Source organism: Apteryx rowi, unplaced genomic scaffold (genome assembly GCF_003343035.1).
Source record: "Apteryx rowi isolate R43461 unplaced genomic scaffold, aptRow1 scaffold_413, whole genome shotgun sequence".
NCBI classification, from domain to species: domain Eukaryota; kingdom Metazoa; phylum Chordata; class Aves; order Apterygiformes; family Apterygidae; genus Apteryx; species Apteryx rowi.
In genome coordinates this window covers 342,057-414,145 of record NW_020450645.1, presented here as the reverse complement: position 1 = coordinate 414,145, position 72,089 = coordinate 342,057, and the positions used below count along the sequence as shown (strand labels likewise).

The 72,089-nt window shown below is 43.6% G+C and overlaps 1 protein-coding gene across 1 annotated transcript; it reads left to right on the top strand.

Annotated features, from left to right (window-relative positions):
* Positions 1-40,095: 40,095 nt before the first annotated feature.
* Positions 40,096-68,388, top strand: DPT (dermatopontin). The gene is made up of 4 exons (XM_026075919.1): positions 40,096-40,394; positions 50,706-50,831; positions 62,485-62,592; positions 68,322-68,388. Exons 1-4 carry the CDS (start codon positions 40,096-40,098, stop codon positions 68,386-68,388), a joined length of 600 nt encoding a protein of 199 aa, XP_025931704.1.
* The last annotated feature ends 3,701 nt before the right edge of the window (positions 68,389-72,089 follow it).

Sequence of the window (72,089 nt, the reverse complement as noted above, 5' to 3'; positions counted from 1 at the left end):
CACAGTCAACAACTAACCATGCTAGGTGACACACAAAGATAGAGTGGAGGACAGTCTGTGACACAAAAAGCTGAGGACAGCTCAGAAACCCAATCTGAGGGGGACTGGACTGAAAATTCTCCTTGTCTCCACCAGAGACAAGGGAAAAGCAGGAAGAAGAAAGTATTACCTTCCTGAGTTCAGAGATGGGAACTGAAACAGGGTCATTATGACTCGTCAAGGTCACTCAAGAATTGGGCAACAGAGATGAGAATAGAAATCTTTATAATCTCTTATTTTTCTGAGTCACAGTTCAGTGCCTCAGTCACAAGACCATCCTTCATCTCTCACTCTTAACCCCAGGGAAAAACATGTCATTCCTATTTGCTTACCAAGCAACAGTCCTATCTACAGGCTGTCCATCTTCATATGCAGGCAGGGTACCAGCAAGAGCACAGTCTGAAGAAACAGGAGCACATGAGAACTTGCCTCCCTGCCGGCGGCACATGACATAGCTGATGTGCATTAAAAAGGCCGCCTGATTCCTATGGCACCCTCAGATTTCATGCCCCACATTGCTGGTGGAGACAAGGAGAATTCTCAGCCTGATTGCCCACAGATTAGGTTTCTGGACATTTCCTTGATGGCATGTGGAGAGAATCTGAAGGAGAGCTCAACAGCACAGATATTTTCCTGGCAAGGGGACGGACCTTTGAAGCTCTGAAGTGGTCCCAGAATAAACTTCATGACTTGAGAATGAACACTATGTGCTGACAACATCATCAGTTCACGGCTTTAAAGGCAACCTTCAGGACAGCTTTTCTTGTGCCCGCTGCTGCGCTGTGACCCCAACAGATTTTCCAGGAAGCATGCAAAGGGATTGGGTGGGATGCGGTGGCAGGGACACCAGCGGGGGCATCAACAAGGGGCACTCATCCTTCAAGGGCAGCTATGGGTCAGAGCCTTATGGTGGGGTATTACTGCTGTTTTTAGTTTCCCAAGATGGGTTCCTCTTAGGAACCTGGAGTCTCACTGCAGGGGAATGGAGGGATAAGGAAGTCATGGGGGCAGCAATATGGGAGAGGAATTAAAAAAAACCACAGCGATGCAATTCAGGCTAGTGAAGTGTAGTCAGACAGATTATCGAAGGCCTTACAGATATCTAGAATATCTGCATAATGAAAAAGCAGTAACTGTTATTAACTGATTCTTTATGGAAGATGGTCCAGGGATTTAAATGGGAAGAAGGCACTGGTTGGACAGATGGTTTGGGATGCATGCTGGGCCAGGAGCAGTGTGAAGGATGACAAAGAAGTTGTTCTGATGAAAGTGAAACTGGGGCAAAATCCAGACTCTATCAAAATCCAAGACAGAGCATGACTTCAGCTGACTTCAGTGAGGTCTGGCTTTCTCTGTGAATATCTGCTGTCCTTGTCAGCATACAGGAACCTGCTGTGTTCATTCTGAGCTACGCAGAAACTGTGTGAAAATGGTTATTGTGGTGCTTTGTCTAAACTAATGCATAAGGGCAAGGTGCATTACCTCACTCTGAGTGATGATCTGAAGGCTGGCATTACACTAACCATTTATCTTTTGATTTGGGCAGTTGCCAATTAAAATTCAAGAAGGTATCCAGGAGGAGGTGTTTTTTAGGTTAAGCATAAAATGACACTCAGCCCCTTAAAGCCCCTGGCAATGGGAAGATCTTAGGAGAGTTTCATCCACTCTTTTCAGTTTTCCACCTTAAACCTAAACATTGCAGCACATCTATGAGTCTGTCATGTACTCCAATGCCATCTATTACTGTTTATCAGGAAAACTTTTCCTAGCTAGAAAGTGCAAATTCTTAGTTACATCATGCACCCCAACTCCAAAATCTATGAAACCTTGGGAGAGTTTTTGGCTTCACGCATAAAAGCTAAACAAGCAAAGTTTCCCCTGCACCTCCCCATGGTCCTATGAACTGTTCCTTAAATATACTGAAGTAAAGCTTTTTGCCACCTGAGGACAGGCATCAACCTTCAAGACCACATTTTAGGATCCACATTTCTGCTGTAATGAAAGTTGGGCTTCACGTTCCTGCCAGATGCCAGCAGGGGAATGTTCAGCAGAAGCAACAGGAGGAACCGGATCCATCTGGGCAATATTTCTAGGTCCAGGACATTTTCTGACAGTGGGGAGAGTAAAAACAGCCATGGGGGCAAGACAGCCTTTCTTCAGCTGGGAGCGCCACTCAGCTCCTGGTCTTACCCAGTTGGTCCACAAGTCCCTGACCATTTTTCTCTCCTACAGCAGGAAGAGGAGTAAAGGAAATGTTCCTGTCTTACTCATATTTGCCCCCAGTGTCAGGAACAGATTAGTAATTGCCATGGCTGAATCAAAGCTGCAAGCAAAGATCTGGTGACAGATGAACTGGGGAGGTTTTGCAACTCAGAGAGAGAAGTCCCGGGTTCTCCTCACTGGGATTAGCTTTTATGTCCTTGCCGATTCTCCCAGCTGGTGGAAAGCAGTGTAGGAGAGCATGACAGAGGAGCCATACATAACTATGGACACATATGGATGTCGTGGCTGCCTGCCACCATGGTCATGAGAAGGAATAACCTCTGCTGCAGTTCAGTTCATTGCTTGTTTTCTTCCTCCTTCTTCTATTGTGTTCCCATACTGTAAATTGATGCATTGCCACATCACCACATACTCATAAAGGCCTGTGATGACAGTTCACAGAGCCAGCGAACTCCCACAGCTACCTTAATCACAATTTGGAGAAGAGGTATCAGGAAACCAGCAGCTGGAAATCACCTACAGAGAAGGCAATGTGGCAGCCTGGCAGCCTGAGGAAAGAGGCCAGGCAGGAGCAACTACACAGGGCAGAGGGGAACAAGTCATAGCATCACTGCTTTTAGACCACCAGGCCACAGGGCTGGCAGGTCATGCTGTGATCAGGATGAGATGCCTTGGAGAAAAGAGGATGAGTCCACATCGTTCATTCAGGTAATCATGAACTGGAGCTAAGTGGGGGGAAGAAGAAAAATCCTCCTGAACAAAGCAGAAAACCAGCTGATAGGTGAAATGGGCTTCCCTTCAACTATTTTGCCAACAAAGAATGTGAAAACTCTCTAGGGGGTAAAACTGAGGCCTGGTAGTGGGGACAGTGAGATTGAAGAACTCAAATCTTCAACATAATGTGTGAGCTGCTTAGCTGGGAGAGGGGAGAGAGAGGAAGGGGTGTCAGCAGGACAGATCTGTCACCCTAGCTTTGCCGGAGACACTACGGTACAAAACAGGCAGAAAGCTGATCAGAAGGATTGCTCTGAGACAGAGTAAGCAGTGTTTCTTGGCTATCCAGTCTTTATGAAAAAAAAAAAAAAGCCATAGCCCACTGTTTTTCTTTTATTATCAGCTAAAAATTCCACTAAAATTTTATATATTCCTTTATTTTTCCTGCCTCCCTTTATATAAATACAATATCACTTACTTTCTCCCTCTTCTTTTTGTTGTTGGTTGCAAGCAGGAATGTGCATCTGTGTTTTACTTCTGTGTGTAATTTTGCAGCATTTTGTAGAAAACCTTTTAATATCTTACCAACCACCTCTGGTCTTTGGGTGACAAACTCATAAGCACTGGCAGGAAACACCCATCTTTATGCCTCTTGCTTCTCTTGCTATTTAGGAACAGACAGTGGAGAGCACATATAATCTCTGGCCAGTATAGCAGTCTCTAAGGGACATCTACCTCTGGCACAGTTAGCGCAAACCCTAAACTGCTTTTAACTACATTCTCTCAGGATCCATTTTAATCTTTCTGCAGGATGAGGGTTAGCTGGGTAAAATGTTAGCTCAAGTCACCTTCTTCTGCACAATTTTGTCTGAGACAACTATTTACTCAATGCATCTGAAAATCTGGTCTGTTATGATTAATAATTTCTCAGACACTTATGGCACTGACCACATTTATACATAACTAAGTCATTTTCCTTGTAAGCAACTGCTGCAATTGCACTGGAGAAGTTACATCTATATAAATGGGACAGAGACAGGAAGATTTTGAAAGGCAAGAATTTCTGTAACTAGCTATATATTCAGATATTATCCTACTCACTATATCACAGTTGCTTTTGAGCCTCCCTGCTTTGGAAGACAGATATGATAAGAATGGTCTCCATTCCCATCACAACTTAAGTGCAGAAAAAGTCATGATACGTCAGAGAAAATGTCCCACCTCAAACCACCAGCCTTTCACAAGCCCACTCACCTGAAGAGTCGCAGTGGTATGGACAGACCCTCTCAAGACTTTGCACATAACTCTTGTTTCTGCAGACAGAATAATTATATTACAGCGTAAAAGATATATAACTAGCTGATTTGCCAAACAGACACACATGTAGAGATGAGCTGCAGCTTGCTCTGCCTGGTGAAGGATATGCACATGTGAGTATCCCTGCATTATAGGTGTCCCCAAGAGAGTCGTTTCAGATCACTTCAACAATCTTGCATAGCAATTGCAGCATCTGCTGCCTTTGCTTTCTCCTCTCCCAGCTTTTTTTCTCTTCCATGCATTATACTGATGGAGTGTATGTCTGGCACCTTAGCTCACATGGCAGCACAACAGGTTGTGTCCCACACAGGGTCCTATCCTGTGGCACCCCCACTCACCCCAGCTGCTGCTTGCGTTGACCCACTATGCCTGACACCGGGGTCACAGAGGGGAGAGAGGCTGCAATGCTGCAGAGAAAACTCAGGTAAAGAGCTGCCTGCTGTGGGGACACAGGGTGGGAGCTAATTGCATGGGTTTTACCCTTGATGAGCAAGATCTGGCCAGTCTGCCATATGAGCATCTATCCACTGTACAAGCCAAGAAATCTGCTGCGGGCTCTCCCAAAGCCCTGTCTCCCGTTGTACTTCCATTTTGCCTCAGACAGAGTCACAATAACTCATTTCTTTGAAGTCCCTCCTAATCAGCCCTGCGCTGTTGCTGTGGCAGACTACAACCATGAGAGCTGTGAGAATGACAGATGGAGCAAAGGGACAGCCAGGAAGAGAAAACAGAGGGCAGAGGCCTTGCAGCAGGGCACCTGGGCCATGCAAGCTCAGCTGGCAAGGAGAAGAGATGAGCCAAGGGGAGATGAGTGAGTTTGAGAGAAGCAAACTAAAATGGAAGGGGAAAGCAAAACAAGGAGGAAAGGGAATCAGAAACAGTGGCTTGGTGGCTATGCAGGATTGGGGACTTGGGAGATGGATATTCTGTTCTAACACAGACTGTTCTAGTGGCTTTGGGCAAGTCACCTCATCAGCTCCGACACCCATTCCTCTCCGGTGAAAAGGGCATAAGTTTCTATGAGGGGGACTGTCACAAAATTTCAAAAGGACCTTAAATACAGAATGGCAAATACCTTGTAAGTGATAAAAAGCAGGTTGAAAAACAACCAGAATGAAGAAGGCTTTCATCTGAACAACCTCAACAGTTTTACAGGTCATAGGGCAAAGGAGACAGAGACTCATACTGGGAGAGAGTTGCACTGGCTCCTGTCTGTCTCCAATGGCTGGTCTATATACAGTGTGTGCAGTTACTATTTCTTTAAGAAGCTCTTTTGGCTGATCAGGTGGCATCAGCATCACAAGCCTGGGGCTCTAGCCCCAATCTGCAAACATGCTGTCATTCTGTGCTGAAACGGGATTTTTGTTTTCCTGTTGCCTTTCCTCTTCCCACCAAGTGTTTTCCAGTGAATCATTTTCCCAAAGCTTGTCTTGCACCCTGAATTCTGCTGCTGTGGCTGAAAATGTAGATTTAAGTCTAGGCAAAGTGTTGACCTCTTGGATGTGGATGCCATTAGGGAAATGTAGTCCTACGAGCTCTGGGTGACTGAGGGCTGTCACAAGCAGCCACAGCACCGAATGCCTTTCATTTGAGTGAATTCCTCCTATGGAATGGGCTCCTTTCCTCACTTCTCTCATCAGAGACTGCTCCCAAACCTGACTGCTCTGATGGCTAGAAGCTTTCTTCTCATTTCCAGGCTGAATTTTTTTATGGTCAGCTTATACTCACTTGTTCTTGGGACAGCCTTGTTCTTTCGCTTCAGTAATTTTCTCTTCCTCTGATCTTTACATCCTGCTATATTTATAGAGAGGAATACACCCTCTCTCATCCTTCATTTTGCTGGCTGAAAAAGCCATGATCTCTTAGTCTCTCCACATAGGCTAGGAGGCTCCCCATTCCTGCTATCATTTGCTAGCTCTTTTCTTTGCCTGTTCCCATCTGAGTACATACTTCTAGTAAGTAAGTGACAGAAATTGCACACCATTTTTCAGATGAGATCTCCCCTGAGCCCTGCATAATGCTGTTCATTCTTCCGTCTCTCTCTGGATACATTGTAGGGTATTATTTGTCTTTTCACAATTGTAACACTTTGGGGCTCACAGTCATCCTGTGATGACAATATAACATATTACTAAGTACAAGCTTTTGTCCTCCTCTGGCATTTCCAGCTGCTGAGCCATCATAATGTTGTTGTTATGGATGCTAATATATTTTTGCATATTAAAGGTAATGGCCTAGTAAAGCCAGTTACTGAATTCCATTCTTCTAACCTGATAATTTCCCTTTCCGTACAACCTACTTTTGTCTTTCCATCAGCAAGTTCTTTACCCACCTTCTAACTTTCTCATAACTTCTATTTTAACTATTAATTTTCCATGTGGCACTGTGTCAAATATTTTAGTGTAGTCTGGACAGATAAGATCTATATCATTTCCCTTGTCCAAAACAGCTGTCTTATCAAAGAAAGATATCAGGTTATTCTGGCATACCCTGCCTTTGGCAAACTAATATTGCATTGTACCTCATTGTTCATTTACCTCCATATTTTTTTATTATTCTTTCCTACAAACTCTCTCTAAAGCTGTGTGCACTATGGAGGTCAGAATAATGGGTCTGCTGTTCCCTAGATTACACTTTTCCTTTTCTTAGAGATAACAGAAGTACTAATCTGTCATTCTGCAGTCAGACAGTGCCACCATCAACTTGATGGATTAATTAAAAATCCGCCCTACAAGACTTGCCATTTCATGTGCCAGTTATCTCAATATTCTGAGATATTCTGGTCCCTGTGACTTGAGTTGATCAAGATGCTTACACTCTAGTTTTATCTCAACGCAGTCATTTCCTTTTCTACACGCACAGTATGCGTGTACATGTTCTCTACATTCCCTATGTTCTCCATCATCATAATTACGGAAAACCAAAGGATTACTCATTTTATTCATGTTGTCTTTGGGTCACACCTATCACAGAATCACTGAGGTTGGAAGGGACCTCTGGAGATCATCTAGTCCAACCCCCCTGCTCAAGCAGCGTCACCTAGAGCACATTGCACAGGATTGCATCCAGGCGCGTTTTGAATATCTCCAGAGAAGGAGACTCCACAACCTCTCTGGGCAACCTGTTCCAGTACGCTGTCACCCTCACAGTGAAGAAGTTTTTCCTCATGTTCAGATGGAACTGTCTGTGCTTCAGTTTGTGCCCGTTGCCTTGCGTCCTGTCACTGGGCACCACTGAAAAGAGTCTGGCCCCATCCTCTCGACACCCTCCCTTCAGATACTTGTACACATTGATAAGATCTCCTCTCAGCTCCTCTCAGCCTATGATCCCCTCATTACTTTCCTCAGCCATGCATAGGTCCTTTCTGTGTCATGTGGGTTTCTTTTGCTTTCCTTTGCAAGGCCTATCTCAACTTGGCTTTTGGTAATTTTAAATTAATCCTTACAGTTTTAGCCCCCTTGTCCCCCAGCACGCAGCAACCTTTGCTGAATGACCTGCTACTTACTTCCAGTGGCATCTGTGCTTTCCAGGCTTACATCACTCTACATGCACAATCAACAAAATCAGTCTGGAGCTAGTTAAAAAGAGGCCTTACAGGGGCTGGCATGGGCTTAACATTAGTCAGGTTTTAAACTATTTTAAGTTAAACATGTGCAATGAGTGTGTGAAGATACACCCTAAATCCTTTGCTGAGATTATAGATGAAGGCACTTCATGGCCACAACCCAGCTTCTCTGGGTCAGGGAGAAAGAAGCATTTTCTCTCCTTGCCTGTTCTGCATGTTCACTTATTTTGTAGATTGTCTCTTTTGTATTTTTAGAAATGGGTGTTGCTAAGGCAACCAAACTAGCTGAACATTTTGTTTCCCTAAGAACAATACGTGTTTAAATATTCAGGCAATTTTCCATTGTTCAGCAGGAATGGTGAGATCAGGCAGATTATCCAGACCAGATGAAGGAAGTTTAGGTTGGCTTTCTATTATATTTTAAAAGCCTTCAGTGTGCTGACAGCCGTTCAATGGCTCTGTCCAACGGGGAACAATATATAGAAGACACGTAGCAAACCTTCCATAAATGGGAGAAATGTTTAGTTTTATTCCCTTCTGTTACATTCCCCTACAATAAATCAAAGCTCATGTGTATTTCCAGGTAGCTGAGCTATGCTCACCCCGTGCTCACACAAGGCCTGCTCATGTTCTCAAAGTGTAGCATCAGATAATGATAGTATCATACAAATGGAAAATGCAAATAAAAGATTTATCTGATTTGTCACATCCTTCCCTCTGCCCAGGCCATGCCTTTCAGGCACATGTTTCAAGCATCTGGAACAGATTTAGATGTTCCTGCTAACCCAGCTGTCTGTTGCTGCCCCCCAAATTGGGCTGGTGATGGGATGATGTGAATGACTCCCACCTACTCCCGTCCAAGTCCACCAGCTTTCCTTCCTGCTGCCTTTGCACTGGAGCAGATGAGGGAGGGCCAGCACAGCCCAACCTGCAGGCTAACCTGCAGTGGCAGTAACCACCACCTAGGACATGGCTCAGAGCAGTGCACTCAGGCTCGAAAAGGCTGGTGTCCGTGCCCTGAGAGTGCCAGAGCCGTGCAACGGAGCTGAGAGTATCTAGAAGTCTAATCCTGGCTCTGACACTAACATTTTCTGGGCAGATCACTAAGTGTGTCTAGCTTCATTTCCCCCACTGGCACTGTGAGATGGCTAAACCCGCGCAAACCGCATAAGAAAATATGATTGTGGCTAGGAAGTGTTTATCAAAGAAGTGCCAAATACTATTAAAATTCTGGAAAGAGCAGGTGGGGTAGAGGGGAAGGAAGAAGTAAAGGAGATAAAACATGTAAAAGTGGTTGGTGTATGAACATGCAAAAGCCTTGGAGGCACAGAAACAGGGGCACAATCAAGAACGGGATGCACTCCCACAGAGTCTGTAACCTGGAAGGGGGAGCAATGTGAGACTAAGAGATGGACGGTCTGGGGGAGTCACGGAGGGAAGACGGGGGACAAATATCGTACTGAAGCTGCCACCAGTGATGGGGGAGATGCTACACAGTGGAGCAAGCACTCCTCCACCAAGTGTCACTCAGTGCACACCTGATTGAGTTGTGTTACTACAGGATGGAGCTATTTATCCTTTCCAGTAAGTCTAGTCCCCAAAATGTGCAACTCCCTTTTCCTTCTAATTACTTTTTCTGGAGACACAAGCAAGGCACCATTAACACTGAATGTCGAGTTACCAATTTGAAAACAGAACGTTAAAAGCCTCTCTGTTTTTCAGTACTTGCCAGTTTTCACCGTGTATATTTGAGCTCTTCTCTTTATCTTTTTAAGAAGTGAAACATACCACCTAGAGCATTCATATACTTTAGTCTAATAGCTAATCACTGCAAAGATGGTTGTTCAAAAAAAAAAAAGGCTGCTCAAAGGGCAGTAATAAGGTCTCCTATTTTATCTAGGCCAGAGCCAAGCATAGTAGACAGATAGATATGAGAAGTGTCATAGGATTGCCCAAGATACTAGGCTGAAATGTGGTGTCTGCAGGAAGAATTAGTTTTCAGGACACTACTTGGTTTCTATGATGATGATGGACAACTAGGCAAAGCCTGAATTACCAGAAAAAACAATGAACTGTGAGTTAGTCTGCCTAAGAGCCATAGAAGTCCTAGCCTCAACACAGACCAATCTATTTGATTCTCTTCCATCCCATCTCTTTTCCTGAAAGAGGAGCAAACTGCTGGATTAAATGTGGCTCAGGGTGGGTACGGATCACATCATGTGTCATAAATCTGCTTTTCTGGAAGAACAGCTGCCCTCACTCCTCACACAGACTGGACTGCCCACCTGATCAGTCTGCTCCAGCCTGGGCCTGGCCTAGCTGGAGGACTAGGAGGAAGGTCCAAGTCCCTGTTAGGGCTTGTGGGCAAGAAGGCTCCGTAGTCAGAGACCAGGGTCTAGCAGATGTTTAGACCTGGGTAAATGGAAAGAAGAAATTGGGTAGAAAAGGGTTACTCAGAGATCTGGGAATGAAGCAAGCCTGTCCACCCCAGGCTCCCAGTTTGGAGAGGTTAGGGAAAGTCCTGGCTACAAAGAAGGTTCCAGTTTCAACTTTTGCCCTTGGTCTCCTGCAATCACTGTGCACCTTTGGGCACAGAGCAGCTGAGCATCGCACTCCCACGGGGAACCCAGGCAGCCAGTTCCAGGGAGTGAAGGAAGGAAGGAGGAGAAAGCGCAGACCGGAGTGGTTTGGAGGGGCAAGGATGGCAAGGGGAAGAGGGGAAACAAATGTGCTGCTCTCACTGCAGCCTATTCTCCAAGCATCAGCAAGCAACAAAGCCTTTGTTTCACCATCACGGACTCTTCAAATGTCAGTGCCTCTCCTCCTGCCAGGTGGTACCTATAAATTATTCAGTCAGCCAACCACATCATGGGCCCAGATAGCGAAGACTGAGCTCAACAGCATCAAAACCAGAGGGGATTATTTTCATTTGAGAAAGAGCACCTATCGCGTAAAGAATCAGCTAACTTCTCCCCGCAGACACCCACTGGAGAAGAAAAGGGAAGGTGCCCCCAGGAGTGTTGTCAGATCAAAGGCCAATACACTGGTGCCACCGTGGTGTCGGCCGTGCCAGCCGCCTGTAGTGAATCATGCTGTGGCAAGAGCGTGGGGAGGTGGCAGCCCGGTCATAGCACATTACGCGGAGTCTGGCCTAAGCCACACTTAGCGTCAAGACTGGGCATTGTCGGGGTTTAGTCATATCACTTTGAGCAATTCACTTACCTCTGTCTGTCTCGGTTTCTTCAGCTGTGAAGCAGAGACAGCAATAGTGGCTTTCATGTGCAACTGCCTTTCCGGCCCTGGTTTCTCAGCCTGTTCAGCAGCTACAGTCTGCACGTGGGTCTGCTTTTAAGTTTGTAGCCTTACGGGAGGCAGCTTGGGTTGTGGGAGACCTCGGTTGTATGAATATATGAATAGCACAGTCAGTGCTGCTATGGCTATTACAGACAGCAGTAGGGGCTGATACCACCTCTCCAAAAAAGGAAATTACAGCCCAGGGAGGGCAGGTGGGGCAGCCATGCAAGAGTTTTGCCCACCATGCAAATCCCATTTGCATTCATACATGTGAGCTTAGCGCAAAGTGGTTTACCCCTATTTTTCAGTTATTCGGGTAAAATCCCCTCTCTGAATATGACAAAAAAATATCTGAATGGTCCTCTTGTGACAGTTCTCCAGTGCACCTGCCCCATTACAAGGCTCTGGGGCCTCTGAATACGACTGTGAATGCTCTGCCTGGCCTGGGAGAACAATCTGGGTCCTGCACAGCAAAAAAAGCCACTTTCCAAAAGGCAGCAACCAGAAATCGCATGTAGAACAGACATCACTCTGCATTGAGCAGTGACCCTCCCAAATGATTTTTATTGTCAGTTTTCCAAAGACAGCAGCCTTCTATTCAGTTGGTAGGAGAAACATGACCATAGATTTGGGGGTTGTATGGGTGGGATTACTTCTTTCTCTTTCTTTACACCCCTGTGCTTCTGATTGCTGTTCTTAATGAGCGTTTAGGGAACAGGGGGAAGGGGAGAGGGAGAAGAGGGTATGAAAGAGCCAGGCTGAAAGCAGATACTTGTGTTAGTCTTGTCAAGCAGTTAATTGGACTTTTTTTCTATACACTGTTATTTGACTTCTGCAATGAAAAAGCGTGAAGTTAAAAATAAAGCTGTAACCTTAATTATTCCTGCCAATAAAACAAACTATCTGCAAATTTAAGTCACACAAAAAAAAAAAGTTGCAAAAGCAAATGTGAAAGAAAAGATTTTCAAGTTTAAACAAAAGGGAGGTTCTGATTTTATTCTTCTTCACTAGTTCCACGGACATACTCCTGATCTGAGTGCTCTTTACATAACTATGGAAAATGCCATAGATGTGAGTGGAAGAGTCCTGTCAGGGTTCAGGTATTAGACTGGGACTTTGAAAAAGTTACCATGAGTTTCTCTCACAAATCCACCAAGTTACTGAAATGTTACAGATTATTCACACTGTGGAAGGAGACAAGGAAACCCAGATATGGAAGGAGAGGCCCTTTGTAAGAGCCAGCTTTTGCTTACTGCAAACAAGAAGCACTTTCTGGTCTATGTGCAACGAGCCTAGAGGTTCTTTTGAATATTGCGTACCAAGAACACATTTCCACACACCGCCCCCCCTCCATCCTAGGTACATGTGTACAGGATTCCTTTGGTATCACCCCAAAATATTTAACCAGTTGGGGTCTCCTAGAGCTTTTTATACTACACTGATGCAAAGAAATGGCAGAAATTTTATCTTTATATTGTCCAACCAGACTAGAGCTTCTTGACAGCAGGCACCAAACTGAGGGGACAAACAAAAGGAGAGAGGAAGATCTCCTTACATGAGGGGATCTCCACACCAGCTTGTGCAAGCAGCCCTTTTCTTCAATTTCAGAATGGTAATAATTTTCTCTTCAGAATGACAGCTTGGGGCTCAGCTGCCGCAACACTGTTTTTGGAATCAAATTACTAGAAAGGTCAGAATCATTAACACGCACTTTAGGAAGAAGGAAAATACCAGGCAAAACCTGTAAGCTTCCAGTGCTGAAAGATGCTTACTGGACTAGCAGATGCTATTATTTGCTTCATTTCATTGTAAGCAGAAGGGTGTCCTCTTGTCAAGGGAGCGGAGGAGGAGGTCATTCTGCTTGGAGGGTTCACATAAATGTGCATGACAGGTGGAGCCTCTCCAGATTTCATGGAAATTAGGAGGCACAGAAAAGTGTTAGAGGGAGCAAATGAATAGTTTATGTACCTGACATGGTCCTAACCTGCACACTATCTGTAGGGCCCCTCTGCTACTCTGCACTACTGGGGATGGTTGTCCCACTGTTGAAATGTGCTGACTATTCTCGCTCCCAAATCCAGCAGGAGAGACTGAATATGGAGTTGGTGTTACACCCACAGGACAAGAATTAAGAAGAGAGTTTTGCTCATCCCCCATTATATGGAATTACCATTCTTCTTCAACATAAGGCATTAATAAATAAGAGAATAAAAAGCAGGCAAAGGCTTCCACACTGTTTGAGCTACAGCTTTGTCTTCCCTGTTTACCTATCACCTCTGTGAAGCCACCTGGAGACAACTTGTGCCTAAGCAGTGTACGACCCACCAAGGTATCTGGCAGGTCAGGGCAACATTCTTCCCTACAGAGAGCATTCAAATAAAAAACCAAAACATCTATCTAGAAATAGACTAGAGTGCCTCCAAAGAGCAGTATTTTGGGAGCTTTGTGCATGAATTTGTCTCCTTTGAGCTGGGCCTCACTAAGTGAAAAACAATCCTAAATACTCCACAGTACGTCCAAGACAACGCTGAACATCAGATGGAGACAATCTCTGTCCAAAACTTCTGAATTTTAACAAGATAAACAGTGTATTTACAGGCTCCTCTCCCAGGTGCATTTATCCATCTCCACTCAGGTAACTAAGCTGCCCCTACATTTCATACCCCATGTTTTTGTATCCTTGTTCCTCTCATATTTGTCATGTGTACTCTTGGATGGATAATAGGATTCACCTTGACGTGATAGAGCCAGCCACCCTGTTGCAATCTGTCCCATGAAAAAACATCTTTCTAATCCCTGAGAATGTCATGTGTATTAGCTGCAGCCTTTCTGGTATGAATCCTCTTGAGTGGATTCAGTTTCACGCAAGTCCTAGCAAGAGAGACCCTCCTAAGCTGGGAGTTCACATCCCCTACAGTGTTCTTCAGAGACACAAGTCACCATTGCTTTCCCCACAGGATCCACCTTTAAATCTTTACAAGCTGTAATTTTTCCTTCACAGAGCAGGAAGGTTCTGTTCTTTTCTTACCACCTGATAGCTTGCTTTGGATTTCACTGTTCAAATGTCTTGCCCTATATCTCCGTGCCTTACTTGTACGCCTTTTGGCGCAGCATTGTATATTCACACTCAGTGTTCACCTTCACTTGCAGCATTAACTTGGACTTTTCCACAAGCATTTTTCCTTATCCAGTTCCCCTTCACCCACAAAAACCTATTGCCTGAGTTTAATGAGCCATTCAACTTGGCTCAGGCTCAGGTTTTTAGCCACTGTATTCAAAAGTGCTAGTCTTCCAGTGCTTTTCCATACTTTCCCTTGGGCCATATGTTCTTGGTCAGCTGTCTACTCACTACTTTGACATCTGAAATAACTCCTCCTCTAACACACTATATACTAGGTTTAAGTCTACCTGGAATGCAGCCTGAGAAGTAGGCAGTATATTGACTATTTCTGTGGAGATGCCCAGACCAGTCTTTTGACTACACAAAAGGAAAGAGGTCCCTGGGTGCTGCAGGGCAGAGAACCTGGGAGGTGATCCCAGAAGCCCTATGGCCTCACTTGAGTGAGCACACCTTTTCAGAGGACATGCTCCAGTGTGGCTTAACATACTTGTATTTGCTAGTCCCAAGGTTGTACAACAGCAAAAATGCACCCTTCATGCAGTATACTCCCGTGAGAGTCCAGCTGCGCTGTATGCTTTGCCTGCTCCTTGTTGCGCAGTTTACACACGATTATTCTCGCACTCATCACAGATTACTGTGGCATAGACTGACTATTTTTGTGTGTGGATTCATTTGGCTTTGCTGCTGCTTTGCATTGCATTGTGTTGGTTACAATACTGTCACTGCAATCAAGTATTTAGGTTCACAGCAGAATAAGCCTTTGAAGATACAATTATTACCCTATTTTATCCTATTAACCCTGTATGCCAAGCTTTAAAGCTCTTGCCAGCACCTCCATTGGAGAAAGTGTATATCAGACACAGAAGATATTAGGCAAGATTTTGCTCTGCACTCAGGAAAGCCAATTAAGGAAGGCTGAAGAGAGGCTGCGTTTCATTTGCTTTTACTGTTTTGAGGGGGACAGTGTTTTAAACTTGCAGAAGTGGGTTGCTGCCTCAGGATGGGGACTCCTTGACTCCACTGTGACCACGAATATTGCTGCAGAAATTCCTTACTTTTTAGATCTAGTCAGTTCTGTGAACCAAAGTGAAACAGTGGCGGTCATGACCTTGCTTTCACCTTTCCCTTGTTACTACAGTTTTGGGGGGGAGGGGGTTGTTGGGTTTTTTTTGTCAGCTAGTATCTTTATGGGCAGTAGGGCAGTGGAAGGATTGTGTTCACCTGATGATGAGGTTAGGGCTTGTCTTTGTGCAGGAATATAACATATGTCGTGAAAATAAAAGTTCTGCGCTCCTCTTCCCTCTGCGGGCACCTCCATGCAGGATATCCTCAGGGCATGGGCAGGGCTCGCAAATCAAAGACCTGGCTTCGGGCCAGCACTTGGTCCTTTGCCTGTTGTTCGGGCAAACTCCTAAGATGCCCTAAATGTGAAATGAATTGCGGACAAGCTTGGTTCTACCCCCAAGGGGATTAGAGTTAATAGCTTAATGTTCTCATGGCAAAAGGAAAAAAAAAAAAAGAAAGAAAAAAAGCCATGCAGGCATTTTGAGCAGCCTCACTGCTGGGCTGTGTGTTTCCTTAACGCGGTTTCAGGAGAGATGGTTGTTAGGGAGAGACAGTAGGATCCCATTTTGCATGCAGATTTCAGTGCTAAATCGCAGGTCTTACAGTCTCCTGATGACAGGGCAACAAAAGTGATATCTGGCTATTCCTTCTGTAGTGATCATCGGATGACCTTGAGATTTACCCGACTGGGGCAGTATGGTTTATATAAATATCCCTCTTCCCAGGATGGTGTTTTCAGCTATATCAGAGACTATCCCAGTGAAGAATCAACTCAATTTGGCTCATCTTCCACTTCCTCTCACCCTCCCCCATCTCCCCTGGCCCTCCCTTACTCTGGGTTGCAAAAAAACCCTCCGAGATTTCTCTTTTAGCACTGACCTTCTGAGCTATCTAATGATGAAGATAGGAAGAGGCTGCAACCAGACAGAGAAAAAAGAGACGCCCTGTGCTAGCAGGCAAATGTGTGAGTAATACACACACTGTTGGAGGGTTGCCAAATCACTCTAGTAACGGCTGCTCATCCCTCTTACGAAGAAAATGATCAAACGCGCAAGAGAAGCTGCAGCCGGGTGTCAGAAATGCTGAGTCGCAACGGGAGAGTGCTGCAGCCGATGGAAATTTCCCTGGGATCCAGTGCCCTTCACACACGGGGATGAAGGCTGCAGGGATGCTAGTCTCGCTCACAGGCGGCTGTACTGCCTCCATGTCACTGCACGGACAGGGCACATGCTGGGAAAGGAGGCCAGGAGGTGAGCTCAGGAGCCAGGCAAGCTCCTGGCCAGCGCGGGCTGCCAGCGCGGCCTGGGCAGCAGGGAGCCAGGCTGCTCTCTGCCACACGCAGGGATGGCTCCCCACGGCCCAGCATCGGCTCTGTCTCCACAGGTGATCCCCGGCTGCTTCCCCAGCGCCTCCCCTGCTGCTTCAGACACGTGGTCTTGAAATGAGACAGTTGGGTCCAGCTGACCCATGCCTGGAGCTAGCCCAGCTAGAGGGGTGGCAGCCAAGGTGACTTCACGCGTCCTGGTTTCTAGAGCCAAAGGATTGTGCCTTGTGGCCATCTACAGCTGCCCCAGGGCTGCTTCAGCGCATGCTCTGTAACCATTTTCACAGTACACTTCACGCGCTTAGTATAATCAGACTACAGGAATACTTCACCCTTTTCAGGGGGTGTCTGAGGTTTGGGATGTCACCAAAACATCTCCCATCCTCCTCACCCCCAAATACCAGGATGAGCTTGCTGGCCTGGCCTGCAGCATTGCAGCCTGTCCTTTAGCGAGGGAGGGGAGGATGTATAACATTGCCAGGGGACAAAGGAGAATTGTAGCTTAAAATACAGGACGACTACTTGCATTGAGCTGGAGGAGGGAAAGAAAGGGGAAAAAAGGTAGCTGGTGATGCAATGATGGGGATGTTGGCTAGATGGTGCTAGCACATACTCCTGTGCATTTGTCAGAGACTAGTACAACATTATCACAGATTTTCCTATAGACAGAGGTTTCATTTCCGTGAAGCTTGAGAAACTACAGTCTGCCGATGGTACTGCTGACAGATAACTGGTAGCCCCCAGTGAAGTTCTTGCCCCTTTCAAAGATGATGGGCTTCTGGAATATAAGAAAGATAATGCTCTCTTTGCACAGTGGGTGAATGATAAGCAGCTGACATATTCAACCCAGTACTCCTGTGCTGACTAAACATGACACAAAATAAGATATCTGCCTCATGTCATCCATGAAATCATCCCTTCTTGCACTGTGCTGCAGGGACTTGTTCTTAATCCTCTGGACTATAGAGCATTAGACTCTCCCGTTTAAGCTCGTAGAGCCAGCTCCAGTAAACAAGGCAACAGTAGGCTCCTCGGCCTCTAATATGAGCATATCTACACAGTGAGGTGAAGATCTTGGCTCAAGCACTCCCAGTCCAATGACCTTCAGACTTCCCATCTGTACACTGTGGCTTCAGCTTGGCTGTATCCTGCTTGTGGCACAAGTTATGCAGCATCCACATTGCCCTTCAGAAGATCCAAGTCCAGGTAGGAGAGATCCTGTGCCTTGCAGTGGTGAGAAATCACTGGCCTTCTGGGACACCTGCTGGTAGGCTGGTGCTTGACCTAACCAGGCTGTGTGAAATTTGGGCCAGTGCTAGGAGTGCCCAGGCTTTACCAAACTCCAGAGTTTGGGTTAAATGTCCTCTAGCACTCTTAGTGTACACCTGCATGTGAACAATGAAGGTCGAGGGTAAATTCAGTCTTGAAAGTAGGCTCAGACCTATGGTGAACAACCTGTGCAGCTGTGCCTTACAGATAGCCCAGTCACCACTAGAGGGAACAGAAGGCCACACTGATAGGCAAAATTATAAGATTACCCTCTAAAATAAATGCAATCATTGGGAAATACTAATGGACATTCTCCATTAAAACTGGAAAAATATATTTGAAATACAGACATCTCCTAATCTGATGAGAGGAGAAAGTGGAAATCAGAAATGGAGAGAGAGTAGGAACTTCTAACCTCTACCTTTCTTCCAAGTCTCATCACCAATTCTTCCCGTAGGCAGTGGGCTAAAGTGGGCTTATACCTAAATCTCCCTGAAGCTGTTGATAGGAGGCCGAAGTCAGTGGAGAACTAAGCCAATGAAGGCTAATTGGTGGGGTTGGATGGGGAGGCACAATACTACAGTGCCAGTGAGTTCCCACCAGGGTCTAGGCTCCCAAGGAATTAGGCAAGAAGGAGAGGAGATCATCTTTGCCATCTGTACCAAAAGATCCTACAAGCATCCAAAACCAGGTTCCTGGAGTGGGCATAACACTTTCCACTTGGAAGCAGAACCGGCTGTGTGTATGTTCCCAGACACCTGTTCGGTGGACTTGCAGCTCTGCAAGGGGCTGCATTGTCCAGTCCAGGTCTGCCAAGCACAACAGTGGAAAAAGAAAGCAGAAAACTGACCAGCTAGAAAGTGGAAATTTTGCCCAAGAGGTCAGAAATAACTTCAACTTCAGTAGTCAGTTACCCAGTACTAAGGCTGACCCCTAAGACAAACAAGAGAAAACATCAATGAGATTAAACAGTACAAATCCCTGCATGTCCTTGCCTATCCTTAGGGTTAGCAAGGACAGGTCTTCCCCAGGCACTGCCCTGATTGCTCATTCAGGGTTATTCACAGCTCTGCATGTGCCCTTTGGCCCATGTTTGCACAACAGCAGGGTGCCTTGCTGGGTGCCGCCACGTCACTTTACACCAGCACTCCCACACAGAATGGCCAAGGATCAAAATGGACTAAGGGAGTAAGACAGTCCTTTTCACTTAATTCTCCCTAAAGGTCAAGGTTGACTGGGGAGTGCTGTGGGAAGAAACTGCACTCCTACTGCCTCTGCTGCCAGTCATTTCAGCATACTTTTAAGTCTTTATTTCATTTGCTGTCCCTTTCCTGTGGGATGTATTTAAGTGCCTTTATTCTCCATTTCATTTTGTCAGAACAATTGCAATGACTTCAGTGGGTTCACTCCTGATCTACGCTGCTATAAATGAGAGGAGAGTCAGGCCTCCATGTCCCTGTTCCCAGGAACGAATGCTGAAGGTCTCTCTTGATCAGCGCCACAGCTGCAGAGAAGTTTGTAGAAGAAACTATCCCATTACTGCCCTTTTGTGTGTCTGACTCATCGTGATCTTGTTGTTACTAGCCGCTGATTTAATTCCTAAGAAGTCAACTTTGTGGCTTTACCCTGATGCCTTTAGCTCCACCCCCTTCTTATTCATAAGCTTTCTCTCATTTCTGCAGGCGCTACCCTGCCTGGCACGGAGGAAACGTTTTCCCCTTCGCTCACACCGGCGAAAGTCGTGCAGCACTGTGCCATTTGCCTTGAACACCTGCCAGTCACACCCCACTCAGAAACTATGTTCAGAGCCCCCCGACTGAATAAGAGCTACAACACAGCGCCAAAGCTAGCTCACGTATTTGCTTCTTTTATGACCCATCTCTCCCCACTGAAAGAAGAGGAAAAGCTTGGGTTATGCGTGGATGTGGTCACTGTGGCTGTATGTCATAGCAGTCAGGGGAACGGCATCATGTCAACCCCATCCACCCCCAGGATGGTGCATTTCAGGCCTTTAGTGTCCTCTGCCCTCTCCTCCCACCCTTGGGGCCAGGCCAGCTGCTTGTGTTGCCTGCTACACACCTCCATAGTTCTGCTTTCAGTTTCTGACCCACAGAGGCACTCACCCACGTGCACATCCAGAGCTGTCAATACTCGCACTGATGGCCTGTCTTCCCTTCTCTATCTTCACGATAGGCCCAAGTGTGAGCCTCACCCACTGCCCCACTGCAGGCACGACCATACGGAGGCTGCTTCTCCCCAAGGTTACAGGCTTTGGGCCCACAGTGACCCAGGCATCTGAGCAATTCTCCCAGGTCATACTTATCTTGGGGCGGGCTAAGGGTAGGAAGACGCAAAACTGGTTTGTTCCTGACAGGAGGTCTCTGATTCTCATCTGGCCTAATGCTGCTGGTGAGACAGGCTGATGCCACAAAACACAGGGCTGGGAACAACTCAAAGACCAGGAAAGCCCCAACCTGCAATTTCAAGTTTTCTGTCAAGAGAGAATGACTATTTGCTGCAATTTGGATCCCAGTTCAGGCTTGGCATTTGAACCCTGAAAAAAGAGCAGGGTAGCTGAATCTAAGATGTGGAGTTGGGTTTCTCCAAAATCTTTTCAGAGGAGTTCTTCAGGATTTTTCCATTCTGAGACCCCATGCTGCCCAGAGAAGAGTATTATGGCCTCCTCCCATATAGCAGTAGAGTCTCTCAACTGTGTGGTTATGATTCTTTCTTGATCTAGTCACCACAAGAAGACTATTTCTGTAATGAAATGTATCTTCATACTATGAAATCTATTTTCATACTATTTCAGCTATGGTAAGAGAAAAGATCTTTCTGTATAGAAGCCTATTAGCACCTTACAAAAACCTGGCCCATCCAGACTTCAGCCATTTGCTGTTTCTAGAAAGTCAGGCTTTGTAATCCTTTGGCCCCAAAGGTGTCACTGGGAGCTTTGGTCTTGATTTCTGTGGGGTGAGGGTTTTGCATATATGTATGTATACACACATATACACACAAACACACATACATATATTTTTATATATATATATATACATATCAGATTTTAAAGGCATTTCATCTTATCAGAAACCAAAAGCACTTCATGTATTTTTTGCACATAGGCCTTACCTTTCCATCCATAGAAATGCTGTCTCCAAGGGATGGCCAGGGGTTGACATGACATCCACATGCATATAGAATCACCATGTCAAGGCCCTAATTTTTTTGAAAATCTTTGCCTCCAAGAGCTATGCAAATTAAGTTGTTCACCCTCCTTTCCCTCTGGTGGAAAATAGGCTGAATCAAGTGAAGGATTAGACATGGGACTTTATGAAGAGTATAACTCTTAAAAACAACTAGAGCCACAGCATGGGACAGTAGCTGAGCACTTCACCATTCTGCCATGTATTCCTACCTTAATGTCTGCATGGAAAGTTAGCCATTGTCCTACAGACAAGAAACAAGACAGAGGTATGCAATGACCAGAAAAAAAAAAAAAGAATTGGCTCACAAGCCAGCTCTGTCGCTGTTAAGCCAAGCCTCTTTCCCTGGAGCAAGTCTGATGTCAAGAAGATATCTCCATACCTTTGACAGGAAATCACACCCAAAGAAAGACCGGGAAAAGCAAAACATTGAAGCCACACATTACCTTAGTATAACCTTCCTTATGCAGGCAAGCCTTCAGGGATGAGAAGCCCATGCCCTGGGTTATGGAGAGAAACTTGCCATGTGCCCAAGGGCCTCACACCAAAATGGTCCATTTTAGTATCTGTATCACATTCATGATGACTGACAGTACCTAATTTTGACGGTAAATGTATATGGTGGTTTACTAGATAAAAAACTGCTTGCACTCCTGTTCTCTCATGAGCATATCCGTATCTGCAAAGGGATAGGAGCTGTGGGGGCTGTCTGCTGGAAAGCTCCCGTAAGAACTGCTCGAGTCAGACAATTCTCTTCTCGCTTTGATGTCACAAGAAGAAGGCTGCTGTGGATTGCATGGTCACAGGCTGTGGACCTCAGCAAGCCACGAGACTGCTCAGGCATTGCTGAGTAGTGATTAAGTATTAACAGGCATCAGTCAAAAGTACAGCAAGAGAGGACATCAGAGAGCAATGAAAAGAAGGCCTGCCACAAATCTCCAGTGAGGCAGAGAAAATCTACATCAACCTGGTAAGCCCGTTTCCCTTCCTGCTCTCAGCAGATCCTGTCACCTCTGCAAAAGAGCTCTCTTTGCAAACAAGCAACAGGGGTGAGGTTTAGCCAAGAGGAAAAACAAACTGCCTTCTTGAGCAAGAAATGCAGAATGCAAAAGACAACATCAGCCTGGAGAGTCTGGCAATCCATTAGGATGAGCTTACATGAGCCACATTTTCCATGTTCCTAAAACACAACTGAAGTAGCTAGCTAATATCGCTCATGTGGCGGGAATCCAGAGAAAAAGGCAAGCCAAAGCAAGATCGGGCAGTCCTCCAGCAGAGTGGTTTAGCTTCAGAAGTTGAAACTACCACTTAAAACTTTAAGGGGGAACAAGAGGCCAATTTTAGACACTTTCACCAGCCGTAGTTGGGTTTCCAACCTTACGAGAAGCTCCTCTCTCCAGATTGATACTCCACCATTAGACTAAAGTTTAGTACATATGAATGACCCCATTTAAGTAACTGGGACTAACTGTAGTTCAACCATTCTCTCAGTTAGCACAGCTGACATTGGCCATTCCCAATATACTCTGTGCTCTGTACAGAGGGCAAATTTTCCCCAAAATCTACTTACTTAGCAGCTGTCCAGGGCAGGAACTAGGGAAGTCTGAATTTACAAATGAAAAGTGCAAGAGGAATTCTGAGTAAGGCAGAATGTAACTAGCATCTAGTAACAAGCGCCACAGAAATGCGTGGATGAGTAATTGCATGTTTAGAGTAAGGCAATCTCTACTCTTGGGGAAAATACTATAGGTGGGAACTCATTTTTTGTCCCATCTGAATACTAGCATTTCCACCAGCACCAGGGCATCCATGATGAGGCAGCTGGTCTACTTGTACAGAAGAGCATCACCAAAGTGGGTGGTGCAACCAGCATTCAGTACTGTCTGAATCCCTTTCACATTTCCCATCCCTGTCCTTTCTCCAGTCACTGATGCTTTGCTTGGGCAGAGCTAATTGGAACATGCCTCAAGGTCAGATCAGCTGGTAGCCAGCTTATCAGCATGGGGCGATTCTTCTGTATGGCTGTTTTGCCCTGCCTTTTTTGCTCAGATAACTAGTGAGGCATTACAATTAAAAAAAAAATTTTTTTAATCAAGAGTTTTTCTTCTGAGAACATCCAGGAGAAAGATGAAAGAAGATCAGAGATCTTCTTCTGATGCTTTTAGGAGAGAAACAAGGGCCAAAGTCTTTTTAGAGAAGACCATACAGCCAAAAAATCTCAGCTTCAGTGGTGTGCAGCATGCATGCTGCACTGAGCAAGCTACAGGGGAAAAGGGCTATAAGCCTGCCTCTATCAGCCCAGTGAGCAGAGGAGACCTACCCACACCACAAAACACTGTCATTACACTCAACTTTTTGCTCTGCTGACAGCCTTCGTGAAGGCAGCAAGAACTGATTCAGTTTGGAGATTGAATTCCCACCTCTATCCAGGAGTGAATGTGAAGGAGTGGAAGAAGTGGAAAAGAGTAGAGGAATGGAAGGAAAAAAAACGTTATCCTCCTATTAAAATGGGCAGACAGCTTCTCTGGTGTCCTCCTAATGGCAAACAGTTTCCCTTCCTCCTTAGCAGCTGCCCCTTGTTTTGATGTATAAAGAAAAGGGTAACAAATCTATCCACAAAAGGCATTTACACAGTGCCTAAAATACAGGGTGCCCACAACAATAGAAATACAGAACTTAGGATAGTTTTGAATGGCTATTCTTACTTCACAGAGTACCTTGCCCAGGGTTTTTTGAAATAACCAGGTGAAGAGGTTACATTATTTTTAGGAAAGGGTATGAAAAACAAAAACCAAACTCTAAACACTTCCCTTTATCCAGCTGCATTATATACATAGATGGTTGTCTTTGTTGGGGTGCACTGCAGAATGAACACTGAAGATCTCATCCATGAAGTAACTGCCTTTCTTAGGTGTGGCTCAAGGAGTAACAGAAAGCAATTTTGTAATAGGGATCTTTGTTGAAATACAGGCTGGGAAAGGATCGTCCTCATCCTCCCAGACTATTGCAGATAGCCATACAATAACCACTGCATCCGGAAGGGCCCACAGGACACTATTCTCCAAGTCTACACACACTGCAGGCCACAGAACATTTGGTAATGACCTATCTGTAAAGTAAAACACTTAGGCCCAGAACAAAAAGTTAAATGTCACCACTGTAGTGCACCATGGGAAGAGAGCTGGAGAGATCAGAGTGCTGCCAGTGTCCACAGTCCTCACAATACCTGGGAGTTTGCTATGTGAAATTCCTAGATGTTAGCATGCAAAAGAGGAGATGAGGACAAGTCCAGAAAATAGAAAACATTGATAGGGATGAGACCTGCTGAAAGGGAGGATCTGACAGTGAGTAAAATGGTAGAAGGAAAAGAAGGCAGGAGGGAGATTAGGCAAAAAGGAAGAGAATGGCCAAAACTAGGGGAAGAGATAGCCAGTGATGTGGAGTTTATTGCCATTTTTGCTCTAAACTCAGTGCCTGACCTTGATGACAAGTTACTTTACTATACTTCTCCTCAGTTTCCCACATCCGTAAAATATATATAATATATATAACCACATTTCTGTACCTCACAGGTTTAAATGCTTCAATATTCTTAAATGGAAGGTGCTAGAAAGATATAAAATATTACAGTGTAAAAAGCATCAAGTAGGCATGAGTGAGAAAAGCCAACTTAGAAAATAACCACTGGTATCTGTGGAAAATGTCATTCAGGGTGCAAAAAGCAAAGCCATTTATGTTCTTAAAAGCAGGCATGGCTGAGAAAAGCAGTGCTCAATCCTTATTATCATTATGGTTCCCAGCAGAGCTTCCTATTGAAAGACCAGACATTCAGTGCAAACAAATAAACGCTGATGTGCTGGTGATAAAGACTGATGAAGGCAGATCAGGCTCCTATTGTGTTAAGCTCTCTGAATGCCTAATGATCCTTACGCCTGGTGAGTCGTATATTTAGACTGTAAGCAAGAGACAACAAGGGATAGAGTAAACCGATAAGAGATGTAAATACTGAAATGCAACTGCTTTTTCTAACTGGGTTTCATTTTGGTGAATATTATGTGATGCCATCACCTCAGCCTGATGTTTATGGGAAGTGGGGCTTGCCTCTCCAGTATGAAGATAGCTAGCAATTCCCTGACATTGAGGGCAGAGATCATATCAGAGGACTCAGTTACTGTGCGCAAGTTATTTACTCTGCAGTGGATGACAGGGAAAAAGGGATTTTGGCGACGCCCTCTGAAGGTTTTTATCTGTTCCCCAGTGACTGTCTGCCTAAATGAAGGGCACTTACTGGATACCCTATTTCCTTAGTCCCGCAGCTTGGTCATGGTTTTGTCTGCAGCACTGCAGGGATCTTAGCATGCAGCTTTGGACTTTGCCAGGCAGCTTACCGGACTATTTGAGCACAGCAGTGAAGTCAATGCAGCAAAAATGCTGATTGTACTACAGTCTGGGAGAAGTGCTATTCATATTCAACTCACGGCAAAGCCTGTTACAACAACATAAATCCTCCAGAGCAGCGAGATCAGGGCAAGGGAGAGAAGCCTGCTGTGTCTGCCTTTTTTATGCAGCTTATTCTCTCCACTGACTGTCATGCGCTCCTTCACTGCCCTCCATCATTTCTAAGCAGTTCAGGCAGATCCTGAGATCCAGGTTTGCAGGGTTATGAGTTAGCAAAGGCCTTTTGTCACTATGACCCAATGACCATGAAAGCCAAAGTTTCCCGTTGTTGGTCCACATCTTTGTGCTCTGAGTAAATTTGACATAAGGAATACGGAGCTCCCCAGGGTGCCAATATTAACAACAATTTTTAGAACACAACTGCACTTTAAGTGAAAAAAAAGAGATAAGGTTACTGAAAGAAATAAAAGCTGCTGTAAATGTCAAATTCATTTAATGTCAGGAAATCATATGCCTAGAGAGACAGGCTGATAGTAGTTACTATAACTGCTGGATGAGAAACAATTTTCCTTTTCTGCTGAATAGTTGTAAGCTTTTTTTCCCTATCTTATTCCACAAGCTTTTGCTTGGGGTTGCAAGAGATCAATTATCAAGTCCATGACAAGAGACAGTAACTTAACTACTGAATTTACAGCATCAGACTAGACAGGCCAAAAATGAGTGGAAGGCAAAAGAGGACATGAAGAGGCAAAGTAACTTGCTAAAGGTTACAAAACAGCTTAGCAGCAGATCCAGTTTGACCTGTGACTAAGCCCAGTGTGCCAGGATTTGCTAATGCAGCACCTCTCCCTGAACTGCTGATATGCTGAAGCTTAGATTTAAAAATTTGAAAATATCATTGGATGGAAGACATGGAAAGGGTTTCAAACAATTCGCACAGTTCCTTTGTTGGGTGCAAGTTCGCCAGGACGTTTGGAGACTGGCAATGCTATCAGGCTTGGGGACAATGATAGTTCTCTAGGAAATTGGTCTAACATACTGCTTGCATGAAATATTCATGCACTCTTCTTAACTACAGGGTTTTGCATGCTTCCTAGAAATAACCAGCTGAAAGCTGGCAAATGTGCCTAATATAGTCCTAGAGAAAGTCTTTGACTTTCACTGCATGTGTATCATGCATCTGCATCTGTTCTGTTAAGTACTCTAAGAGCACAGAGGTAGGATGCTCCTCCTAAACTGTAAAATATACAGCTTTCAGTGTATCACTTTGAATGGGTAAGTGATAAAGATAGCTACATAGCAGGGGAGTGCAGAAGTAGCAGAATAACAGGAGCTTCAATTCCGTTATCAAGTTCCTCAGGTCACAAAGATATTACATTGCCATGCACCGTAACTTATACTTTCTGTTTGTGGGTGGAAAAATGAGAGGTTGTGCATTCTCAATCCTTGGAGGTTTTTCAAGACTGGATAAAGGCTTGAGCAACCTGGTCTGACCCCAGCTGATCCTGCTTTGAGCAGGACATTGGACCAAAGACCTCCTGAGGTCCCTTCCCACCTGAATTATCCTGTGATCCTATGAACGTGTCTGCTCCATAAATAGTGTTGCCCATCTCCGCATGAGGAAGGCAAGCTGTTGCTGTCCATGGTTAGCAGGAATGGCTACATCTTGTCCTTATTCCCTTCAGCTGGTGCTGAAAACAATTTGGTGGCTACTGAAAACAAATTCCTCCCCTTCCTATGCTCCACCAGAAATTGGGTATGGCTACAGGCAGCTTAACACAGTAGTGTCAGACATATCCACACACATCTCTAGTTTGCTTAAATCATGAGCTCCAGAACCAATCAGTGCTGACACTCTGCATTGCGCTATGTGGACATAAAATTTATCCAGCTATTCAAATCATGAGCAGAAATGTCCCTTAGTCATATCATATTCACATGAAGGCAACCACAGAATACAAGCACAAGCTATTGCACTACTGCCTCTCATGTCTGCTCTTCTAATGTCTAATCTTGGGAACAACTCAAACACATACCTTTGTTTCCAGAGGATTTTTAGAGTTCTGTTGATTCTTTTTTATTCCTTCCCTTTCTATCTTTACATTTACTTGGCAACTATTTTCTCTCATTTATCCATTTAAAGCAAATTACAATACACAGGTTAGTCACTCTCAAAGCTATCCTTCCACAGACAGACCCACAGTGTTCTGTGATGATGAGCATCCTCTATAAATACACTAAAGGTGACAAGAGAAATGAGGAGTTTGCTGCTCTGTTAGACTTGAGCTCTCAGATATCTCTGTGTGCCAGTGATCTCCAAAATGCAGCAAAAATAATCTAGAGCATAGCACAAAGAAAAGGAAGGAAGGATTCATTATTCTGTGAAAGTAGTTGAAAAAACAGCACAATTTGATATGATTAGAAAAGCTAAAGACAGAAATAGCCATCTTCCTGCTTTTTGGTGAACACAGTTATTGCTTGGATCTAGCACAGTGTCAGGTATGCTAACAAAATACAAGACTGCTCTTACAAAAATGGCCTGTCATATGGATGGGCATAAGGCATGATAAGCTGTCTGGTGTGAAGGCAAATTTCGCATGCTTGAAAGCTGAGAGCAAGCTCAGGAACTGCATGGTACAACCATGTAAACACAGAAACTGAAATCATGTTTCAGGGGCTCTCAGTTATACTTGTTGTAGGAAGAGCTGCTCTGCCTCAGCCCCACAAACAGAGAAGCTGAACTAAAAAAAACATGCTATTTCTAGCAATAGTGATCATTGCGATTACCTGCAACAACATGGGAGGAGGAAAGGGCATCGTGGATCAAAACTAATTACGGCAGTGTGCAACTACTGCAAAAAAGGATGTGTCCCTATCCTAAAGGACTTGGGATACCAGCTTGCAAGAACTCAGGAGTCAACAAATTGTGCATATATACAAGGGGGCAGAATAGGTCAAGCGAATGTACTTTTGCTTTTATGCTAACTCCATCAGCATCAGCATCAGAGCCAGGTCAGTGTTAAACCTGTGTCACATGCATTGAACTAGTTCACCATCCAGTTAAACTGCAGGAATATTGGGGTATCTTTGTTATCTGACTGTGCTCTATTTGCTTGGAGAGATAAAATGAGCACAGAGACTGGGTGTCAGAGACTGTTGCATTCCCCATATTCCAAGTTTTCGATTGAAACTCCAGAAATTTCCCTGGGGGAGGCAACCTTTCTCTGCACTATCATTGCACTGTCACCTCTGCACAGCAGGCAAGCAGGAGCTGCTCATCATTAGGCAGAGTGGCAGCATCAGTGACCTCCAGCCACCCCCTGCTCACAAGATAATGAAGCAAGATTTGTAAATGCCTTGTAATGAGGACCTTGACAACAACGGTTGCCAGTCACGCTTGGAGCATGTCTATAATCCCTTGGCAAAGGTGAGGAACTTGTAGCATGAGGAGGCAGACCTGACCTAGCTTTAATCAACCCGCCTGAGGTGTCCACAGCAGTGAAGATGCTGAGTCTTAGACAGCGGCATGAACCAGCTGGCGTGTAAGCAGGCAGGCACCCGGGTGGTTTTGTATAGCCTAGACTGAAGTCCATGCTATTGCATATCCACTGCTATTAGCTTTAGGTAGCTCAGGTAATTCTTCATGTACTGTCATTGTTTCCCAAACCCAACTGATATTGCCTCAGTTCTGCTTGGAGAGGAAGCTTCCAACTGAAGAACTACAGAACTGGGAGGTGAATCTCTACTAGTCTAATCTTTATGATTTTTTGATGCACTCAGGAAAATATTCCAGGAAAATTCCAGGAAAATCTTCAGGACACCTTTCTCCATTCACACACAAAGAGTGATCTCAGCTTGGAGACTGAGGCTGCATCTTACTTTTGGGTCACAGGCTGAAAATTCACATGCCAGTAAAATTTCTGGACCTGCCTTATAGTCCTTTGACAAGGTTAAAGGTTAGCCAGACTGGAAGGTGAATCATGAGCCCTGGTTCAAACATGCTCTGCTTAACCTCTACAGAGGCTGTAGCTTTCCAGTGCTCCTGGCTTTCTTATGTCATTCTCCCATGGGGCACTGGGGAGTGACTTGCTGTCTCAGCCCAGTGTGACCAATTCATTTCTGCCTTATTCATTCATGAAATGTCTGCCCAGCTTTCCAATTAAGGGGCCAGTCCAACTCAGTGGAAGACCATCTGCCAGCTTCAGTAGGCTTTCAGTAGGATCTGCGGCAACCAGGACTAGGCCTGCATACAAAGATGAATAGCATCCAGTACAAATCACAGCCAGACTTTCAAGGATGGCTGAACACTGAAACTCTGAATACAGACCAGAATTTGGGTCATTTTTCAGACTAAGCATGGACTGACATGGACATTTCTGATCCCGACTTCTTATTGGCATTGCAGGAGTGCCTGAAGTGTCATCAGGCTCAAGGTCAATGTACTAATATTTTATACTTGCCCAGGGTATACAGCATGTCAAGAGCAGAAGTGGCAGAGCCAGCCCAGCAGCCCAGACACCCCTTTACCTTGCCCAAAGCAGTTGACCACACAGTTCTTCCCTGCTGCAGTACAAAGGCAAGGCAATCTGTTAGCACATGTTGCTCATGTAAGCCCTTTCCCCACCGCTGTTGCCAGGCCAGCTGGGTGATGGGGGAGTTCTGGAGAAAGCCTGTGCCACGTAACCGCACTTGGTGCATCTGATTTCTCTTTAGGAATGATTTGGGCCCAAATCCACGACTGAAGTAAATCAGCATACAGCTATGGAATATGGGTGAGGGAAAGCTCTGGTAGGGAACACTATTCTTCCTTCTCTCCCCTCCTTTGACACAGCACCAGAGAGATCTACATTCCCAAGCAGCATAAAAATCCTCCTCACTGTGTGGCCTAAAACGCTCTGTGGGCTTTTTGCAGGGCAATAAGCAGATGCTGGCTTTCACTCCTGAGGGAGCTGTCAATGTAGGGGTACAGAAGTTTCAAGCTTGACTAGTAAATACAAAGTGGAAGCCAAATCTGGCGTGACAATGGAAGCTAAGAAAAAACAAACAAATCAACCCCCGGTAAAAAAATGGGCATAAAGCTGGTGGTGCAAATATCTTCTTACATTTACATTTTGACTGAAAAGGTTCCTACTCGCACAGTATAAAGCTTGTAAGGCCCTCTGAGAGTCATTTAATGTTTGCTCAGTGCTGACCATTCACTCAGCACAGCACAAGATGCAGATATCAAGGCAGTCCCTTGTCCACAAAGAGGTTTAGCTACTAAACCATCATTGAAATCTACAGAAAGTACCTTAATGGATCTGGGGTCTTATGGTATGAAAAGGAGATGTACAATTTTATGATATAAAACCTATAACTAGAATGAGGCTAGAAGACAGCTCCTTGGGCTAATGCAACCTGCAGGGATCATCTTTCATTGCTGTGAGCAGCATCACCATGATGGATACTAGCTTTCAGGATCAGAAAGATTTATGGATGCTCTGAAAGGAAGAAATGCGTGGGAGAGGGAGTGCCGTGAGAGACCTGGGCAGGACAAGGCGGCAGGGAGGGCAGGGAGGGAGCCCTGGGCAGCACCAAACGAGCAGCAGGGCCTTTGCCGACACGAGCGGCTGGAGCTCCTCCGGCGCAGCCAGCAAGAGCTGCGCTTCTCAGCCGCCCATGCCAACACTGGGGCTGCCAGCTTGGCTGCTCTCGTTAGCAATTTCCTTTCTCACAGCCAGCAAGAAGAGACAGTGTGTGGGGAGGAAGGAGGATGAAGCAGTCCCAGGAGCCAGCAGGACACGAGGAGAACAGAGCAGGGTAAGACAGAGGAGCTGGACAGTAACAAAAGCAGTACAGGGTTGCCTCGCTGCAGTTGCTGGGGAGCTGCTTCAGGAGCAGGACATGCCAGGCAGCTGTTTGGCAGCGAACTGCTGGCTAGGCCAAGAGCTGGGGAAGAGTCTGTCTGAAGCAACAGGGTTGATTTTAAGCTGCCAGAATGATGCTGGGAGGTTTTCACTTCCACTCTCCATCTCAGCGGCTGGCAGTTGCTCATTACTATAACGCAGGGTTAGAGTCACATGAGGAGCGGTGGATGGCTGAGCTGGGCTGAAGATTCACAAGGTCAGATTGCAATGAATTATAGTGCCAGAATGCAGAAGCCCCTTCTTCAAAATTCCCTCTCCCTCTTTCCCCCCCACCTGCAGTATCAGAAAGGCAGAAAATTTAAGGAAAAAAGAAATCATTCTAGTGGCTAGAATGCAAATGGGAGCTGGGCCTGGAGCCGGATTTGAATGGATTTGCTGTCACTTCAGCTATCAAAATTCACCAAGCATATGGCCAAATGGGACCAGCTAAGCATCTCTTTTCATTTCCCACATAACATAGGCTGGAGGGTAGCACCCAGCTTTAGTGACTGTTAAAACAGGCTCATTCTGAACTATTAGATTTTAATTCCACACACAGAAGGCTGCGCAAAAAGAGTGCAAAAATGGTATTAAACACTATGAGTTACAACTGTTCCCACCCAGCATTGATTTTGCTCTGGCATGAAAGACTGCACAGAGATACGGCCCTTTGCATCATTTTACAACTGAGATACTCGTGAATGAAGTCACATTTTCAGCCCTCTCTCCCATATCTAGCACAGAGAAATCTGGTTTGGACTCAGTCTCAGTCCCATAATCAGTAAGGGAATTATAGCTACCGCCACTCTAACATCAAAGATCAATCCAGCCCTGACCTCAGCCTTACCCTGTGGGTCTGCATAGAGTTATTAAGAGTGATTAGTCCAGATTCCCCCCCGGCAATTCACAGAGATGTTAGGATCTGTAGGTCATGGTATATGCTAGAGAAAGCCATATGGAAATTTTTAAAGGATACCCGAATTCTGGAAGGAGAAACTTGTTCACCATCCATGAAGGTTTGTTTCCATGATAAGAATCACAGCTAACTGATCTTTTAATTCTGTTCAGTTGGACAGCTTCAGTTGGATGTCTGGAAAATTGTGACCCATATTAAGCCCTAGGGTTAATGTGACCCATATTAAGCCCTCACAGACCCATATTAAGCCTCTATGGATTTTGAAAATGCTACAGCTGGCTGCCATGGCCTTCTTTAAAAAGTTTCTCATGGATTAAGCTGCAAGAAAAGGTAACTGAGCCATAAACGGAAACAGGCTTTGTGCGAGACTTACAAAAATGAAGAAAATGGCCTTGTGCTTCTTTTGCATTTTATCTCAAAATATGAAGAATGGCTCAAAATATACTTTGACTGCTTTTTCTATAGACTTTCTCAATGCTTCAAAAATCAGCTGATGCCACATATGTTTTGAGACCAAACTTGAACAAGTTGGAAGGGAGAGAAGCTAATTTTCATAGATATATTCAAAACTCCTTATGCTTAGGTTTGGTACTAATTGTATTCAAATATCCAACAAGCCTACTGGAAAAGAGATCTCTTTCTGAAGGAGCCATATAAGTTTTAGAGCAGTTCTGTCTCCGATGATCTGGAGATTGCTGCTTTTCTGAGAAAGCTCTCCAGCTACATAAAGTTGGAATCACCAACTTTTAGACAGCAGAGAGAGCCAAGCTTGAATTCAGTCCAAAGAATAGATATAAAGCTACCATTCACATTAAAAAAGATGTGGAGATCTTCGATGAAAAGGGGGATTTAGCTACTCAGTTCATTTATTAAAGGTCCTAGTAAAACACTGCCTTCTAATTCTGTGAAGAGGCTCAGCACTGACTCAGATTGAAGCATCTGTCTCTCCCCTGAATCAATGCTACCATTTCCTGAAGGCTCAAGGCTTTTTTTTCTTTTCTTTTGGCATCTTCACCTTCAGACACAGCACCCTCTCTGACACAGCTTAATATAGGACTTTAGCTAGAGACTTGTAATAGATTTTAGGCATACATGCTAAAATAAATAGTAACAACAACAACAGCAACAACAGTAAGAAAAGACCTCTCTAACAAAGAATACTGGGGAAAAAACACATAGCTTTTAGCAGTGACATGTACTTGGAAAAATACTGTGCCCTGTCCTGACATCTGAAACTGTAGCTGTAAACGCTTGTCAGATTGGATTTCTTCATTGTAATGATCCAGGAAGAGTCAGTGTAATTGCAACAGCTCTGTAATTTGCAACAACTCTAGGAAAGAAATTATTAGCACAAATGGTAAGAGTTACTAGAACAGGGCAACTTTTACAGCCTGATGGCTGGGGGGTGGGAGAAGTAATTATATCACTGGTCTGACATGATTAAAGCATGCAGGAGGTGAAAGAGCTGGAATCATCTAACTTCTTTGCTATCACTGGATTTGAACAAATAATGCATCATTTTCTGTTCATAAGCTGCTCAGGACTTCTTACTATATGTATACAATAGTCAAGTTACACAGTTCCTCATGCCCAGATCCGAGGAACAGCTCTATCAGAACTGGGGTCAGATATCCCCCATAAAATCTATTTGAACATATTTCCAGGGAGAGGTCTACGGAAGCCAGTACTAAATGATAATAGTATTCTGTGTTACTTAGCTGAACGGCAGAATATTCTGTGCAGCCATTCTAGGATGCCTACCCAAATCCTGCAGGGGATAAGGAAGTCTCTCCTGACACAATCTAGCTCTTTTCCTCTATCCGCCTTTCCCATGCGCCCTCCCTTCAAAGCTCTGTGTGAGCAAAGGTTTGCGAACATCACCCTTATACCCAATTTTCTGGGGCAGTCTGATCTAGGAACGATGATCAATCAATGAAATAGTTGTTTACTGCTTACTTGAAAAGTATGTTTTTAAAATATTTTGTTATATTTTGAAGTTGCAGATGGAAAAATTTATCCTGGCCTCTAGTTCATTTCCTAGATGAGGAAAATTCAATTCTCTTGTTTTTCACTAATGCTTGCTAGTCCATCTGCCTTCTCATTTCCTCAGACACACTGATCTATGTCTTAAGTTTTGCATTTCCTGCTTGTTTCTGTTACTACACCTTTGACTGAATATTATGCATTTAGGCAGAAACCTATCACAAAAGTAGTACAAAGGGCTTATGATTACCTTGGAAAAAGAGCATTGTGGATAGCACTTTCTTTCTCCACAGCAATATTCTAGGTGGTATCATATCAGAATTTTCTACAGCTGTTTCCAAAGGGGAAACGGCTCTGCAATATCCTCAAATATCACAAGATCTAAAGTAATAGCATCCCTTTTACAAAGAAAGAGCTATGCAAAGTGGAAGCTGAAACAGTGTCTCTGCCGGGAAGTAACAGGAAGGACAGTGGAAGGATGCATTTGGAAAAGGTGTGTTTTCCCATGGCTAGAATACGATGCTGAAAGTCTAGATTCTGGAGTTTTAAATTGTTTCTAGCCCCAACGTACTGTCTAACACTAGGTGGATCACTGGATCTATCACGTAACATAAGAATAAAAAAGCTTTCCTACTTTTCAGGAAGGCAACTGGACTTAATCAAAGTAGTTTGAAAACATCAAATGAAAGGCACTAGGAAAGAGTATCATTAAGAGTAGGAAGCTTTGACAAATGGACTCCAGCCTTCACCATATGTATTATTCTGATAGAAGGTGATAGCTCTGAGCTAAAACATTGACAAGGATATATCTCTGTCCCTTGTGAAGCACAACTTTCTAGCAGTTTCATCTTTCCCCACATTAGCAAGGTATCTATAACCTTCTTGCAAAAACATAACAAGGCACCCCAAATCCTCATACCTTTATGAAAACTGACAACGCAGGAAGCTTATAAGAAAAAAATGTCATGCTGCAAAGATTGCATGGAAAAGGAATTAGCGACTGAGTTCAATTTGGAGCTCCCAGATCATATAGCCTCCCTGACTCATCCAAGCTCTTCTGCTTTATCAGAGCTTCCAGCATCACTCTGAGACAATGTGTAATAAAATATGGAAAATATGTTCAAAATGTGTGACCTCACTGAGGCACTGAATTGACATGAAAAACATTTTCTTCTCACTGTGAGATGCCATGATGGGGTTGCATTAGCTTGGAAGCAGACAGAATATTGCTGCTGCTGCTTCTGCCATACCTATTTTGTGTCCAAAGGCCTTCAGGATTCAGGCACTACACATTCAGCTCCCTTCACCAGCACTAAATGCAGTGCTTCACTTCTGGCTACAGTCCTGAGTCATATGGAATAGAATTATTCTCGTGCACCAGAAGGATGAAATGCTGTGAGATAACACCCTTATATGCCCTTTCTGCCCTCAGAATAGGGAAAAAAACAGGTCATCCATGAGTCAGACCTTTGTAGCTGGAGGACCTTTAGCAAGACAGAAATGCTGCTCCACTAAAACCAGATGGCACTACTTTCATGCAACACAGCTTTGTAGAAACATGGCCTGATTGTACCTGCTGCTGATCAAATCTGAACCCTTGCTATTCTTGTTGCAGCTCTAGCGTCCCTGTGTTTGCCAAATGATAAAAAAAAACCTTTCCCCTCCTTTCCCCTACTTTAGCATAGAGGTTGGGTGCTAAAATAAAACCCATCAAGCTGGTTAATGTTATTCTTTTGAATAACAGTACTGCATCCATAATTTTAGTTCAAAGCACTGCAGTCTTCTGCATTTCATGGTTGCAATGTGGCATGGTAAAAGAATACTACTGCATTTTTCCTAAATGGCTCCAAGGCACTAATAATGCCCACAGTGCCATGAAGGAGCATCTTAAAGTAATGCAGCATACAGTACCTGCAGCAGGAGGGAATCACAAAGTAATTCAGGTTGGAAGGGATTTCTCCTCGAAGGTCTCTAGTCCAACTCCTTGCTCAACGCAGGGCTAACTTCAAAGTTAGACCAGGTTGCTCAGGGCCCTGTCCTGTTGCGTTCTGAATAACTCCAAGGATGGAGAAACCACACCACCTCTGGGCTCCTGTTCTGACCTCCCTCACGAGGAAGATTTTTCCTCAGGTCCAATAGGAATTTCCCCTGCTGTACCTTGTGCCTGTTGCCTCTCAACTTTTTGTGAGGCCCCCCAAGGCGAATCTGGTTTCACTTTCTCTATAACCTCCCATTACAGCCCTGCTTCCTGCTGAAGACAGCAGCTGGCTCCCTCTTAGCCTTCTCATCTACAAGCTGAGCAAACCCAGTCTCTCCTTGTACGCTGGGCACTTCAGCCCCGGCCATCTCGGCAGCCCTCTGCTATACTCGCTTCAAGGTATCAATGTCAATAGCTCTCTTGCACCAGGGGGGTCAAAACTGGACACGGTGCTCCACTTGTGGCCTTGCAAGTGCCAAATAGACCGGAATAATCACTTTCCTCCACCGCCACTGGGCAAGACAGAAAGTAAATCCTTGTTTATGTGGATTAAATGCAGCATTTCTACGAACTGAGAGATAATGAAATAACCAGTCAGTATGGATTTCATGGCAAGGAACTGGTAACGAAAGGCTGGCCCTAGCACTTCCTCTCTGCTACTTTATTGACACTCTGCTACTTTATTGCTCTCTTCTAAAGATTGAATGTGCAAGACCTGCTGCTGACTTTTTCAAGTTAAACAAAGGGACAAGTCATTTCGGAGAGAGGGACAGATTTTTCAAAATCTCTGAGTTATTCTCCCAGTGCAAATTCTAGCTGAAGCCAGCCGAAGTCACAAAGCTGCCCAAATCACACTCTGCTGTCAGCCAGGCAGACTAGTTTGCAGCTCTCCCAAAGCTGTTTCAAACCGCTGCCACCACACTTTGAACTACTATGTTTACTTGACTGGTCTGAGCAGAATTCAGTATATTGGTTAACATGCCAGTGAGTCACTGGAAACATAAGTTTGCAACTCCCAGCACTGGCAACATCAATGGAACTATTTGGGTTGGAGCAGTGGTGTAAAGTGTTAAGGAAACAAGCCCCGTGTAGCCTCAGCTTTGCTCCATGAACAAAGTTGCTGTGAACTTCAGAGCTGAGAGAGCATTACTCTGAAAGTAAATTCACGAGGTACACAGTTCTTCCTTTTTTAACCCCTAACAGGACTTTTCATATCACAGTTCCCCCCACTCCCAAATACCACTCCACTCCAAGGTGACAGAAAAACATCATGTCTCTTCTGTAAGAAATTCTGATCTCTCTTGTTTTTATTCAGAATCAGAATGATGTATGAAATTATTAAAAGTTCCCTGAAAACACTGGAGCTGAAAATGCAGAACTGTAGCTTTTCAGGTTGTCCCTGATCAGAATATGTCTACAGTGCCGTGATTGCTATGGGAGAGTTGTGGTTCCAGATCTCGTGTTCACTATCTTCCCTATGCAAGTTTTTCACCCAAGCTATTTCTTGATCACAGCATAGCATGGAAGTGCCACCCTATCCACTAATTGGGATCAGGCATATGTAGGAATAATGTCAACAGACGCCTCAAAGCTTCACACACATCAAAGGTAGGCAGGGGAAGATTGTCCCCTACCCACTGTAGTACCCTCCTCCTACTTCACATCCCCTCTTGCCCCTGATTTTGTGTGGGTTACTTGAGTACTTTCCAAGGAATGGTGTTTATGACAGGGTAAGGGTTATGTGAGGAGAAGACTGTATATATGGTAATGTGGTACTTCCTGCTAAAATGACTTCCAGAATGCCTCTCAGGCATAGAGAGCAGTGTATGGTGCTCCCAGATGTTGACTACGTGTCTGAGGATACAAGGCGGGAAAAAATGTACGCTATTAAGTTAGCTGAAAAATTTATGTGAGATCATGCAGTTCAAGTCTGCACTCTGATGCCCTTGGGAACACCATGTTTTTTTTAATCTCCCATTTCCTCTCTCTTTAGACTTTGGCTACCTGTGTCCCCCACTGTCACCAAAGATCTAGAGGAGAGCGGCAGCAGGGAAAGGTCTGTTTTGTGCTGTCTCTGTATCCTCCTCCCCTGGGCACCTGCTCCTGCTGCAGCTGGAGGTGAGGTGCTGAGCTACATCAGCAGCTCTCAGCTGCCCAGATTCATATGGATCTGCACTTACTGTGAGCGTGGACGACTTAGGTCATCACTGCACTCTGCTCTTGGCAAAGAGCTCAACCCTGTTTCTGGTCCTGTGAAACAAGGCTCTGCTACAAAAAAAGCAAAAAGGCACATTACATTCATAAAGCCTAGCTGACAAGGCTGAAGGACATGCTTCCCACAGGCAGCTTCCAAGTTTTGGGGCTGGTTAGGAAAGGTGCCTGCCTCCTGGGACACTTATGCTCCTGCAAAGCAATGAAGCAATGACCCAGACATGATGGGTTTGGAGCTCCCTAGAGAAGTGCTGCTATTTGGAGCAAGTCCACTCTGTTATCCATTACAGATCATCTTTCTGATAATATCAGAAGCAGAATAAAGATTCAAATGTAAATTTTTGCACATGGCCAAAATGGAGGAGAGGGATAGCAAAAAGGGTAGAAGAGAAATCTGCAGCAAGAAAAAGACCTCTGGATCCTTCAAGTTTATTTCACTGGAAGAGATTGGATCTGAATCTGGAGCCATTCCAAGGGTTACATATTTCACTAGTAACACAGCATAGGCAACATACGTGTATACGGAATATGTTACACTGACTTTGGACTCTGAATAAGGAAAGTTTAAGCACATTACTTAATAAAACATCCTCAAGTCCCATACTTTCCTACAGGATTGACATATACAGTTAAATAAAATGCACCCTTCAACACTCTCCTGAATAGGATGGTTGCCTGATAAAGAAATGGTCTGAGGATATGCTATACAAATACATTTCCAAGTGGTAAGCCAGGCTGTGAACCTGTAGCATAGCTGTTTCCCAGTTGCAGCTCCATGATAAATGTAAAGTAGTTTAAAGGGCCTTGCTCAAAAATGTTCAACGGGCGATAGTAACACACAAAGTTTTTCTCACTGTAACTTGCTTATGTGCAAGCTCTCACATAAAAATATCTGCTGAGTCCACAGTTTTACACCCAGTCATAGCAAAATCAGTTTTGTATGGAGCAAGCTGGTGCCCTGCTTCTCAGTGTGGGCTGTTTCCATGCCAAGCCAAAACATTGGATTCCGGGTCATTTGGAGCTCCACTCCCCCTGCAACCAAATCAAGCCAAAATGTCTAAAGGATTTTTTACAATGAGAGTAGTGAATTCCCCCACTTTGTCCGATTTCCATCTTTCTAGGAACTGACAGAATCATTTCATTCATATTTAAGGAAAAAGTGGCGGGGTGGGGGCATGATCACATTTTGTCGGATGTTACTAATGATGGGAAATGGCAACTTCAGAGAACTTTAATTTCAAATAAAGTAGTTTGCAAACTGAACTGCTCTCTTGAGGGCACAAGTGGGATGTCTGTGACATGCATTACAATGTATATCTTGTTCTATACAGTAGCTCTACAGCAAGGGATCATAGATGACTTGTGGTTGTGGGAAACCCTCATTCTTATGGCCTGCAGAGTTACTGTACTTGCAGAATTCCACCTTAAAAGTAATTGGATGTGTCTGTAACTCAGAGAAGGTTTGCTAAGCAATGACACATTGCACTTGGATCTGGAAGCATAACATCTGGAAGCCAAATGTTAGAGGCGATATAAAAGGGCCAGCCCAACAAACTGGTGGAGCATTTCAAAGCCAGAAGCATCGTCAATATGGACCTTGCCCTTCTCTGTGTGTTCCTGCCTTTGGTGACAGTGGTGTGGGGCCAGTATGGTGACTACTACTATGGCCCCTATAACTACGGAGATAACGATGAATGGGTCAACGTGTACCGGCAGGGCTTCAACTTCCAGTGCCCGCACGGGCAGGTGATTGTGGCTGTCAGGAGCGTTTTCAGCAAGAAGGAGGGCTCCGACAGGCTGTGGAACTACGCGTGCATGCCAGTGGCCCAGAGCCTCGGCGAGCCGACTGAGTGCTGGTGGGAAGAGATCAACAGGGCAGGAACCGAATGGTAGGATACCCCAAACCATCTGCCGGTGGTGCAGCCGCGATACCCGAGGTGTAATGCGTATGCTAATACTGTGGTGACAGCAATGCAAATGCATATTAATGCTACCATAACCATCTGCTTAGCTACCCTGAATGACTGCCTTAGGCTCATTAAAGATGCTGCATGCATGGGAGGTGATCAGAACGCTATTTGCCTTCTCTGTAGCACTTTCTTACTGGAGGGTCTCAACATGCTTTACAGATGCTGTGCTGTTTGATCACTCACAGCCTCAGCTGCAAAGTGGCTCAGTTTTGCCCTTGCCATTTTGCAAATGAGGACAATGAGGCATGAACCTTTAAGAAGGAAAGGATAAAGTCACTCCTGAAAGGCCACACATTGAATCAGTGACTAAACTGGGGAACAAACCCTCAAAGTCCTGACTCTGAACTCCTGCTTTTATCACTAGGAAAAATTTCTTCTCAGTATTGCACTGGCTTTTCTCTTTGTGTTTTGGTTGCTAAGCTTTTTGGCTCAGGTCCAGTCAAAGGCTGCTTTCTAGTCATGCTGGTATTAAGGAGCCAAAAATTCACACTCATGAGTGATGATGGTAGTGTATATATGCATGACAATGATAGAAAAAGATCATGTAAATTCCCTAATATGGTCAGTTTTGGTTGACTATAACATTCCATTTTCTATCAAGCTTAGAGGCAAAAGGTGATCACATTTTATGGCCATAATATTTTATGAAAAAACGTATGGTGTTTCACATTTAGGCAGTATATAATCCCAATATTTAGTTTTCTTCTGATTCTTTCATGAAATTTAAAACACACGTTTGGAAAACTGTATGAAATACTCCTTGGACACAGTGAAATGAATGAAGAATATTTTCAAATATTTTAAATGGTTTTGCTCCAAAATTTTGAATGTAATTTTTGTAGATTTCACATTATATGGGAACAGGTTAAAAATGAAATGTGAAGCCTCTGCTTTTTAAATGGTTCAAAATTTTGTTCTGAATTATTCATACTCTTTCATTTACCATGTCTGATGCAACTGCTAAGGAAAAAAAGATTGACCCAATACTTCATTTTGGAATAAGACTAAAAGAAAGGAGGAGGGCAGACAGGCAGAAAGAAAAGAAGACATTGTGGTAATACTGCATTACCTCTTCATTTTTCATATTACTAATGCAATTTATATTTATTGCATAATAATTTCAAATGAGACCTTTCTGTTGTTCAAAGTAAAAATATCATTCTCCTTCTGAAAACCCCTGGCAGTAATTGCTCAAGTTCACTTCTTACAAACAGGATACTGTGTAAGTCTATACAAAATGTTTTCTTCTGCTATCTGAACCATGGAGCCATATTCATCATCAGGCTCCATATGTTTAGCATGATTAGATACTCAGCATATTATCTGAATCTCATTTCTTTCATTTCTTAAAAATCTTTTCACTTTGTCCTCCTTCTTGCCTGTATTTTTACCTATTGCCTTTCTCTCAGCCCTATCTTTTCTACCACATATATTTCTTTCCAATCCCTCTTTAACGTATTATTCTGTTTAACTCTCTTTCCTAGCTTTTGGAGTTATTTTAGTTATTTTTTCCCTGTATGACCTTTGCAGTCCAACACTTTTACATCTATCTGTCTTCTCTTCGCAGAACTCTTTCCTTCTTCTTCTATTTCAATTGGAGGTGTCAAATACACCAAAGTGATTTGGGAATGGGAGCCACTTAGGAAAAAAGGTGAATGTGTGCTCTTAGTTAGCTAGGTTTTTTTGCACTTCCTAGCTAGATGTGGCTTGTTGTACTCTGCAGTTTTCTGTACCACAGGGCTGAGCAGGTTGCATCTGTGGTGCTTCACACGGGAGGCTTACTGCAAGCCAGTGCACTCCTCACTGTGCCCAAATGCTGCCGTTGGAGAACCCAGCGGGCTCATCTGGACCGCAGTGAAAGTGTGGGCCCACAGGTAGCCCACTCAGGTGGCTGAGGGCAAGATCAAGCTTCAAATTAATGCAACGGCACAGATGTAGCCTGTGGTACCTTTGACAATCCCACACCTTCTCTCTTGGCAGTATTTAAATTACTTCTCTTTGCCTGCACCTCTTTCCCTTGTCTTGTCCCTACTCCTCTCAGTGCTGTTTGGAGGCTGTCCACAGTTCTCAAGAGACATCCACAAGGATCTCAGGAGAGATCCTCAAGAGAGATCTCAAGAGAGTAGGCAGGACCACAAATACAAGTCATGATCTGTATTGCTGGTTCCTGTTTGGTCACCTCTCTTTTCCTTCTGATCTCCTGACTAACCAATCTCTTTGCGAGCAACACATTACACTCACGTCAGCTGAGACTGCACTCTGCTGGACTATCCAGCCCAGTCTCCATCCGGATATGATGGACTGTATTATTTCTTCTTCAACTCTGCCTTGCAGGGAATTTTGTCTCACCCTGCACATCACATCCGGGGAGATTCCACGGCTTGTTCTGCAAATAATCACAAAGCCACAAAGTTTTCCTTAAAATGTAACCTACAATTCCCCTGCTGTAATTGAGGCTTTTTATTCCTTGCCTTAGCTTCACTGAGTAATGGGAACAAGTACCCTACATTCTTTGCAAAGTCCCTTTAACTTATTAATAGGCAGCAGCTATGCCTTTCCCTCACCCCTGCACCCTCATGGTGCTTTCTGTTCAAGTTGAACATGTCTCCGTTCTTCTCGCCCTCCTTTGGCGGTTTTACATGGCAAAGCTTCTAAGCAAGTGCTGTTTGTATGTGCAGCTCTCCTCTGAACTCCCTCCAGTTTCTTAGGCATGTCCCAGAAACTCTAGTCTGGCAGAAATACCAAAAAATGATCTCTGACAAATGGCGTTTGTGCCATTTCACAAATCACCATTCCTAAGCGTTGTGCAGCTGCATAACAGAGACAAATCCAAGAGACGTTTCCTTAGAAAAGACAACAAACCAAGAAAAGCTTTAGAGAGAAACTGAGAAGGAATATAAGCAGAGAGAGGAAAGACTCTCCAACCCATTCTTTTCTTTGGCCATTAGCGCTAAGGGGAAAACGGCAGAACTGGCTGTGGGGAGCACAGGGAGAGTGCAGGGCAGGAGGGGGCCACTACAGAGCTGGTTTAGGTAAGTTTGCTTCCCACACTAACACTGGCTATTATATGGTCTTCTAGGATTAAGCACTTAAGATTTTGCATCTTAGGGATATGAAAAAATGATTCAACAGAAAGAGGGCAATGACACAGATCAACATTAGGCACCTAATCAAAGTGTTCCCCTTTGGAGTCAGTGGAGAGAAACAGGTACTCTAAAAAATGCCTTTGTGGACACCCCACCTCTCTCCACAAGTAGATTTGGGAAGACCAATCAGCTATGACAGTTGTTGATTAAACTGCCTAAAATTACCTACTGGCATTTCAGAATACATCTCACTGTAAGTGCTATGCTAAATAAGCACATCCCTGAAGTTAAGCATATGTGCACATGCACTACTGAAGACAGCATGTTCTTATGGTTTTGCTGAATGGACATGGGAAACCTGTGAACATGATATAACACTCACAGGGGAAATTTTGGCAAGAGATTGGATTAGGTGATCACTGGTGCCTTCTTGGCTCAATAAACCAGTGAATATGTTTAAAGTTAAGTATATGTATGAAGGTTTTGTTGAATCTGTCCCAGCCATTTTTACTCTGGTCCTAGTGACTCTCCTGAGTATTGCCCTCTTATGAGGAAGGAGAACCTGTTCCTGAACAGTTTGGAAATCCTCATGTCTGGAGCAGGGAGAAGTCTTCAGGACATCCCCAGGTTCTGAACATCCCTTCTAGCTATCTGATGTGGCAGCGTAAGGAATCATGCCTTTTCAGACAGAATAAAGCCTATGTTTTCAGCTCTAGTTGTACTGGCGGAAGTTTGACCTTTGGTAAAAATTCCACCCCCTAAGAAAAGGTAAGGTTTGAGCAATTTCTGGTGAGGCTGTGCTTCCTATCTTCGCTGGATACTATAAAGTTGTCTCTACAGACCAATCTTTGAAAGAGGTATTTAAGAAAAACTATTTTTCTTGCCTGAAAGTGATTATATCAGAGGACAGGGATTAAACAGACAAATAAACAAAAGCTTGCAAGTCAAAGACAAACAAGTTTTCTTTCCAGGAGGAATTGCTTGTTTTATACCCCTCATCACATAATATAGATGGAACCTTGCCATATCCCCACTATACTCCCAGTTATTCATAAGGTATAAAATAGAAACGTTTCTAGCAAAGTGCTAGATGCATGTTAATGCATGTTTGCTGCCTCTTTTCCTTGTTTAAACTTTTGAGAAAGTGTTTGGATGGGACTTAGAAAAAAACAGATGACTAGATTCTCCCACCCCACTCCCATTCCCACTCTCTTTTGTCTTCTCTTTATACAAACACACAGACTCAGATCCTTCAAGTAGACGCACAATCCCATTTCCCATAAGCAAGTGCAAAGACAGACTCATGAGCAAAGGAAGGAAATGTCTGTAGGAGCCTCCTGTTCAGATGTTGGCAGCACATCCCAGTACATCTGCAAAGGACTGTTTTTGTTCTGAATCTCTGACCAATCCCAAGTCTCAAATCTGAGGCTGTGCTATCCAAACCTGATAATCAAGCTGCCCTTTAAAAATGTTCCCATTTGTGCTATCTACATAAGCAAGTTAATTTTCTTCACAGTCCTACAATTATATTAAAGGGATAGTGCCACAAGGTTTTAACACAGCTGCAGTGGACTGAGCCCAGTGGGAGTATTTTCTCAGAAGAAGGATTTTTATGTGGATAGGGAGGGCTCATCAGCAACTTTCAGAGAGAAATGAATTGGAGGATTAGGATCTTGCGTTCCCTTTGGGCAGAGAGGAGAAACAAAAGTCATTGATAGTCCCTTCATGATTATCTGGGTCTTACGAGAGAAAGAAAAAGACAATGGAAGATGACAGCAAGATTGCCTTTGGCCATGTGGAAGCGCACGAACATGTGCCTCACCACCCCAGAATGGACAGTAAAGTCTCTTTGTAGAAGTGGCCGTTAGAGATCAGCATGGCCTAACCAAAAATGGCGAAGAAGTTTCCTTAGTCTGACTGTCAGTGTTTCAAGTGGCCTGAGCCAAGTGGCCTGAGCCTCTCCTCCTCACTCACCCATCACAAACTGACCTTTACATTAGCTGCCATCATGCAATGAACAATTCCACGGAGGAAGGACACCCTACAAAAATAACACAGGGCAGCAGGACGAGGCCTCCCCTCCATTACCAAAAGGAAATTAAGTCTTGGATATTGAAAATAATAGGCTTTGGTGAAGCAACACTTTTGGAAATCAATGTGCCTAACATCTCATTAAGAAATGCCTCTCCCCTTCTGGCCGTGCTCCTACACGCTGAGTGAGGTTAGGCCACCTCTCTCCACGGGCACTCCAGGAAGGACTGCAGATGATTAAGAATGCAACATAATTTCTCCTGGGCTAGTTTGTCATGTCTGACATAGCTCCATAAAATGCAGATCTGTTCTGCTCTGACAGGCCCTAGAGAGGCAGCTTTAAAGCAATTAATGATACAGTTTTTATAGAAGCCATCAACTCTATTACTAAACAGTGGGATTTTTGGAAGTGTGGAGAATGACACTGTCAGGTGACCCTGTTATAAGGAACAAATTGCCCTTAATGCAGCATGGCCTTGTGTCAGCTGAGCTGTGCATCAGACTCTGCACGTGGCATCCCCGGAGCTACCGTAAGGGCTACCTGCTTAGTCCACGTGGTATGGTTCAATGCAGGCTCAGAAAGCATTGGCCACTGCAGCTCAACTTAGGCCTGCCTGAGATGATCTGTAGCGAACAGGCTTCCTCTCTGGGTTGGGCTCAAGAGGATACACTGCTCAGGCTAATCCCTAGCAGACGTGAGGGACAGAAGGCCTGAAGGACGGGTTACAGCGCAGCACCAGCATTAGGTGGGGCACAACACCCCAGGGCACTGTCTTAACACAGAACAAAGAGGATATACAGGCATAATTGTGAAGTGACACCAAAACTGTTGCTACTGTTCAAAACACCAGCACTGCTGTAAGCAATATTATGTTGAGTCTGGCAGGCAGTTGTTGAGTCAAGGAGATATACACTTAGTCTCTGAGGCTACATCAACATTTGCAAAAAATGTGGCAAAACTGAAGTGGGTGTGTAGGGTGAAACAGTTTGTTCAGATGACCATAAAACAAATAAGCATTTTGAGTCGTTTACTTCAAACCAGCTCTAGTCTGGTCGCATGGACTAAATGCCCATCAGCGACTGGGATGCACAAGGCAAGCTGTGGAGTGCATCTTCCAGTTAAGTTTCATCCAAAAGAAATCCAGCTTGCCTGCTCCAAGATCATTCTACCTTGTGACCCAAAAATTGGTAAACAAGGATGATTTACTTTGAAAGTGCATTTCTGATCTGAAGTAAAATGCTAGCATAGATGCACCCTTTGGTGGCTCGCCATGACAGAATTCAGCTGTACAAAGGACATAACTATTAACCAGCTCAGAAGAAGATCTGGTGAAGTCCTGTGCTTTTCATAGCAATTGCAGCAGGCTGTGGAAAGTCTCAGCTACCATACCCTTTTCACTTGCTGTATACAACTCCTCCCAGACAGAATCAGGCTGTGTAGGTTACTTTATGAAACCCTGCAGTCATTTACAACAAAGCAAAAAAAAAAAAAAAGACATGACTTTTTAATCAAATAGCCAGAATTACTTTGAGTTCCAAAAAAAATAAAGCAGATGATAGCATGTACTGCAAAACACATACCTTCCTAAAAATACACAAAACCTTCAGCTTTAAGACTGTGACTGATGTACATGCAGATGTCTGCATACAGCATTATTTTCTATATGGTACCAGAGTGGTGTAAAGGACTTCTGGGGTCCCAGAGAATCATGCTCCAAAGATGGAAATGAAAGAAGGGAAGGACAACTTTCCATTCACCAGCACCTGACCCTCATCACCATGAATCTTTCAGCTCCTCCATCTACCAGACAGCTCACGTCCCCATCTCCCAGTACCAGATTCAAAGCACAGCTCTTGAGGCATCAAAGTCTGAGTCAAATAGAAGAAAACAACCTGTCCATAGCCAACTTTAAATGCACACAGTCCCAGCTGGTTTCTCATGCTCATCTACACTCACCTTCTAAAAGGTATCTTCCTCTCCTCTTAGCAATGCCAGGCTTTCAGTAGCGAGGGGAAACAGTGCCATACTTCTGAATTCTGAATTACCTTTTACAACAATACTGCTACAAACAGGGTCTGGCAAAAAAAGGCAATTTTTTGACTTGGCTATAATCAAAGGTCCTGAATTGCTGGATTTTACTCACCATACAGGTTTGCAGGATTTGCTGTGACAGGAATAGTGAATTCAAAAGAGAAGGAAAAAATTCTCACAAATTTAGGCTCGTTTTCAGATTAGTGTTCAAAGCATCTGTCTAAAAAAGTTTGGGGGGGGATGTTTGTTACCCTTGAAGAATTACTTTCTGCTTGCAGAAAAGAGGCCAGCTGGAGGAAGGAAAGAGAAGAGACTTCACATGAACTCACAAATAAGTACTCCAATTTCTGAGAGTGTCTCTCTCTTCATTTTTGGAGGGATATTTGGATTTGACTTGAAAATTAGAAAGATAAAAAGAAAAGTTAACTTGTATTCTCTCAAAGCTAAAGTATAGTACTTCAATTTCTCAAGCTAATGTAAAGTACTTCAATTTCAACATTACCTTCCTTTCACGGAACCCAACATATAGCTTGCAAACCAGATGGCAGGGCTTAATGCATATGAGACAGAGGTAGGCAGGGAGAAGCGGACATTATCTTAAAAGAATATTTCAGATTTTTCTTTGATGTTTTTAAAATAAAATGGCAATATCGCTATAAGACATGACTTATTTCTAGCTATACTCTCCATATAAGAAACTCATTTTTTAAGGAGGCTCCAAAAGTATATACTATTTTTTAAAACAAAGTTTCTATGATAGGCTCCAAACTGACTTGGGATAAAAAATAAACTTTCCAAAGTTTGGTGCACAAATATGTGTGCATGTAAACAAAGGAGTATTATATTTGCTGGATTTTATTCAATTCACTATAAAGAGAAGCGTCCACCTCTGATTTTTTTCTTAAAATGAGTCTTTCCCTCTAAGTCGGAGTGTATTAGTAGAGGTGTCAAGATAACAAAAAAACAGTTACGGGGGAAAGAGAGGAAGAAAGAAGGCAGGACTTTCCAGTTTGAATGTGAGCAGGTGAGGAGAGAAAAGGAGGAAGAAGAACCTTGCCCAAAGATACGTACGGGCAGATGCTAGTGAGCGGGGATAGGAAACTGCAGTGCAAAAGCCTCTGAGAGGAAGTGCAAGAGAAAAGTGGGAAGGAAATGCTCCTGTTATTGTAGCTATGCAAAAGAGCTAGAAAAACTCCCAGGGGCACAAGGACTTGAGCAGTGGGAATGCACATAACTGGGAAGGGGGAGAGGCAGAAGGTAGAGACACAGGTTTGTTTCTACCTTACACAGAATACAGAATACAGAAAAGTGCCCATTTTGCAACAGGTACAACCATTCCCTATATTTCTGTGTATCTACCTTCCTTCCATCAGGATAACACCAATCATCTGAAGCTATCCAATATGTTTACAGAGAGTCTTAGCCATATGTTCCTGTGGCCTACGTGCCAAAAAAACAGAGCAACTTCCTATCAAAGTCCTGCTGAAATCCTCTGAGTGCAAGCCAAACTGCCTTACTCTGTGTGATACCATAGCAACTCAGAGTCCCCACCACTGCTTAACTCTGAAGGGCCTTGAAAGCCTCTTGCAAAGCACAGCAAGGACGTGTGGCCCCAGCAATGTGGGAGATGTGGGGATGCAAATAAATGTAAATAAACTTGTCTGAACAACAGAACATTGTGGAAGAGACATACAGAAGAGAAGAGACCCGTGGTTCAAAGCTGGAAGCCTAAAGTTAGGCAGAGGAATTCATCCCTGCATGGGTCACAACTGGTCAGGTTTTCAGCTTTTGCATCAAGTGCTTGTGCCTCACACCTTGCCAGCACCACCACCTGTATGCACGAGTGAATGACTTTCCTAAAGCCAAACTCTGTTAGATGATGTGTTTCCCCTTCGGGGAATGTCAGAACCATTAAAATAAACTATGAAGTCATTTAATGAAACTAAAGCAACATTTTTGATATTTTTTAATCATAAAGTTACTTCTTTCTGAAGTGTCTCTTGGATATATCAATGTATTTAATATCACAAGGAAGGTTTGCTAGAGCTCTAGGCTGCCAGTTCTCCTTGACAAAGGAAGGGAGAAAGGACATGGAAGAAACTGATTTCCTGTAATTTTCTCCAGTGAGGAGACAATGAGGCTGGGAGGATGCTTAAATGAATGGGTGCTCCACAGCTGAGAGAATGTGCTGTCTGTTTTCATGCTCTCCTGGTCTTTTGTCTCAAAGAAGCAAGCTATCCAAACTCTGATTACTGCTTGAATTAATTTGGGTATCAGTGACCAGCTGCTTGTAGGGTGTGCAGAGAGAGAAGCATATATCGCATGCTTAGAGAATATACATATATTCTACTTGAAGGAGCTGATATATTTGTATGACATAACTCTCCAGTACACAGAAAACATGAAGAAGCAGATCTGCCTTTTGAAAATCCAGTCACAAAATTTATGAGTCATATAATTTCATAAAATCTGGGTCTCAATTTTCCTCATGTGAAAGAGTATTAGCAAATCATGATTTCTTCACAAGTTTATAATGTTTTCTGTTAAGAGTGCCTTCTCCTGCGTGGTGATTAAGAAAGAAAGAAAGAAAGAAAGAAGAGAAAAAAAAATGCTGAACTTCTCACATAAAAAGTTTTTTGTTTGTAGAGAAACTGTTAAAAAAGTGACTCCAGTGAATGCCAACTGTCCAAATACCAACAGTCAATGATAAAGGCATTAATGGACTATTTGGAAGTCAGTCTCACAACTTGTAAAAACTTGAGAACAGCAAATCAGAGCAATTTCTTTACTTTATTGGCATACTGGAATGGTTAAATGATTAAAAACAGTTTGTACAGTGTTTTGAAAATGTAAAGTGCTACATAAATGCTAAGGCATTAGTAGTTAACTACTGCTGCTTTCTTACACAAAATGATTACTCAATATATAGTAACAGAACAGTGGTTCTCTATACACAGCTAAACCCTTAACATCCTCCCTGAACCAAAATTTCTAATGTTGTTTTAGAAAGCACTTGAAACTGTCAGGGAATCTAACATCATGTTTTCCTTATCGTGTTCTGTTCTTTCTCCTTTTTCTTAGGTATCAGACCTGCTCAAACAATGGGCTGGTGGCCGGTTTCCAGAGTCAGTATTTTCCATCTGTGCTTGACCGTGAATGGCAATTTTACTGCTGCAGCTATAGCCGGAGATGCCCATATTCATGCTGGTGAGTTCAAGCAGAAACCAAACCTGTTAGTCTCTTTCCCCCAGCATTCCCGTAAATGTCATTGACTGTTTGGCCCATTAAGGGTCAGAACTTTCTTGTCTGAGAAAAGGTTAACTATGTTTTATGGGCTTAAGTTATTTCCACTCTGATGATTGGCATCTTGAGGATCCATGGCTAAGGGAAGAAAGTGTAGGCACAGGGGCACCAAATAACGCAACACAGGAGAGACATCTGAGATAGCCCTAAATGAACTGGTTTGGGTGCCAGCAGCAGCGTAGCTATGCTGGAAACTATGACAGGAATCTCCCACTTCACCCCCATTTCAAAGGGGTGATGTAGCTTCTAATACCTGATCCAGCACATTTACAGGAGTAAGAGCATCTCTGTGCTGCACTACTGTGCTGCAATAACTTACACTAGTGAACTTCCTTCCAGTTACCTCAGAAAAAACAACCTCTGGCTGAGAATTTGAGATTTTCTGTTTTATAGTGAATACGAATTGCTCCCTCTTTAAAGGCTGTTCAAAGCCCTAAGTCAAAATGAGCTACTGATCATAGTCCAGACACAACAAAGAGATGGCCTCTTCTCAACAGACTATCACAACTTGCTGGTGCTGGCAAGCTCTTAGACGCTATGGAAAAATGAGCTTCCCTGTGTCCCCAGGTGTGGTCTTTCTAAATTGAGATGGAAGCACAGTAGCGAACTGGGTAGAGAAAGCTCATATTCCTCATATCTATTCTGTGTAACAGAACTCAAGACTTCAGGCTCCACGGCTATTAATCCAGCTAGTTTCACTGGCACAAAGTATTACCTGCATAGGCTTTAAAAAAGAAGAAAAAAGGGGAGAAAATCCGTATTTGAATCTTTGTTTTCAGAATTCAGCTTTGAAGTAAACTTTCTATTGAGATGCATACAAAATGTTTACATGCCCACTGGTCTTACTGCTTGTCTGGCTGGCTACTGGCCAAACACAACAGCAGTGTCTTGCCTTGCAGGCTTCAGTATCCTTGCAGCCAGGAGGAAAAGAACTGTTGAATTTTTTCATTTTTAAAGATTTTAAATGATAGCAACTCTAAAAAAATGTTTGAATGGTCCTCTGCCCCCTTTCCAGCCCCCAATGCCTACAGATGTTCTACACATGCAGACTTATTTACACACCTGCTCCAGCTCTTCCATCTGAGGGAGACTCACTCTCTGTTTTAAGCAGTTCTTCCAATCTCTCGGACTCCTCTAATGGTGTGAATTTTCAGTGAGACGACAGAAATCATCTCTGATTTCTTTTGTTATTGTTGCCAATTCTGTTGCATTCAGACGTTGTCTTGACAACCTTGGAATGGCTTTGTCTCTCTCTTGCAAATCAGAATACAGAGTAGTGCAAATCCTAATGGAAATGTCTGGGGTTACTGATGTCTTGTGTTTCCATCCCAGCTGCACATGGATTTCTATACTGCCCCTCTGTTTCAAACAGTGATAACACTCTGTTTCTTATCCCTGAACAAGAATGCGTTATGCTGGTCAGCAGCTACCATCTTTCCATGCAGAAAAGGCTGCATTTCAAAGGCAGGTGAAGTGCTTCCCCACTTAAGTAGGGGAAAAATCTGCTCCTTTGTGGTCACATCCTTCTGGGAAAGGAGAGCTGAACATCACAGCATCAAACCTCTGCACAGATCTGACACCCAGGCTTGTGAAAAGGTTCTGGAGTGTACTAAGATTACAGGTTTATTATAAAACCTTTTTGCACCATCTACTATCACCCCCAGTCACTCCGACTGGAGCTCAGTTAGTTCTGGTCAAGCTACCAGCCTATCCTGACACTTCCATATCCTCTCTCATCCTGGACAGTCTCTCATACACCTTCTTTTTCTTGAGACCCCTGTGTGACCTGACTCTCTTAGACTGCTTCCTTACAAAGTATTTCTTCCAATTTCTTTCAAGTTTTCCTTCTGCCTGCGGAGTTAGCAAGGTAGATACAAGCCTCTCTGCATACAGTTATCCAAATTAGGATGTTACCATCTGGATGGGCAGACAACTGGATGGGTAGAAGACTGGCGGGATGATTAGGTTCAGCTGGTAGTCGTTAGTGGGTCATACTCTACCTGGATGCCATTGCGAAGTATGGAGCACCGCAGGGGTCTGTCCTGATACCTGGCCTGATTAACCTCTTTATCAATGACCTGGAGGAGGCAACAGAGCACACTCTCCCCAAGTTTGCAGATGACACCAAAATGGGAAGAAAAGTTGACATGCTCGAGGGCTGGCTGCCATTCAGAGGGACCTGGGCAAGCTGGAGAAATGGGCTGACAGGGACCTCATGAAATTCAACAAGGACAAATGCAAAGTCCTGCTTCAGGTAAGGAAGAGCCCCTGGCAACAATCCAGGCTGGGGACCGACTGACCGGGGAGCAGCTCTACTGAAGAGGACCTGGGTATCTTGGTGGCCAGCAAGCTGTGCAGGAGCCAGCAGTGGGCCCTGGCAGCAAAGAAGTTCAGCAGTGTCCTGGGCTGCATTGACAGGAGCACAGCCAGCAGGTCAAGGGGAGTGATCACACCCCTCTGCTCAGTGCATGTGAGACCACATGTTGAATTCTGTGTCCAGTTTTGGGCCCCCCAATACATGAGAAACATTGATAAACGGGAGTGAGTCCAGTGGACGGCCACTGAGACAGCCCTGGGGGCTGGAGCACTTGCGCTGTGAGGAGAAGCTGAGGGACGGGGCTTGTTCAGCCTGGAGAAGAGGTGGCTTCAGGGGCACCTAACAGCATCCCCCCAGGACCTATGTGGAGGTTACCAAGAGTATGGGGTGAGGCTCTTCACAGCAGTGCATGGTGGGAGGACAAGAGAAAACAGGCATAAGGTGAAACAAGAAGGGTTCAGACTGGATGTAAGGAAAAGCCTTTCCCCATGAGGACAGTGAGGTGGTGGAGCCGTTGCCCAGCGAGGCTGTGCAGGCTCCATCCTTGGAAGTTTTCCAGATCCGACTGGATAAAGCCTTGAGCAGCCTGGTCTGACCTCAGCTGATCCTGCTTCAAGCAGGGGGTTGGACTAGCGACCTCCCGAGGTCCCCTGCTGCCTGAGGTATCCTGTGATTCCAAACAGGACTCCTCTGCTAGAGGGCCCACATCATGCAGCTAAACACTGTCTTCTCCTCCACAACAGTGGTCTCATGCATATTGTCTGCTGGGAACAGGTCCTTTTATGTTTTATTCCCTCTACCATCCCTAGACAGCATCTGGGGGAATGCCAGTTGTTATGCTAACATCCAAACACGATCCATAATGTGCTAGTGTGAAACTCCATGCCCTGGAACCACTTTTACTACTACAGATGCAGTTTGTCAGAACTGCTAAATTTCCGTGTTCAGGAACTAAACTTTCAACGCCTTAAGCCCAGTGGCTCTCACTCACAACCCCACTTTCATTGGCATTTCCAAGTTATTGCCACAAAACCTAGTTAAGACATCACACTTGTCTGTATCTTGCACTGTTTGCCTAAGATGCATTTGCAACAGAGTCTGCGTTTCTGAACAATCTGCAAAGCAGCTCTAGCCTATCATTGGTAGTACATCAAAATGTTTATACATATAAAATATAATAAAAATGTGTGTGCGTATATAGTACCATAATTTATTACAGTTTCTGCCCAAGCCTATAATGGTATTTCCTTCTGTTCCAGAAACTAGTTGTCAACAAACTGTCTGTGGAGAAATGGCTATTAACATGCTGCTGACTCCTGTTTCTTGGTTGAAGCAGCTTAATTTCATGCAAAGGCATCTATCAATTTATGACTATGTGGAAAAGTAGTATCAGGAAAATATGAAATGACTGTGGTGCCTCATGGATCATGTGTGATGCACAGGAAAATCCATACTAAAAGACAGTCCACACTGCAGAATTTCTTAGAGCCTTGAATTTTAGCTTGCAATGAATCTCTCATTATGGAACCAAATGCAGGCAGAAAGGCATTTTTAAGGAAAACTAACAGTACTGAGGCGTAAAAAAACTTTTTGTTTTAAATTAGTGTTTTCATCATGGGTATTTAATCCCTTCCTTTTCCAGATGTCTCCTCACATGGATCTTTGGTAAATATATAAGTAGTAAGAGAAGTGATCTTTATTTATGGTTTCTCTTGGATCTTCTCTTTCAGGAGACCCATGCAGGAGTATATTCCTGCTGAAGTGAACTTTTCTTCCCTAAAAGGAATAAAGACAGTTTTCTCCCATGCAGATTAGCCACACAAATGGTTTGTTAGAATTTGACCCAGCTTTTAGAGCTGGAACATTCCTTTCTGTATTTTTTGAGTCCTGATGCTACTTATTGGAATACTAATTTATGGTACCATTATGCTAACTGAAACTCACACTTAAGCACTTTGCTTAACTTAAGCACATAGTTAAAGCCAAACACATGCTTAAAGGACTTTGCTTGAGTAGTGTCTATATCCTTACTCTTAGAGTCCAGCAGTTATGTTTCACAGCTCCTCTTCTCACCATTAATTCACAGTTTAGCTGCACAGTGAGCCCATCCTGCAAATAATTATACTAATCTTTTGCATTCTCATAGTTTTGCACTTGTTATTTTTAATTTTTTTTTACAAGTACTTGATTTCCTTCCTCACCATGCCAAGTCTTGTCATGGATTCTGCATATTTTTACCATACTGAAAATAATTAACATTCCTCACAGGAGGCAGAAAAGCTCCAATTATTTTACCTGGCTATAGAATGCTACTGCAGTAAAATAAACTGAATGGTTATCTAAATCATAAAGCAGCAAATCCCTTGCAGATGTGGAGACAGTGTTATTAAATAGTCCCATTGGACCTCAGATTTTTCTCTTTGCAGGGAAATTGAAAGCTTGATTCCATACTCTCAAAAGCAAACACATGTCACAGAGCAGGCCCATGTCTGCACAAACTGTTTATGACTGTTTCCCCTCTCCAAACAACCAGCAGTCCAAGTGTCAGAATGTCTGTCTGGAGCTCTGGCTGCTCTCTGTCACTGTGACATTGTCCAGGCAACAATTACATTTTCCAAGAGCTATGGGGCTTAAAGAACTTATTTGTTTCCTTGCCTCAACCTGCTACCAAAGCCATACTGATATTGAGATTCTGAGCAGGCTTCTACGGGATTGCCAGCAGCACAGATATCATTCCAGGAGGTGAATTCAGAATAGATGTGGTGGAAACAAACACTTCTAGGCAATCCAATCCCTGTACCCCTGCTTTTTTAAAGGTATTTTATTGATTTTATTGTTATCCTAGCAGAAACAACCTTACAGTTCTATCTCCAGGGCCATCCTTCAGACACCTCATATTAAACACATTCACTTAACCCTGGGAAGTTGGCTAATGTTATTTCAGCCATGTCTTTCTTGAGGAATGGGCAGAAGGTGTCCTGAGCTTTCAGCTGCTACTGTTATTTGTATTACACTGCTTCTTGTAGGCCTCCACGAAGAGCTGTGGTCCCACTGTGTTGGCCACAAGGCTCCTTAGCTCCTGTGAGAGTTTATGGTCTCACTAGATCAGAGCCTAAAGAGAAGCACAATGATGTGCCTAGGCTCACAGCGTACATTGGAAGCAGCAGTGGAGCCTGAAATCAATCCAGAAATGCATGTGACGTGGCCATATAAGAAAACTGCTCACCTCTACAAGAGCTCCAGGATATCTCTAGTTCCCTGGCAGCCCGGCAGTCCTGGATCTCTACTATGAACGTGGGCAGGCTTTCCTATAGACACTTTACTAAGACCTGCTTTGGCTTTTCAGCACAACATGCTTGTTAAAAGGGGATGCCCACTGTCTGCCAGCTAGAGAAACAATTGACGCTGATTAAAGGGGCATTTAATTCCCATGTTCGGTGAATGTGACATACCAGCTCATGGCTCTTGAAACAAAATTCTCCTTTAGGAAAGCCATACTCTTCAAGCAATTATAAATAACATCTGAAGCAATATGGCCACTCATGGGACACTTCTTGTCCTCAAAGATCACAAAGTCAATGTCAAAGCTTATGCTTCCCTCTTGAAATGAATCAGTTCCTTCTTTTGGCACTTGCTTTGTTAAAGGAAAAGTTCAGCAGTGAGGAGGAAAAGAAAGGTTAAAGAGCAGCCATTCATCTTGCTAGCATAATAGTTGTGCAAGAACAGAAAAGGGTAAGGCACTCTGAAACAATGCATTTACCATTAGGGAATAAGTATATTCAACAGCTGGAGCAGGAAACGAGCTCTACGACTGACTATTTTTGATCTTTTTAGATTTCTTTTCTCTGCTTGATATCTGAAGACAATGCATACTCACAAGTCCCCATTTACTTCAGTAAGGTGAGGGTTGTAAAACACTAATAAGGCCATCGGTGTTACTCTAGCTCTTTATCTGTGAAAAAGAGATTCATGATAACTGCCTCTGAAGTCAGTCCTTAAAGAGTGTTAAGAAGCACTGTAGATTATTACAACATTCTTCTCAGTGCTGAATAAATAACCCTGTGTCTTCTATTAATCCCTAGCACACTAATTCTTCACTATGGAGAATAAATAAGATATTGCTACTTTCAAACTAAAATAATAACAGTAATCCTGTTACAGATTTAATGTCTTTAATGATGCCTTTTTCTTCAATACATTTTCTGCCCTAAGCAAGATTTATGGGATTACGCTAAAGTACATTTATAAAGCGTGGGGCGGGGGGCAACCAGTCAGAAGAGAAGGCATCCTAGATCAACTGCACTAGGTAAAAATCCCATTATGAAAACACCCTTTTCTGTCAGGTGTTCCTGCCTTTCTCCACACACATGCCAAACCACTTACATTCCCTCTCACAAGCTTTTTTTCCAGCCCTTACAGCAGAATTTCCTGCCTTCTGCTCTCTCAGCAACACCACTATTGCTCCAAATATCTCATGTGCAAATGCCGTACCCTTAATACTAACCTGAAGTAGATTTGTAAAGCGGAAGCAAAATTCCTCTATTTTCTGTACTAATTCTTGCAAACGGATCATTCAGATGAAGAGACTACCACTGGACAAAGTTCTCACATTGCTATTTCCTCTCCTCTGCAAGCCCTTCCCCAAATTTAACACTTCTGGGCCCATCCAGGTTAAGGATACAATCCCACTGACATGCAGCTTGCTGGCCTCTATGCTGGTCCCCTACCTCCTCAGGGTTCATTTGGCCCCAAACTATTCAGTGTCTAGGTGCCGTGATCAACGTAACGCAGGTCTCATGGCTGTCTCTGTTCAAGGGTTGTCCCTCATCTGCTCTCTCAGGCTCCAATAGCACCACTGCTTGGTCCCAGAGGCCTTAGATCACCCCAAAGGGCAGCAGCAGCTTCATCTCAGCACTTGGCAATTCCCAGGCTCCTCGGTGCTCCCCTAGCCCAGGCGTTTTTGCTAACAGGTCAGTGCTAGAAGCACTTACAGGGCTCTCATTCAGGCTGCTGCAGATGGGTCTTTCCAAACTTATCCTTGCTCTTCCAGACTGCCTTGGACTGGCAAATTCTCACCAACTATGGTAAAGAGCGCCTCTTTTCACTTGTGTCATGACTCCCCGTGGGTCATGTAAGCCACATGTGGCTTACAAATGCTACCACATTCGTAAATAAATTGCCTGCAAATCACTGGTGGTCTGTAGGGCTCTGGTAGGTGGTGCACAGTTGATATGCAGCATTGCATTAGGGAGTAAAACACATAGTATTTTCAGTTGAAAGTTCAATACTAAGGTTACACACTAAGCTACAAGAAATGCTGAGGGAGCCAAGGACTTGTCCTGGGCAGACTGCTTTGAGAAGACCTTTAGCTGTTGAGTTAAATGAACTTTCTCCCTTCCAAGTACTGAATACCCCTATGCTATCAATGCTAGAGCTTGATTTCTCAGTGCTGATATTTTTTGTAAGACACAGCCTCAGGACTCCAAAAATGGGGATAACAGATAAGGGCTGGTTAACAGCACAAAATCCTGTGATATGGATAATGAGTTGCATTTCCTTCTAAAGGCTCTCACGCAATCCAGCTGACCTTGGGATGCACGGGCTTCAGGGAACGGTTACATAAATGAGTACGGCAAACATCAAAGAGAACAGAATTAGACAAATGAATTTGAACATTGCTTTCCTAGCACTATTTACATTTTTTCTCTCCAGAACAAAAGGAGTTAGTAGGCATCTCTCCATCTTACAAGACAAACTGCAGAACAGCTCAAATCCCCATATCATTTGTTTTGGTAATTTTCATACATTTGCTTTTTGAACATGTCTTATTGGAGGAGCCATGAAAGGCTGAATGGTAATGTGGAGAAGTTAGTAGAGAGAAGAGGAGAGCAGGCAGAAAGAAAAGGGAGGGAAGCTAAATGCAGACTTTCCCTACCACATCCCTTCACTTCAGAATAACACCACCTACTTCTGAGAAACATCCTTGAGACCTTTCACAGTAATTCTTGAGCACATCATGAGATTTACTTTTTAACTGAAAGACTCATGAAACTACTTCAAGGGACTGACTCAGTTACTTCATTTCTGCCTCTGAGTGGGGCTAAAAGCAGCTTTTAAATCTCATGCTTTGCACAGTCTACCCTGCCCAGCATATAGTGCTGGTCAAGATTACAGAACATTTTCCTTGCTGAAAGCCAAACAGATGTTTGAAACACATTTGGTGGAACATATACATGCATCTCAGTGTTTTTCTCAAAATAATAGCCAAAAACTCCCTAAACCCAACAGTCCGGAGTTGATGGAGAAATGCGAAATCAAATACTAGCCCATATCTGGTCCCCATGCCACAGGTCCCAAATGCCTGCCATGACCTAGGCATCTTCCAAGACGCCTTCCAAGTCTGTGCTAGCAGACACTCACACTACAAATTAGTAAACTAAACGTAGGGACTTTCCTCTGGCACAGGAGGCAGCCATCCTATTAAACTTTCTTACCCTCCAAAACAGGGTGGCCGCATTCTGCCTGTTGCGAATGGTACCTTGCTTACGCTAACACCCAAATGGTGAGTAGTCTACAGTAGTGCTAGGTGGTCTGGGCCAAAACAGTCCAGAGGATTGTCCTAACAATTTACCAGTCTGGGCAATCGAGTTCTAGTGCCCAAAACATTTTCTAGTGTTAATTAACTAGCATAGATGTTTACAGTTTCTCTTGGCCTCTGGCTACAGATCCAGAAATACCCTCAAGTTCCCAGATTCAGATCCTTGCCTTCACTGAGGTGTGACTCAGGCACACAGCAGGTCCTCCTCAAGACCTCAGTATCGGAGGAAAGAAAATGGTAAAATACAAACCAGGTAGCAAAGGACAGTCTTTGTGGACTCTAGCCCTATGGCATTCACACTGCAGCTCCTGACATGGAGTACTGAGCCCTGAAAGCAGCTCTTTGCCAACTGGAGGGTTTCCAGCAAACTAGTCCCTATATACCTAGGGACCGGTTTATACTCAGGTTAATGGCTTTTATAGGGCCATAAAAGTGCACTAGAGATTCAGGTCATAGGCTGTCTAGCCTAGGTAAAAAAGTATTCAAAGGTCAGCTATAACTGTCTGACACTGACAAGTATATTCAGGAACATGAGGTGAGATGTCCTGAATGCAAAAATGATACTGTCAGCCTTCAGTCAAAATAATGGAGAAAGTAGGTTTGCCATGGTTTCACATATTTATGTGACAAACTTTACAGTCTAGGAAAACCTACCAGCATACTTGGCACAGTGAGAAAGGGCTTTCTGTAATGCTTTTATTTATTCTCTTGGTCTGGACCTGCCCCAGTTCCCTTAAAATCTATAGGGGCCTCATTTTGGACATTCATTGGAGCTGGACTGAAAAGTGTGGCTCTAATTTTCCCACTTCCAGAGCATAGTGATGACTCTGTCCTGTCTGACTAAACATCCATCTTAACAATTGCCTGTGTATGCAGCTTTTTCTGTTCCTCCTAGCCTGCGGCAGCTGTCTGTACGACCTGTGAAATATTGCTGTTCAATTCTTATCAACAGCACCAGGAGGGCTCTGCTAATCCCTGGGCCCTTGGTCAGAGCCCTGACAATGGGTGCTGCAACCAGGCCTGGCCCTCTGCTTCCCAAACGCACTTGGGCATGGGCGCTCTCATATTACAACCATTAATTCACCTAATGATTGCCATGGCCAAAGGACAGGACACAGGAAACTGAGAGAAGTTCAGCGAAGTTAACTGTTGAGACTTAGGGATCATGTCAGAATTTCACACTCAGTCTCATTTTTCATTTGTCAAGGAATAATGATTTGTTAGGAATGATGTTCCAACTAGGTGATGGCTTTCTTCCATTTTCAAAAGCTGAAAATGACCTGTATTTAAGTCACATCTGCTTTGCAAAGAAGACGTCAGCCACATAAGAATGGGGTAAACAAAGTGATGAAAAATACAGTAAAATATGCAGACACTGGTAACAATTACGGAGTATTTTTTTGTTCTAGTGAGTAGAAGAAAGCAGCCTACCTAATACAGTGTATACCAGAGTCCCTCAGTTTTCATGTAAGCTTTGACTTTCTCAGTACTTCAACAGCTACCAGTTTAGGGCCCAAATACCCCCAAAATATCTAATTTTAAAAACTTTAAACCATCCCAATAATTGTACTGCTAATGAGCAAAATATTTAAGCATGTGCTCAAATTCAACTTATTTAACAAAATGTAAACATATAAATGAGTCCTTCGATGGGGTGGGCTAGGATCACCTTCAAGCATCATTCAAGTCCTTCTGCTGGGCTGAATTAGATCAGAAAACCAGATGTCAGGATTTCTGCAAAGGCATCTTAACCTTGTTAATCTTAATAGGAGTTTAGCCATTCATTTCAATGGAGACAGCATTTCCCTTACAGGGAACCTGATTCTTCCCCGTGCAACTCTGAAGTGAAGCTGATACAACTCCATTAGCAACTCCCACATAAAATGGTGTAATGCGGGGAAAGATTGTGCTGAGTTTCGATTCCTGACCTCTAACACAACGTTGACCTAAAATACTGGTCAAGGTCCCAGCCCCTCCCTACAACTGTCCATTAACCTATAAAATGTCTGTAAAACCAAGTCCAGTATTACTTGTTATTTCCCAGGGGAGCAGAAACAATTATGTGATTAATGTATGCAGAAGCACGTTGAGTGTCTTAGATAAAAACACTTTGAGTTTCTTAGATAAAATACACTGCCAAAAAAATATGGTCCAAGCCATTATTTTTAAATTACAAGCTAGGCTGAAAGTGGAAAGAACAAAGAGGAATGGATTAATTGCTATGTTCATTTAATAAAATTCATAAATACTTGTAGTTATTTAACTTGGCAACAGCTACAGCACTACAGTAGCAAACCAAACAGACTGACAAGAAGCCAGAAAAAATCCCTGCAACAAAGACATAAGTAGTAGACAAGCTTTAAATTCTTGTTCAGGCTGCTTTTCTCCTAAAATTGCAGACATATGTATATATAATATTCCAACCTGCTCTTAATAATTCTAAATTTACTTAAATTATTCAAATAGCTACATAGAAGAGAAATGAAAGTAGAGTATGGATAAGACTGCATCTTGTGGTGCTGTTAAGAAATAAGAACTTTCAACGAAACCAAAGAAAAATCTACTGTTTGAGTTGCATTTAGTCAACTGGACTTTTTTACAAGATGGTCAATTATTTTTTCTTCTTCTTCCTTAATGTAAAGGTTAACAACAGAATATCCTGGACACTATGGAGAAGATATGGACATGATGATGTATACTTATGACCATTATATCCGTGGGGCAACCACAACTTTCTCTGCTGTGGACAGGTTTGCTTTTTAGCTCTGTTTTACTAGAGATTTTTTTAAAAGGCTCTCCCTTTCCTATTTCCCCCAAGTAGTGCATGGCTACAGGTCATCAGCTGTGGTATTCAGCATCAGGCTAGTACTTCTGAGGACCAAAGTCCACAATGCATGTGGCTAATTATCCAGGGTGGTGTACAAGGAAAAGGAGATCTTCATGCACCATGGGATTATCTGCCATGTCCTTCTGAGTATGAAAAATACAGTGGTGGTAGGCTTAGCTAAACCTGAGCTCCACAAAATATAACACTGCTTCAGTTTGTTTCTCACCTGCCTCTAGCTACAGCATCCTTTCTCTAGCCCTGTGAAAGTCCAACCTGGAATGCTTTGCCCTTTCAGGGGATGAAGGGCTTATTTTGGCTCACACTTCTTGACAGAGAAGCACGGAATCTGCCAGCATGCAAAGATGAGACCATACAAACTGCAATCTGAATGTTATAAAATGCCCAGTCTTTGCAACTGAAGCATTGCAACACAGGTCTAAACAGATTTGAGGCCACACCAGGAATTAAAATTAATGCAATGCACACTTATTCCTTTCCAGGGAATGAGTTCATTACTTTCTCTTGTTCAGTCCCAGTGATATTTGTCATCAGTTGTTCCTCTTGAGTGAGGCTCTATGGATAGTAAAGTTGTAGTCATGCCAACAGATGCATAGGTGCCCTGCTCAGTTAAAAAGAAGCAACTCTCCTTCTCTAATATATACAATTGCGAAGTTGTAAAGTGGACTACACATAAACCCAACAGTGCCGTCTGTCTGGAACTACAGAGATCCTAATGCAGCAGGTCTGAGCAGAGCGTGAGCACTCACAGAGATCTGAATGTGGGAAGAGGGCCCTGACTCCTTCATCTCTCACTGACTGCTAATTCATCAACCATGTGAGCTATTTCATTACTGATGTTTCTTTCAGACACCACAGTCCAGTATATTAAAACATTTGTTATCAAACACAACACAGATAGCAAGTCAAGGTGCACTGCACCAGCCAGTTGTTGCCAAGAATGGCTGAGAGAGAAGAGGAGACAGAGGAGGGAGAAATGGGGCTTCAAACACACCAATATTGAGAGCTGCCTCCAATGCTGTCCAAAGGAGCTGAGCTGTTTTGGTCACTCTGATGTTCTCAGCTTGCCAGAGTTTGCTAGGGTTTCTCTGAACCAAAAAATTACCTAAAATAAGGAGGCCTTTCCAGAAATGATATCACACTGTCAAACTGTTGCAGATCAAGAATTTGTAATTTTCTGATTTAAATTCATTAGCTTGTTTATTACCAACTGGAAGTTGCATGTACACATTATTCCTACAAGTGGAAGAATAGCTTTCACAGTTGGTTGACTCAAAGGTATCTCCCCTTCCTGTGGATAAAGAAGACACAAAGCTGCAAGGTATTTTCCTATACTGGGATTTTCTCTTATATATTCCTCAGTGCTGCTGTTATCCCTGGTTCCTCATAGCCCTTGCAGAGAGCAGGAGAGATACTGCAGACAGTGAGCTCTCTGCAGCTGGATTCTAGCCATCACCTGACCAGTGTAATGTCAGGAATCACACAAATGAGTCTGGAAAACAGAGCAGTTTAGGCAACCAGTACCTCCGAGCAGACACACATGTGTGACTACCAAAGGCTTAACATATCTTTCAGAATGAGGTGACAGTGTGGGACTGGCCAAGAGCAGAGAGAGCATCATGGGGATGTTGGAAGTACAAGTCCTCACAGGTTACGGGATCACAGTATTTGGAAAGGGCAACAGCCACCACCATCTCTGTTCTACCACTGCTATGATGGTAGAGATGAACCTGCAATAGCAGCAGGTGAAAACTATGGAGAAAATATTTTATCAATGCAATCTGGGAAACTCTTCTGACCTAATGTACTTGCTGGACTGCAGCTTCCAGAATAATTAAAACCAGCTTGTTCTGTCCTAGTGTACCAAACAAAAAGATTTCCTGTGATGCCAGTTTGTAATTCAGACTCACGCAGTAACTCTCATGAAGAGTGTGCATGCAAAAGTATACAAAGTTTGTCTTCCTAAATGGTTCTTCGCAGCTGGCTGAGGCAGAATAGGAGGAAGAAATGCTATTCCCAGTCCCAGCCTGCCCGAAGCAGACGCATGTGCAGCTTGTCTGCTTGCACATGCCGTAGATTTTGAGCTTGCTTTTCATTTTCAAGCACATTAAACCTGTGTCCCTACTATTTACTCCATGTCAGGCAATGCTCTTGGGCTAACAAGAAGCACAAAATAAAGTCTCTGAAGCTATTTTAGTGTAAGCTCTCCTAATCACTTCAAGCAGTTGGGTATTTTTAGACTTTTTGAATTAGCTTGCAGAAATCATATCCTCCCCTCCTACTTCCTAAGACAGCACATTACTGGGGTCACTGCTGATGTGCAGATACTTGAGAGAGCACGTAATGACTCTGGCGAATGCTCCAGAAAGCTAAGAAAGATGTCAGATTAATTTCCATGCCTGTGTATTGTGAATGAATGATTGAGTTGTTTTTCATCATCAGAGGCCTAATGAGCTCATCTATGGAAAACAGGTTTTATGAGTGGTTAACATTCACATTTTTAGGCCCCATTTTAAACGGGTCAAAAAGGAGAAGGCAAACGTCTGTAAAGCAAGACAAAGGCATCTGGAAAGAATTAGCAGAGGTCTGGAAAATCTCTGGGAGCACATCTGGGAGCCTGGTGGTAATGTTGCTACAGACAGGATGAGCTATGGACATAAGTAAGGCAACGTTTGTAAGGGGAGGTAATATCTTTTATTAGACAGACTGATATAATCAAGTTTCAGAGATTTTTGCAGGTGGACACGAGATATGTGAAGTAGTTTGAAAACAATGGAAACTGCCCACACACACCTACATATTGTAAGCCCTTTGCAAAACAAGAATAGCTTCAGCCTGAACTCTGAAATCTGCTACGTGGTGATAGCATGGGCACCCTCGCAAAGCCTTGATATGAGGCTGTGATCTTGAGTTCAGCTCTTTCTGAGCACCACTGACCATTCATAGCCCAAGCCATGGTGAGCAGCTTGGACAGAAAGATGGGGGCTATCAGATGCACTTGGCATGTGCCCCAGCTTGCCCTTCACTGTGTAGTATAAAGTAGCATGTGCAGATTGCCCTAAGATGATTTCTTTTTTAAAACTGTTTTCTGTTCAATCTATTTGGGTGATCTGAGTAGCCAACAGTTTCTTAGTTGCTAGATCATCACTGAAAGATACATCAGCCCTCAGATATCCCAGCAGTAAGTGCATTTGAAATGCCTAGACAACTGGATACCTACAGGCTGAGCTGAGATAAATTGTCAGGTATTTTAGGTTTGTAGATTGAAACTTTTCCCTATAGCAGGAAAAACTCAAGTCTAATAGAACTGGGCACATGACAACTGGAGAGTAAAAGTGACAATTCGGTGTTGGCTCACCAAGCCAAGCAAAATGCATGAAATCAGTAATTTGGGGGGGGGGGGAAATCTATAAACTGGTGCTAAGGGTCTACAAAGACAGGCCCTTATATAGACTACATATGTAGAACCTTCATATATAGAGCACAGTAATGTTCATATGGTAATTCCCGAAGGAATCTGCACCCCCCCAGGGGGAAACTTCAAAGGATCTACAACTTGAAATAGGCTGATAAGCTATGGAATAAGCACACAACATCAATGGTGCAGAGTAATTCCCTGCATCCTGAAAAGTTGTAGGTATACTCTTAACTTCAAACATGAGTAGTACAAAAGAATACAAATTAAGACATGCATAAGACAGGCATTAAATGCATAAATCTATTGGCCATCACTCCTGTGCATATATGCTTAAGTATCTGAAAATCCAAGCTTAAATTAAAACTTCGGAGATAATTGTTTTAGAATTTTAGAGCATGTCATTGTTTCATTTGAATAGAATATATTTATTTCTAACAACCTGAGTTTTAACTTGACAACATCCTTTTTCAGAAAAATGACTGAACTTCAGCTTTTCAGATGAAAGTCTCCCTGATAATAGGTGCTAATATTGACCGGTAAAACCCTGTTAATCCACATAAATCATCTTTTTCCTCTGTATGGGTATCTGAGTGATCAAAAGAGTAATAAATATATTTTAAGAGCATGCACATAGCCCAAATGAGGACTACCTAAAATAAATCTAAAAATGAACTTTGCATTTCATTAACCTTTGTTAACAGTTTTATGAGGGAATGATAATTAAAACTCTCTAGGAAAGCCTAAAGAAAAAAGGACACAAAAGAAAAATAAAAACTCCGTAATCAACCTCAGACTTGCTGAGTAGGAGACAGACCCATTCCAAACAACACTCAGCATTAACTCATGAATTAGCAAAGAAAAATTCAATGAAAAAACTCAGTAAATGAAAGCTGAAATGAGAAGCTTTACACCTACGGAGAGCTTAAGGGTCAAATTATTCTTATTCCAGGGTAAATAGAGTCATCCAGGCAATGAAACCATAGAAGAAAGCAGGTGATACCCAAACCTCAGGCAGAGACACATCCCTGTCCTTAGTTAAGACTGACAGTCAGTCCTGCACCTGTCTCCACACTGCTTGGGGCTGGCCAGCACAAAGCGGGGACACAGGCAGGAGTCTTGCAGAGAGAGCTCCTGCCGAGCTGCTCCTGCAGCACTGCCCGTGCCATGTCTCAGGCTTAAGAGTTCACTGTTAGCAGAATCCAAACTTTCAGAGCCTTTGGAGAACTACCCATTACTACTTTAAATGACTGGTGCCATCTGCAAGTACTGTACTCTAGATCTAACTGCCAGAGTTACCCAGTACCAAACAGCTTAAACTGAGCAGCTGCATTGTGCATGCTCTGCTCCATGGCAAGATAATACTTGCTCCTCTGAACCATGCCTTTCTGTCAGGGAAAATGTAATGTACAATAAGCTAAGGCAGAAATTTTCAGGGTATTAGGTATTGGGCACTAAATCACTGGCCTCCACTCTTGCACCTTGCTGCTCCAGGCATGTTTCTTTTCACTAATGATTATTAGTTGGTATCATACTGCTCTCCTGAGAGAGAATTAAAACATCCAATTAGTCACAAAGCAGGAAGAGCATAAACTCTGCTTACACTAGTAAAAGTTACTCTGCCTCACATGTGACTGGTGGAGATCAAGGATGAGATGTGAATTTAATTTCCTTCACTTATTGATTCTTTCACATCTTTAACAAAGGTCACTAGCTAGAAGACCTATCAGTGAAGAAGAAAAGAAAAAAAAACAGGAATGATTTTGTTATGTGGATAACTTCCCACTTAGAAATGGTTTGAAGCTCACCCCAGCATTTCACTTTGTACATATTTCTGAGCAATACATCACATGGCAATAACTTTTGACTAGAACCATCCATTCCCTCTTGGTTTCCTTTCTGTTCAAAGCTGATTCAGGACTGATCACCATCAAGAGTCACTATCTTCTGAGAAATACTCAGAGACCTGATTACTCAGAGAGGTGATTTTCTTATCTTATTGGGGAGCGGGAGGGAATCACAACTTGCAGACATACTTAATCTCCTTCCGTCACACAAAAACCACAAAGCACTCAGAGGAAAGACAGGCTAAGGGCAGACAGATGTCTTTGTCGCTGTAATGTCTGGTGTAGAGTTGTTCTTCTCTGTACTGTCTTATCCTCTGCAGTTGCCCTTCATAGTCTCATTAACGCCTATGTTTTGTCTCTCTTCCCATACAGGGATCGTCAGTGGAAATTCATTGTCTGCAGGATGACAGAGTATGACTGCCCATTTCAAAATGCTTAAAAAGATTGAGTATCCCAAATTCGGAAAGCTTAGGGAGGGCTAGGGTGGGGAGAGGGTGGATGATTATGGGAGAAGGCCAATTAGGCTCACAAAAAAAGTACCCAGACTCATCAGCTGTCTGTTGAAGATAAAATTCTTCTTTGCCTCTGGAGCTATTAAATAAATTGCCATCCCACATGCTTGCAACAGCAATTTTGAAGAATTCCCTCAAACTGCACTGGCAGTTGCATCCCCCAACTAAAATTGGTGATGACATACACATGTTTATGACATACAAGTCTCTAACATATGCACAGTTACCTTATATATATATATATATATATACACACACACACACATATATATAGCCATTCTGAAAACATATGAACTTACTTTCACACAGCACCTTTGTATAAATTGCTTCCCAGAGCAAAGTCACTGCAAATGAGGTAGAAACATAATATAACCTTTCCAACATGCAATAGTCTTTCCTATCTTCTGCTTTTACTTAGAACCCAGTGATCTCTACCAGCTTCTTAGTAGCTGAAAGTGTGCTGAAAGCGGTATCAGTAGGTCTCTGACATACTGCATTTGGGGATACCTGTTACTGCTCTCGGTATAGCTGCACTGCTACAAATGCTTGTCTACACAGGGGAATTCCAGCTATGTACAGTAAGGGAAGATGTCAGTACCTGATTAAAATGAGAGTAGATACATCAATAAAAACAGAAGCCTAAGCCAGCTTTACTGAGATCCCAAGTCTCTTTTATATTGCCCTAAAAGTTCTCAATGCCATAACTACCCTGAGAGCACTAACCTGGGCAAACCCGGGGTAAGCCAGGCCATGCTCACTCTCAGTAAATGTGTATACTGTACCCATCAGGAGTCTACTTTTCAGGTGCATTGGGCTATCACCATAGATGCCTGCGTGACAATATTTTGCCTTGACAATATATTCTTGGCTCAGATCAGACAAGTAAAACTAATGACTTCAGATCACCTCAGTTCCTCCAGCTTACAGATCTCATTCCCTGAAAAGGATGATCTGACCAGGTTTCAAGACTGCACAGCACTTGTGCAGCTGTAATCCAACAAGAAAGATCACTGATCTTTTCTGGGAAGATCTGGGGTGGGACTTTTGTTCTTGAAGAAGCCAGAAGTCAGGGCTCAGTTCCTTAGCTTGTGAAGTCAATGACAAACTTACAGTGGCTTCAGTGGCACCTGCTCAAGGGCCATGAGGAACCCATGTACCAATTTCAGATTCTAAGCTTCACAGGAACAGTGGTGTTGGTCGGTCGGTTGGTTTCCATGTCCCAAGCAGTTTTAATATATTTATCAGCATACCTTCGAGTGTGAGCATTAAAACTACACTTGTCCAATAAAAGAATAATAGGTTTTGCACTGCTGTAGCCTTGTTCTTTCTTGATTATACTGTTCCTACAGTGACTCATTAATTTGCACACAAAAAAACCCTCAATCATTCTCAGAGACCATGAGGGTAATTAGGGAGTTTCTGTGACAGTCAGCAGCTGAGATAAGTTAAGTAGCAGTGGAAAGGAGCAGTTAAGAGGCCCAGGGAAGTAGGAGAAACTTTTTAGCTGACATTGGCAGGCGAAGGAAGCCAAGAGAGCTCCATACAAGACGATATTGGAGGAGAAGGCACTCACCCCAGAGGGATTTGATGGAAAAGGATAGGCACTATAATTAAGTAGGTAGGGATCATCTCTGGGAACTCCTGCCCTAGATGGACACCCAAACATTATGTAGTACATCCTTGTCCCTACACCACCTATAACATGATTACTTAGGCTGCTCTCAATTGTGTGCACACGCCATGTCTAATACGAAGGCACTGTGGGCTCATGGAGGCTTCTGAGGGGACAGTGCAAGATCAGCTTACACCAATCTAGATACACTGTGCTATGGAAAGGAGCAGTTCTGCTCTCTCATCCACTGGAGGCACAATTCATTCCTGCTCCTTTCCTTCTGCTAGCACTACTGCTCCTGGAGCCATATGGTCACAAGGATATCAGATAGCTCATCCAGAAGAAAAAAACATTTTTATGTTTGTTTTTTAGTAGTGTTACTTTTCAGCTGCATTAGGCCCCTGAGCCTGCTGACTCTGCAGCCATGAATATGCTCCAGCAGCACCGTGGAGGCAGCAGGAAAGGGGGCTGGTGGGAGTCCTTTTCAGCAACAGACACTGGCCATCTTAAGGTGGATGTGAAATCACATCTTCAGTATTTCTTTAACTTACATCAGCATTCACATCTGTTACTGACATGCACACTTTGAAGAAATCATGCTCATAGGTATTTGCAGATTTGTGAAGGTATCAAGGCACCCCGTTCCCACTGAAACAACCTGAATGAAGCACCTCCTTCCTTCCTGCAAACTCTGGCTCTGTTTGCTCTATTCAGCCCACCTGCAAATATGGGATCACTCAGATTTATGGGCCACTCCTTGCAGCACACTTTTATGAGGCAGATTTAGCTCTTACAAAGTTCTGGGATAGGTAGAAGGAACGACTGATGTGGAAGATATTTCATCACCATGCAATTTACTATGACAGATTAGCTGGAGGTAACTGAAATCAGTAGTCTTAAACTGTCTGCACACCTGTTTTCTCTCTTTCCCAAAGTTACACTCTGAACACTAACACACGTTCCTCCAGCAGCGAAGGAAATCACTCAGGGATGTGCAAAGACTCCTCTCTGTGAAGCATTTTGAGCTAGACGTGGTACACAAACCACTCATACACACACAGGCAACTGTCCTTGGACTCCTGCTGGTCCCATGTTTGGAGGGGTTTGACATTAAACTGATTCTGTTCATTCAGAGAGATTTTCTCTTCTCTAGACAGGGAGAGTTTAGGTAAATTACAGTCACAGAACAAAAGCCAAATTTTCCAGGGAGAAGCCGTCTCGCACTTACTAATTAAGTACTGTGCTCCTGAGTCAAAGCAAGGAGGGACGAGACTAAAGAGAAGCTTTAGATAACCCTGACACTTTCAGACCAAGCTGTGGTCAGTTAGTCCATCGTGTATCATTTCCATCTTTGTGAGGACTGCTCTAAATCACACCTTGCTATCCAGCAGGATAATAACCTTACTGCAGTTATTCTTACTCCAGCCAAACCCCCAATTTCTCACGCGAATGGCTGGTAAGAGAGTCAAATGAAATCTCTTTTGCTAGCTTTGCATGACTACGAAAACTTTTCAGATAACTCTATCTTCAGCACTGTTGCTACTCCCTTGTGCAGTCAGCTCAGACAGAAGGACTTACAATGCTGAAGAGTCAAGCCCAGGATATTTTCTTTAGCCCAGCCAACTCTCTCTTGTTGTCAGGTAGTTCATCAGGTCTCAAGGCAGGGGACACACTCCATCTCTCCCAGCCTTTTGCCTGTAAATGGGTGCAGCAGCTCCTGGATGAGTCCCCTCTGCTTTCTGTTCTCCCATGTCATATAGTCCCATGTCCCACCTTTCTGCCTCTTCCCTGTCCCCATCACCTCCTTCCTCCCACACTACCTGCTCTATTCCCAGCAGCACCCTAGCAATGCATTTCTGTGTGGGATACATTTCAGAGGACTCCTCTCCAAAAAGTTAAGTAATTTGCAAAAGGGGAAAGGCGTGGGTAGGAAACAAAATGTATCTTGTGGACAGGCAGAGATGGGGTGTGGAGAAAAAAGCCCAAAAAAGCAAAACTAAGGCAGAGGAGGAATGG

Bases quoted from the DNA above. Each gene is read 5' to 3' on its own strand.
- DPT (XM_026075919.1), top strand. From the start codon at position 40,096: ATGGACCTTGCCCTTCTCTGTGTGTTCCTGCCTTTGGTGACAGTGGTG. The intron at 50,832-62,484 runs GTGAGTTCAAGC...CTTAATGTAAAG, and splicing joins AGATGCCCATATTCATGCTG to GTTAACAACAGAATATCCTG. The intron at 62,593-68,321 runs GTTTGCTTTTTA...CTTCCCATACAG, and splicing joins ACTTTCTCTGCTGTGGACAG to GGATCGTCAGTGGAAATTCA.